Genomic DNA, 59,450 nt, shown 5'->3' with positions numbered 1-59,450 from the left:
ATCAAGGCCACATGGCTGGTGCTAGACAGAAGGACAGCAGCACCTCCATCGAGGTCAATGGGGACTCTCCTGCAGGCCAGGGGCTGTTACAGATAGCAATAGAGATGAGAAGATCCTAAAATAACAGAGACCAGAGGGTGACGCTTAACTGCTAAACTCCAGGAGGTTGCAAATATCCTAATTAATGGCAGGGTCAGAGGGACATTGCCCTGGAGAGTTATAAAGATGATAAACACGGTGTCCCTGGGGCAGGATAGATGGGCAGTTGTCAACTTGTACTAGCAGAGTAAATTAAGGATGAGTGACTGAGGGCGGTAACCCCAATAAAAAGTCACAGTCTTTGCTGGGGTTTGGACCTGAGCCAGTCTTTAGACCTGGAACCGTTGACTGAAGAGGTTGCCAGGAGGGACATGTAATATTCTGGCCAGCCCTTCTCGACAGAGACCTATAGGAGCTGCACTGGGATAGGGGACTGCTGGACATTTGAGGCCAGTGGGGTCAGGGTGACACGGATACCCAGAGACCCAGAATGTCATCATGCCCCCACATCGGGGCAGTCATTGGTAGAGCTCTGCCCAAGCTGCAGTTCCCAGTGGTCCTTACCCCAGGTTCTAAATAAGGGCTGGGATTGACATGTGGGGAGGGGGCCACTGGGGCCCCTGCATTGGACCCTTGGTGTGCAGAATAAGAGTGCTCGTTATGATTCCCATGGGGAAGGCAAAGGGGAACCCACAAAACTAGGTCCCTTCCCAGCCAAGAGAAGAAAGCAAAGCAGCCTCACCCCAGGGGAGGGAGATGGCGAGGATGAGGCTCTAGGAGGTGCAGGGCTGTCAGTCCCCATCACAGCCCCGTGTAACTCACTGGTCCAGGCCAGTTCCTGGGATGTGGCGCGGTCTCCGTTATGATCAGAAGTGGACTGCATTCCAGACTTGGCACAGCCAACCATACGGGCTCGTCATCCTGCCCCGGGGCCACGTGTACCTGCCCTGCCCCAGACCATCAAGGCCTTCCTCAGAGGCCACATCACTCCAGCCCATCAGTGACTTGATGCTGCAGGGCTGGGTGAGCAAAGGCCTCTGGGATACACATGCATCCAACAGGGCAGTGGTCTTGGGTGGCAGCAGCGTGCCCAGCACTCACCCACCGTGCCACAATGGCTGAAAACCTGGAAAGATTCTGAGGCCTACCTCATCCATAAAGTATTTAGAGGGGCAGTGGTTGGGGTGTTGCTCGGAGGTTGGGGTGTTGCTCAGAGGTCAGGGAGTTGCTTGGTGGTCAGGGTGTTATGCAGTGGCTGGGGTGTTGCTTGGAGGTTGGGGAGGTGCTCAGTGGTCAGGGTGTTGCTCAGTGGTTAGGGTGTTGCTCAGTGGTTGGAGTGTTGCTTGGTGGTTGGGGTATTGCTCAGTGGTCGGGTTGTTGCTTGGAGGTCAGGGTGTTGCTCAGTGGCTGGGGTGTTCCTCGGAGGTTGGGTTGTTGCTCAGCAGTTGAGGCATCACTCGGCAGTTGGGGCACCACTCAGTGGTTGGGGTGTCCCTCCATGGTCAGAGTGGTGTTCAGGATGTTGTTTAGTGGTCAGGGTGTTGCATGGTGGTTGCGGTGTTGCTCAGTGGTTGGGATGTTGTACGGTGGCTGGGGTGTTGTGCAGTGGTTGGGGTGTTGCTCAGTGGTTGGGGTGTTGCGTGGTGGCTGGGGTGTTGCTCAGTGGTTGAGGTGTTGTGTGGTGGCTGGGGTGTTGCTCGGTGGTTGGGGTGTTGTGCGGTGGCTGGGGTGTTGCATGGTGACTGGGGTGTTGCTTGGTGGTTGGGATGTTGTTTGGTGGCTCAGGTATTGTTTGGTGGTCAGGGTGTTGCTCAGCAGTTGGGACATCGCTCAGCAGTTGGGGCATCACTCAGTGGTTGAGGTGTTGCTCTATGGTCGGAGTGTTGCTTGGTGGTTGGAGTGTTGCATGGTGTCTGGGGTGTTGCATGGTGTTTGGGGTGTTGTTTGGTGGTTGGGGTGTTGCTCCATGGTTGGGGTGTTGCTCGGTGGTCAGGGTGTTGCTCCATGGTCAGATTGTTGCTTGGCGGGTGGGGTGTTCCTCAGTGGCCAGGGTGTTCCTTGGAGGTTGGGGTGTTGCTTGGCAGTTGGGGCATCACTTGGTGGCTGGGGTGTTGCTCCATGGTCAGGTTGTTGCTTGGTGGTCAGGGTGTTGCTCTTTGGCCGTGGTGTTGCTCCATGGTCAGGGTATTCCTCGGAAGTCAGGGTTGGTGTGTTGCTCCATGGTCAGCATGTTGCTCAGTGACTGGGGTGTTGCTCCATGGTCAGGGTGTTGCTTGGTGGTTGGGGTGTTGTTCAGTGGTCAGAGCATTGCTCAGTGGTTGGAGCATTGCTTGGTTGCCAGGGTGCTGCTTGGTGGTCAGAGTGTTGCTCAGTAGTTGGAGTGTTGCTCAGTGGTTGGGGTGTCGCTCGGTGGCTGGGGTGTCACTCCATTGTCAGGGTGTTCCTCAGAGGACAGGATGTTGCTCCATGGTTGGGGTGTTACTCGGTAGCTGAGGTGTTGCTCCATAGTTGGGGTATTGTTTGGTGGCCAGGGTGTTGCTCAGAGGTCGGGGTGTTGCTCAGGGGTCAGAGCGTTGCTCGGTGGTAGGAGCATTGCTTGGTTGCCAGGGTGTTGCTCGGTGGCCAGGGTGTTGCTTGGTGGTCAGGGTGTTGCTCGGTGGTTGGAGTGGTGCTCAGAGGTTGGGGTGTTGCTCGGTGGCCAGGGTGTTGCTTGGTGGTGGGATGTTCCTGGTCCTCTGCTCCAAAGTGAAAGCCAGATGGTTGCCTCTTCACCTGCTGCAAGGAAAGAAGCACAGACCTTGGGGGCCTGTTGGGTTCTGGGAGGCAGCACAGCCACACTGAGGGATACACTCTGGCCCTGTCCCGGGTGGCAGGAGGCTGCCAGCCCTGAGCAGGACATACAGCAGGGAAGGACTTGGCAGCAGGCCCAGGCTGAGGAGCAGGGAGCCCTCCTGGGGCCACTGTGGCCAGCAGACCTGCTGGAGTTGCCTGCAGCAGGGATGGGAAACAGGGCTGGGGGCTCATGGCAAGGCCCAGCGTGAGAATCTCGGCCCAGGCCCTGGGATTCCAAGCGAGGCTTTCATCTACAGCAGGGCAGGGAGCCACGCACTGCTATGGAATGAATGTGTGTCCTGCAATGCATAGGTTGGAGCCCTCACCCCCTGGGTGGGCAGAGGAAGGAAGTGACAAAGGTGACAGGAGGTCCCAAGACCAGACCCTGATCAGATGGGGCTGGAGTCCTAAGAAGGACACACACTAGAGAGTTCACTCTCCACCCCCAGGAGAGGCTGCATGAGGACACAGCACAGGGACGGCTCTCTCTGTGTCAGGACCCAGCCCTCACCAGAAACCGAATCAGAGAACCTTGACCTCACGCTGGCATTCCCAGGACTGTGAGAAATGAGCGCTGTCATTTAAGCCACCCGCCTATGGTGACTTGCTATGCCAGCCCACGCAGACCAAGACACACAGCTTTTGAAAACCAAGTCCAGGCCGAGCGCGGTGGCTCACGCCTGTAATCCCAGCACTTTGGGAGGCCAAGGCGAGCGGATCACGAGGTCAGGAGATCGAGACCATCCTGGCTAACTGGTTTAGTAGAAACCCTGTCTCTACTAAAAATACAAAAAAATTAGCCAGGCGTGGTGGGCTACTTGGGAGGCTGAAGCAGGAGAATGGCGTGAACCAGGGAGGCGAAGCTTGCGGTGAGCCAAGATCGCGCCACTGCACTCCAGCCTGGGTGACAGAGTGAGACTCCATCACAAAAAAAAAAAAAAAAAAAAAGGAAAGAAAAGTCTTGCTGGGCTACTGGACCCCAGTGGAGACAGGGACCCGGCCAGGCATGTCAGGGTATGAGGTGGCAAGAGCTGCCCACCATGAGCTGACACAGCCAGTCCCACCGAACCCTAAGGTGGCATGCCCAGCAGGGTTCGCTGTGCAATGGACATGGATGCATGAGGACAGACGTGGGGAAGGCAGAAGGCACCACAGTGTGGGCAGGTGCCCGGTCCCAGTCCCACAGGGCCCACCCACCCTCAGGGGCTCTCCCAGGACCGCTGGAGGAGGGGTAGCTGGCCAGGCCTGGGTTACTGATGGATAGGCTCAGGGAGCAATAAAATGGGTACAGCTGCACATCAGTGCCTCTGGGGAGGCTCTGGAAGGCTGTGGTGCAGTCACCCTCAGAGGAACTCTGACATTGCCCCGGTCACCCTCGCGTGGGGGAAGGGAAGCAGCCTGAGGGGAGAATAGAAACGGAGTCATGGGCAGCAGCAAATGGCCTCTCTGGCTGGTTAGGAATCTACAAGAAAAAGATGGAGCCGTCAGGCAAAGGAGGCCTGGGCAGAGACGTGTGGGGAGTGAGTGGGCTCCTGGGAGGCCTGGGCAGAGGTGTGCGGGGTGTGGGGGACTCCTGGGAGCAGAACAGTGTGCCGTCTTTGTACCACAGTCTGCACTCTCCAGAGAGTAACTGCTGAGACACTGAGCAGCCGAGCACACGGCACTGTCCAGCCCACCGGGCATCAGCCACTCCTGCTGGCCAGTGGCTCGCCCACAAAGTGACCGTGGTGGCAGACAGTCACACTCTCAGGGACCCAGCGAGCGGTCCAACTTTGCTCCCTCTCTCCGTGCCGCGCTCCTCTCCAGCCGTCCAGTTCCACAGCGGGGTCTCCTCCCTGGGCCCCTGATCTCTGTGACGCACAGTTTGAGATGCAAACAAACTCCCTGAGTCGATGCAACGGGGTGTGCAGGGGGCTCAAAGCTGATGCACCTGCACAGGAAACGCAGTCTACGCTCCCCAGATGCCTGCTAGGTTTACCCTGGAGGCCCTGGGCCCAGGGGAGAGGAGCCCTTGCAGCCTGCAGAAGTGGGGAGGGGCTGCTGCAGAGGTTGCAGATTTTCATGGCAACCAGTAGCGGGTCACTGGGCCCAGGGTGGAAACCGCTCAGCAGAGGCTCAGGGGAGAGACTCTAAGAGGGTAGGTGGGGCCGGGTGGGGGTGCAGTGCTTTAGTGTCATCACGGTCAGACAGTCCATCAGACAGACGCAGGGCGGGCACAGGGTGGGGACCCAACTAAGGCCGGCACTGTGGCCTGGGAGGAGCCCCGCCTTGCACCCCATGGCCATCTGGCAGGACATGTCTGCTGCCAACAGTGAGCCCAGCATGGGCTGGACGCCCAGCAAGGCAGACTCGGTGCTTCCGGAGACCACCTGGAGTAGCACCTACTCAGCTCCCACAGTGCCTGGTCACCTCCATCCCATGTTCCCCATAAGGCCCAGGCCAACCTGAGCACAGCCCCTGCTCTGCCCTTCCCTGGCCCCGTCCTGATGGTGAAGGGGTCCCAGCACCTAGCATTGTCCTTCCTGCACTGCCATGCCTGCTACAGGACTGGCATGAGCCCCTCTGGCCTGCCTGGCTGCCAAGCGCGTGGCTCAGGGTTGCAGGGTCTGAAGCAGGGGCAGGCTGGGGGCTGGGAGCTGGACCTTCCTCCTGTCTTGGGACCAAGGCCCCCGCTTGTGAGCCGCTGAACTGGGCCTCAGCCGACACCCTAGCTGGACCCTTTCTTTTTCTTTTTTTTTTTTTTTTGAGACAGTGTCGTGCTCTGTTGCCCGGGTTGGAGTGCAGTGGTGCCATCTCAGCTCATTGCAACCTCCGCCTCCCGGGTTCAAGCGATTCTCCTGCCTCAGCCTCCCGAGTAGCTGGGATTACAGATGTGTACCACCATACCCGGCTTATTTTGTATTTTCAGTAGAGATGGGGTTTCACCATGTTAGCCAGGTTGGTCTCGAACTCCTGACCTCTGGTGATCCACCCGCCTTGACCTCCCATAGTGCTGGGATTACAGGCGTGAGCCACCGCACCCAGCCCCCTTTCTTTTTTTAATTGAATTTAATTTTAAGCTCCAGGATACACATGCAGGATGGCGGGTTTGTTCCACAGGTAAATGTGTGCCATGGATACAGGTTTGTGTCCCACAGTTCATGAGCTGGAGCCCTCACCCACCATGTGGGAAACTCGGAGTAAGGAGGTGACGAAAGTTACATGAGGTCACGAGGCTGGGCCCTGATAGGTCTGCTGCACCTATCAACCCATCACCTAGGTGTTAAGCCCTGCAGGCATTAGCTGTTTTTCCTAATGCTCTCCCCCACCGCCCTCCCGCAACGGGCCCCAGTGTGTGTTGCTCCCCTCCCTGTGTCCATGTGTTCTCATTGTTCAGCTCTCATATAAGTGAGAACATGCAGTATTTGGTTCTCTCTTCTTGCATTAGTTTGCTGAGAATAGTGGCTTCCAGCTCCCTCACATCTCTGCAAAGGACATGATCTCATTCCTTTTTATGGCTGTATAGTATTCCATGGTGTATACATACCACATTTTCTTTACCCGGTCTGTCATTGATGGACATTTGGGTTGATTCCATGTCTTTGGTATTGTGAACAGTGCTGCAGTGAACATATGCATGCATGTGTCTTTATAACAGAATGATTTACATTCCTTTGGGTATATACCCAGTAATGGGATTGCTGGGTCAGATGGTTCTAAATCTTTGAGGAATCGCCGCACTGTCTTCCACAATGGTTGACCTAATTTACATTCCCACCAGCAGTGTTCCTATTTCTCCACAACCTTGCCAGCATCTGTTGTTTCTTGACTTTATAATAGTCACCATTCTGACTGGCATGAGATGGCATCTCATTGTGGTTTTGATTTGCATTTCTCTAATGATCAGTGATGTTGAGCTTTTTTTCATGTGTTTGTTGGTCACACGTATGTCTTCTTTTGAGAAATATCTGTTCGTATCCTTTGCCTACTTTTTAATGAGGTTGTTTTTTTCTTGTAAATTTGCTTAAGTTCCTCGTAGATTCTGGATATTAGCCCTTTGTCAGATGGATAGATTGCAAAAATTTGCTCCCATTCTGTAGGTTGCCTGTTCACTCTGATGATAGTTTATTTTGCTGTGCAGAAGCTGTTTAGTTTAATTAGATCCCATTTGTCAATTTTTGCTTTTGTTGCAATTGCTTTTGGTGATTTCATCATAACATCTTTGCCTGTGACTATGTCTTGAATGGTATTGCCTAGATTTTCTTCTAGGGTTTTTATAGTTTTGAGTTTTACATTTTAGTCTTTAATCCATCTTGAGTTAATTTTTGTATTATAAGGTGTAAGGAAAGGGTCCAGTTTCAGTTTTCTGCATATGGCTAGCCAGTTCTCTCAGCACCATTTATTAAACAGGGAATAGTTTCCCTATTGCTTGTTTTTGTCAGGTTTGTCGAAGATCAGGTATTGTAGATGTGTGATTTTATTTCTGAGTTCTCCACTGTGGTCTAAAATTGGTCGATGTGTCTGTGTTTGTATCAGTATCATGCTGTGTTAGTTACTGTGGCCTGGTATTATAGTTTGAAGTCAGGTAGTGTGATACCTCCAGCTTTGTTCTTTTTACTTAGGATTGTCTTGGCTATATGAGCTCTTTTTTGGTTCCATATGAACCAAAATTTAAAATATGGATTTTAAAATAGTTTTTTTTTTTCTAATTCTGTGAAGAATGACAATGGTAGTTTAATGAGAATAATATTGAACCTATACATTGCTTTGGGCAGTATGGCCATTTTCACGATGTTGATTATTCCTATCCATGAGCATGGAAAGTTTTTCTGTCTGTTTGTGCTGGCTGGACGCCTTCTCTGGTGGTCAGGCCAGGACCTCCCTGCCGTGTCTGCGTGTCCCTGCATGTCCCAAGTCCCGCCCTTCCTCAGGATTGCTAGGCTGTCCTCTCGGTGACATTGCCCAGAGTCTCCACCGGAGGAGGAGAAAGTCCCAAGGCTGTCTGCGGGCCATGAACGAAACGTGCTGTCCCCTCAAAGGCACGGTGGCTGAGCCCAGGAGCCGGGTCCCTCACGGCCACAGAAACACACTTCCCCAACGTTCTAGACGGATGGGGCCCTCCCGGAAAAAAACCCTCTCAGCCTTCAGTGGTGTTTGTGCGTCAGCCCCCCACAGTGCAGGGATTCCAGGCGTGAGCTGCTGTGCCTGGCCCGGCCTCATAAGAGACAAAGGCGAGTGTCCTCATAAGAGACAAAGACTAGGGCTTTGGGGAGAGAAGGAGAGGCTGCGTGCAGACAGAGGCAGAGATAGCAGCGACACAGGCCACAGCCCAGGAAGGCCTGCAGCCCCCAGAACTGACCTGGGTGAGCATGGACCCTCCTCTGTGATCCCCCGATTCTGGGCCCTGGTCCCCCGAGCTGGGAGGAAATGCATGTTGCTTCAGGCCACCCGGTGCCAGGTCATTGATACAGCAGCCCCGCGAGACTCCTTTGAGGCCCACAGCCCAGCACAGCCACGTTTACTGAGTGCCCTCCATACACCAGCCACGGTCCTAACCGCTCAGCCTCCCAACAACCCTCGGAGGTGGAGATGGGCGGGGAATGCAGAATGCGCCTGGGCCTGACAGCTGGGACGTGGAGCCGGGATGTGTACCCCAGCTCTGCATGGCTTCTCCCCCCCAGAGGGTTCCAGACTCACACCTGGCCATTACACTCCACAGACGGGAAACTCGCAACTCAAACCCCCAAAAGCGAAAGCTGGGGTGCATTTACTGTTTGCCTTGGAAGGACTCCCTAGGATTTATTGGTGGCAGTTGATTTGCCTTCCTCGTTCTGTTGGGTTTAGGCTGATGTTAAAAGACTTCCCCCTACCACAGACCCTGGGGGGACCTGGGGAGCTGCCCTTGGAAGCCGAGCAGCACAGACTCTCCCAGGCATGTGTGCACCTGTCTGTACGTGTGTGTGTGTGTGTGTGTATTTCCTCGGCACCCACAGCATCACCATCTGCCAGGCTGGGTAGGGCATAGGTGAGGAAGACCAAGGAAGTTCCATGCGACCCGCTTGCCAGGATGAGTGAGTGTGAGCTGCCTCCTGCCTGCCCACAGACCCCGGGGACATCACCTTGGTGACAAAGCCTGCAGTTGCCAGCAATCGGCCAGGAATGCGGCACAGCCAGGTGTCTCATACTGGCGTGGGCGTCGTGCGGCCTCACGCGGCCCTTGAGCTATTTCCAGGTGTGGGTATCATCTCCCAGCGAGGCGCTCAGCCCAGGGGTGGGAGAGACCGTTTCCTTCTGGCTCCCCGTGGAGTTCGTGGGCCCCTCCACCCACCCTGCAGTCCCCAAACTCCAGGGACTTGGAGGTCCCCAAGGAGAGGACACGGCAGTGGGAGACGCTGTCATGAGGGCACTTGGGCAATGGGGAGGGACACATGCCCAAGCTGTGAGGAGGAATAAGTTCATTCTCAGAGCAACAAGATTATGTGGACGTGGTAAACCCAAGTGTTCTTTTTAAGTGAGATTACTGGGAAACAATGCTAAGGCTGAGTATTCTTTCTGCACGCGTGCGCGTGTATGTATGTGTGTGTGTGTGTGTGTGTGTGTGCGTTTGGGAGTCCTTCACTCTCTCCCTCCCCACTCCCAGCCTGCTTCGTCCTTCCCCAGCTTGGAATCCAGTTGAGGCTGGTCAGGAATCATCAGGCCCCAGCATGGGTAATGGCAGCTGCTGGTGGCCCTAGCCCCCACTGGGCCCTGAGGGAGCTGCTTGTTGGGGAAGGGGTCTGGAGAGGTGGGAGCAGGAGGAAGCCAGGGTCTTGGGGCCATGGACTTCCACAGCCACCACAGAAACACTCCAACTGCCCCCAGCCCTGGCAAACCAGTGGAGGCGTGTGCTGGTTCTCTGTTCCTGGGGTCGCTTGGGGCCGCCTGGCTGCCTCTCCTGAGCCTGGCCCTCACCCAGGGGCCCACACCAGCCTCAAGTGCCCACCTCCATCCGAGCTCCCCACTCCTGGGGGCTGAGCCAAGAACCCTGTGGCTGTCCCACCGTCGCCTCCCAGAGCCTTGTCCAGGGCAACAGGTCAAGGAAGAGCTGAGGTTTAGAATCAGCCCGGTCAGGTGACGCCTCAGCTGCCACTGCTGTCACCACTTACACACAGGGTGTGTGGACAAAGTGGTGCGTGCCAGGGAGGGCTGAGTGACGGAGAGCAGGCACGTGGCAGGCGCCTGAAGGTGGAGGTGGCGCTGACAATGGCCACCAGTGAGCAGGGCCCGGAGTGTGCTGGGGCTGACTCGAACCCCTTGGCGCTGCCATGCAGGGGCTTGGGAGGGCCCCTCCCCAGGCACATGGGAGGTGGCGCCTCCCTGACCACGGAGCCATCATGTCTGCCAGAGGCCCACCCTGCGCCCTGTGCTGCTGCTCGGGGCCAGAAGGTCGAGTCGATGGGAAATGGCTTTCTTTCCTCTCACACCCCTTCAGGAGTCAGGCCCGTTAGGGATGGAAGGGGCTGCACTCCTGGTCCCCTGGGGGAGCAAGCTTCCCGGGCTCTTGGGGGGATCTGGTAAGGTGGATGGTGGGAGGTTCGAGGGTGTCTGGAGCCTGACGGGAGGGGGTGGCAGTGGAGGGTTGTCCCCCCAGGGTCTCCCTTCTGGATGTGGACACCGCATGTCAGGCCTGTCACCTGGCCTCGTCACACTCCGTCTCCGGGGCCTTCATAGGTTTTCTCGACAGGAGAAACAGGTCCCTGGATAGGAGGAGATGCCCCTCTGTGCAGTGTGGCGGGGATGTACCCCTAATCAGCCAGGACCCACTGCAGGGACCCAGCAGGGCCAGGCACGAATATGAGGACAATGCGACCTCAGCTGCTCTTGCTGTGTGCCAGGCACACGGACAAGCACCACACAAACCCCACGCCTCATTGACCCTCCACACCCTGCAGGACGGGTAGCCCTCAGGTGACAGAACCGAGGCTCAGAGAGGGAAAGCAACTTGTGCCACGTCACACAGCCTCGTAGCCCAGCTCGGCCTAATAAAGCCGGAGCCCTCGGGGGTGCAGGCTTCCCCACAAGTTCTGATATAATATTGGGGCTCTGCCAGGCCCAGGGACCAAGCTTCCAGTTCCCTGCATCAAGGAAGGAGACAAGGAGAAGTTCCTCCAGCAATGACAGCTACGGGGCTGCAAATCCCTCCCTCCCTCCACCATTTGTGCAATGTCATTTGTCCCCACTCGTCACCAGGCTCCCACCACTAACCCAGGGGACCCACAAGGGGCTCATAGTGGTGGTGGGGACCCTCTGTGGGCCTCCTGATGGCAGCAGTGTCTGGGGAAAGAGGGTTGAGCTGAGGCCTGGCACAGGCAGGGCCCCCGGCAGCCCCTGCCCTTACAATGATGCTGGCTCGGGTGCCCGAAGCCCAGAGGAGGCAGCTCAGCCGGGAAGGTTGGAGCTTGAATCGAAGGCCTGTTCTCTACCCATAGCCAGGCCCAGGGCTGTGGCAAAGGAGGGTGGTGCCCCAGCCAGCCCCACTGCCCATGCCGGCCAGCAGCCTCGGCCCAGGCTGGAAGGGAGCAAGGCCCTGCCTGGCTCCTGCGGTCTTTGGGGGAGGGCATGTGGGCCCAGCAGGCAGCTTGTGTTGTGCTCCAGGGCACAGATGGTTCTCATTCCTGCTGCCTCCCTTACACAGGAAAAACAAACCAGCCCGGGGCCAACAGACCCCTTTTTAACCTCCTGTTTATTTTCCTTCCCATGCTTGAAGCCGCTGACTGTCCTGGGGCGGCATCTGCTGAGGGTCTGGCCAGGGCAGCACTTTCCTGACCTCAGGGCAGCTCCCCCAGGGAGGAGCTGGGGTGCAGGGAGGGGCCCCGAAGGAATGCAGCCCATTTCCTGCTCCTAGACTTGTCCAAGTCATAGCCGGGGTCACAGCTGCCTTTCAAGGGCCTGGAGTCTCCTGACACCCCGGGGAAGACCCAGGATGGGGTGGGGGGCAGGACAGATTCGGGTGAGGCCGGCTGTGGGCCTGGCTGGCTGCAGGACCCCTCAAGTCATCAGGAGCTGAGGGTGGGTGGAGAGGAAGCCACATCACACCACAGAGGCCCACAGGGCTCCAGGAATTCGGAGGAGGCGGCGGCGGTAGGGGCTGGGGTCCCGGGATCCCGAGTGAGTACGGCCCACGGTGCTACCTGCATCCTCCCTAAGCCTGCACAGCACCCGGGAGGAAGGAATGAGCAGGCTCCATCCCCATTCCAGGGGAGCTTGGGAGGGGGATGTGGCCACCCAGGGTCTCAGAGGTGGGGGCCTTACCAACCGTCCCACAGGCCAAGCAGACCCTGTATTTGCCATCAGTACCCCAGGTTTCTCTAAAGCAGGCAGACAGCATCTCCACGGCCTGCACCCCATGGCCAGAGGCGGAAGTTTGGAGAAGGGGGCAAAGCCATGCTGGGGCTGCACAGAAGAGGAGGGGAGGACCCCCGAGGGGTAGGCCGCCCACCAAGGAAGACAAGGAGGCCTCAGCAGCCCCTCCCCACGTGGGCGAGGCAGGCGGCTCACCAGGCCGCCTGGGGATGAAAGGAGCTCAGAGGCCAGGGGGCTGCACTGTAACCCAGGGACCCCCGCGGGCCCTCAGAAGTCCCCAGGGGACCAGCAGCAAGGCCAGGCCCAGGCCCTCTCCCTTGCACTCCCTGGGGTGGGGTGGGGTGGGGTGGGCCCCAGCCCCCAGCCCACCCCACCCCACCCCACCCCACCCTACCCCACCCCCTCCCCGGGGACTGCCAGCCTCGCGGAGCCCCTCCCCCAGCGTCCGCCCCGCCCCCCGCAGAGAGAGGCACGCGGCGGTGGCCGCCCGGTCCGCGCCCCCTCCCCGCGCGGGCGGCGGTGACATCACGGCCACGGCGGCGGGAGGGGCGGCTGCGCCCCGCGCACATCACTTCCTCGGCGCCTCCCCGGGGGAGGACGGGCGGACGAGGCGCGGACGGACAGGCGGACAGCAGGGCGGGCAGAGGGCAAACGGCCACGGCGCGGGGGGCGCTCCCGGCTCCCGCTCCTGCGCCCCGGACCCATGGCGGGCCCGGCCCCGCCCGCGGCCGAAGAGCTCCCGGGCCCAGCCGCCAGGCGCCTCTACTCCAGGTAGGACGGACCGGGACCAGGGCCGGGGCCGGGGCCGGGGCTGGGGCCGGGACCAGGCCAGGCCGGGACGCGCGGGAGGCTGCAGCCGGGAACAAAGGCAGCTCCGGCGGGCGTGCAGCGTGGCTGGGGACGCGCCCCTCCCTCCAGACCGAGCCCAGCCAGGCATGTGGCCCGCGTGGGCGTCCCCTGCAGCCCTCTTTTCCCCAAGCCAAGGGGACTGGGGTGGGGGTTGAGGGGCCGGAGGCGGGGCGGGCAGCTTCTCCAGCCTCACTCCCCTGGCACCTGGCAGGGGCACTGTGGGGAGCTTCTCTCCCAAGCCTGGCCCTGCCATGCCTGGGGCACTCAGGGGCATCATGGCCAAAGAGACCTGGCTGCTATGGATGGGGCTCTGCCCCTCACCAGCCCATTGGGATCCAGCTGGGTTGGAGCCAGCCAGGTGGGTGTGTACCTGCCTGAAAAGGCACCTGCCCTCCAGGCACATTCCTGGGTGATCCCAGTGGCTGGGCTCTGTGCCCCACGCCTGTTGGGGATGACAGGGTGGCCCTGCCCCAGGTGGCATGCCTGCCTGGTGACTCCCAATGTCCCCCTAGAGGGTGCCCTGGGCCCAGCCGGGCAGGTGCCTGGTGCCCCAAGCAAGGCTGGGTGGTGCCAGGCCTCAGGCAGAGCCACAGGAGCGTGAGGTCCAGGCAGGGGCTTGCGAATGGGTGGTAGCCATCAGAGGCAGGCCTGGCTCCCCAGAGTGAGGGACATTACTGTCCTGTGGACATCCCTAAAACCTGGTGACCTCCCTGATAGAGGTCCCAGTTGCTGACCCCTGGGGGTGCCTAGCCTGGCCCCCAAGGAGTCTCTGGCCCCAGCCAAGCAGCAACCTCTGCCTAGGGCACCCGAAAGGAGGCACTGGGGGGCGCTGGCAGCGGACAGAGGCCTCGCTGCCTCCGGTCTGCTCTGTGCTCTGGTCCCAGACACAGGCCCATTGTGCCGTCCTGGATGGAGCGCTGAGCCCCTAGCCTGGCTCCTGGGCCCCACGCAGGGGAGGGGCGTGAGGGTGGTTTTGCTGGCAGCTGCTGCCAGGGGCCTGCCCTAAAGGATTTTCAAGGGTTTCCTCTGGTGATCTGATCACAGCCACAGCCGCATGTGCTCCAGGACAGCTGTGCTGTCAGGGGGATGGACGGCAACGCTGGCTGGAGTGAGTTTGAGTGTGAGTGTCGGGCAGAGTCGGGCATTTTTCAGGCTCCAGCTGGAAGCCTGGGGTCCCCTGGGGACACGCCAGACAGGAGCCAGCCCTGGGCAGGGGCAGTGCTCAGAGGGACCACTCAGAGAGACCCCCGGCCCAGCCTTGCATCCCCCTAAGCAGGGAGTCCAGGTGAGCTCCAGGGTTGAGCCAGGCCCAGACTTGGCAGAAGCGCACCAAGCCTTCCAGCAGGGTCTGTGATGAGGGCCCCGGGGAGTCTGGACCCCACCGCATGGCCACAGCCAGGTTTGGGCAGGCGGTTCCTGGTCAGAGCTGACTTCAGAGGGGGTGGGCATGGATGCCTAGAGGCGTCCTGGGCCAGTGGAGGCTGTGGGCCGGATGGGAGGGCCCTTTGCTGTCATGCTGGGACTGGAGAGCAAGACATGGAAAAGGCTCCTGTCTTCTGAAACCCACATGCTGGGGGCAGCCCACCTGCTGGCATGGGCGGTGGGCACATGGATGCCCTGGAGGTGGGTGGAATCCATTTGGGCACACCTAATGTGGCTGTACTGGGGTTCCTCAATGTGGATGGGGCTCCAGGTTGGCCCAAGGTCTCCTCTGCCCCGTTTACCCCTTTCCCACACTGACATTCCTTCCTGGAGAGGGGAGTTCCAGCTTTTAAAATGGGGAACTATGTCTGGAAAACACACTGAAGAGTGAAGCCAAAGAATGTGCCCGTGAGCCCACCAAGTCCCCGGAGGGGCCCTGGGTGCTGGGTCGGTGGGGACGGGGCCCTGGGTGCTGGGTCGGTGGGAAGAGTTCATGCTCAGAACTCTGGCCCACTTGCCAGGGGCCCCCTGGCCCAGAGCAGGGCTTTGGGGTGAAGGGGCCTGGCAGGGACGGGCCGGTGGCTGAGGAAGCCCCAGAAAGTGGGGAAGCCCTGGGTGGTCCTCTCCTGGCCTCGCAGCTGCATTAAGGCCAGCTGAGTGCTCCCCAGGGCTGGGACGGTGAGGGGTCAGTAGAGCAACCCACCTTGGGGTGACCCTGTTAGAGGTGCCCACCAAGCAGCAGCCATCAGCTCCCAGACAGGACGTCCTCAGGTGGGGATTGGGCTCCCCGCAACCTCTCTGGCCACATGGCCATGCTACCCCCCATACTCACTGCGTCCTTTGTCCCTCCCATCCCCCATCTTGGGCACCATCCCTGGTGGGCCGCTGGGCAGCGACGGGCCCTAGGAATTTCTGGCGAGCCTGACCGCAGGTGCTTCCTATAGCTGCATGACCTTCAGTGCCCTCTCCGGTGATTCCAGCTCCCGCCATGCTTCCAGTCCAGTCCTGCCCCTCACTCTCTCCCCTCCCCTGGCCACTGAAGGGGAGTCAGTGTGGTTTCCCTGGGGGTGTCTGGCTGGAGGATGGGGCAGATAGAGCCAGCTGTGAGCAGGGTCTCTTTAGCATCTGTGCAGGGGCCAGCATGTAGGTGACAGCCCTGGGGAGGGGCAGGTGCCTATTCTGTTAGCAGGGCTGGGACTGAGGGACATGGCTGGAGATGGTAGGAGCTGCAGTGCTGGCTTGGGAGCTGGCCTTGGTGGTGGGCACCCCAGCCACCATGGAGGGTTTGGGATTCAGTCTGTTGACAGGGACTGGACAAGGGGGAGGCATTCTAGTCCCTGCCCCACTGTTTGGCCAAGCTATCCTGAAGGTGGACAAATGGCCCGGCCTGAATAGGACCCCTGAGCCCACAAGGCCTCAGAGTGGGGAGGACAGAGCCCAGGGCCTGAAGACCCCCACCTGTCCTTGGATTCCTGCCTCTGCTCAGACCCCGTGGCTGTCTCAGGGACCAGACCCGTCCCCCTCCAATCCTCCACCTCTGTCGGGTTCCAGCCTCCTCATGGGCCACAGGTGGCTGGAGGAGCTGGAAGCCCAGCTGAGAAGGACGCCGGGGGTTTAGGAAGTTTGAGGTGTGGTTCATGCCTCCCAAGCCCCATGACCTGGGGAGCGGCATCCCCAAGGCCCCGCATGGCCCTGACCCTATTAGAACTGGGCCCCTGTTCGCACCTTGGCCAGTCAGGTGACGGAGAGCACAGAGGGCCCGGTGGCATTGGGGCTGGCATAGTGAGGACTCTGAGCCCACCTCTGCCGCGCCATGCCGGCACTGTGGACTGGTGCCAGGGAGGCTGGGAAGGGGGCCGTGGGTGGGGTCAGGGGTGGAGCAGAGGAGGCACAGGAGCCTGGAGAAATGGGAGGAGCCGGGGGGTCGGGGTGGAGCAGAGGGGCCTGGAGAAATGGGAGGGGGCCGGGAGGGGTTGGGGTGGAGCAGAGGAGGCACAGGGGCCTGGAGAAATGGGAGGGGGCCGGGGGGGTCAGGGGTGGAGCAGAGGAGGCACAGGGGCCTGGAGAAATGGGAGGGGCCTGGAGAAATGGGCGGGGCCGGGGCCACCACTGCCCAGAATTCCAGCTTTGCCTAGCCCGGGCCAGGTCTGGTGGAAGAGGTGCTGGCCTGGGGGCACTCACACACTCTGGTGCTCCCGAGTGAGCCCAGTCCTGGGGCAGAGCAGCCTCCGCTGGGATAAACGTTTGCAGAGGAGTTGGTGGGTGACTGGCAGGAGGGCAGTGCCGCTGGTCCCAGTCCCCAGAGGAGCATGCTGGACGGGATTACCCCAGGGCTCCCCGCCCCGCTGCTGACGAGGCTAACCCAGCCTCTGAGCTGTCCTTGATCCCTTGATCCACGTCAGGGCCTGAGGAGGCCCCTGGGCTGGAGGGCTGGCCGCCCCCGCCGAGCTTTAAACCCACCATCCTGGAGGTCGGAGGGCAGGGAAGCCTGAGGCCAGCTCACCCGCCAGGACCCGTGGCCATGGTGGGGCAAGGGCTGGCTTGGGGGAGGAGGGCCTGGGGCCTGGCAATGCCATCTCCCGCTGTGGAGGGCCCGCCTCTGGCCCTGAGCTTGGCGGAGAAGGCCGTGTGCAAGGTGGTGTATGGCGCCCCCCGCCCCCGCCCGCTGCTGCTGCCCGTGGGCCTGGAGCTGTGGCTCTACGTGCAGAAGATGCGAAACCTGCAGAGGAAGAGGTTCGGTGGGCAGTGGGTGGGGTGGTCACGTAGGTGTGGGTGCCAGGGCGTGGTTGGAGGCTGTCTTGGGATGAGTGGAGGGGACATCCCACCTGGTGGCTGGCTGCATTGCCTGGATCCCAGACTGGAGGTGCAGAATGACCGAGGCCCATCCGTGCACCCTTCCCCGACTTTTAGGCCCAGGCGCTTCCCAGGCCAGAAGCCTCCTTTGCCTTGAGCCTCGAATGCCACGTCTCTGGCCAGAAGGGAGGCGGGAGGCGGCTCCCATAATCAGATCTGCGGAGCAGCAGCGTCTGGGCTCCGCAGACACCCAGGCCTCAGGCCTGAAGCCCCTCTCCTCTGACGTTGCCTGGAAGGAGGGGGCAGGAAGCCGAGTGAGACCACTTGACAAGTGGCTGGGCGGGGCAAGCGGGCCCTAATTAGGAAGCCCCGTGCTTGGCGCTGGCCGCAGGATGGGGCTTGACTGGTTGCCATGGCGACGGGGCTCCTGTGACCCACGTGGCATCCGGATGGCCATTCCCAGAGGGATGGGTGAGGTGGCTGTGAGGCGCCCGGCAGGTAGTGGGTGGGAGACCCTGGCCCTGAGGTGAGAGGATCGCTTGAGCTCAGGAGTTTGAGACCAGCCTGGGCAACAAAGTCAGACCCTCGTCTCTAACAAAAAAAAAAGTAAGTTGGGCGTGATGGTGCAAACCTGCAGTCCCAGATGCTTGGGAGGCTGAGGCAGGAGGATGGCTTGATCCTGGGAGATGGAGGCTGCAGTGAGCCAAGATCGCATCACTGCACTCCAGCCTGGGCAGCAGAGCAAGACTGTGTCTCTATAAAAATGGTAATAGGGCCGGGCGTGGTGGCTCACGCCTGTAATCCCTGCACTTTGGGAGGCCAAGGTGGGTGGATCATGAGGTCAGGAGATCGAGACCATCCTGGCTAACACGGTGAAACCCCGTCTCTATTAAAAAATACAAAAAAAATTAGCCAGGCGAGGTGGCGGGCGCCTGTAGACCCAGCTACTCAGGAGGCGGAGGCAGGAGAATGCTGGGAACCTGGGAGGCGGAGCTTGCAGGGAGCCGAAATCGGGCCACTGCACCCCAGCCTGGGTGACAGAGCAATACTCCGTCTCAAAAAAAAAAAAAATTAGTAATAGCAAAATAAGTTTTAAAAAAGAAAAATAAAAGCAACAGAAAGCAAACAGGAGTGATGAGGCTGGCCTGCAAGCAGCCGAGGCTGAGCCCTTCCCCCACTTTTCTGAAATCAGGTCCCTGCTGGGCTCCAGCTGTGTCTGCCACCTCCTGGGGCCCCCCCGAGGCTGCCCCCTTGCTGAGTCTTGTGTGGCTCTCGCCCTCTGACCCTCGGGGGCACCCTGCAGATGGAGGCCCGCCTGCTCACACTGGGTACCCCATGGTGTCTGCTGGGTGTGCTCTCTCCCCACAACCCTTCACCCAGGGCAGCGCAGCAGCCTGAGGCCCATGTGACCTGTAAGAGTAGGATGGAGGAGGACACCCAGCTCCAGGGCATGCAGCAGGGAGGTGTGGAGCCAGGCAGCCATGGAGTGACCCCCACACTCCTCCCTGGCAGCTGAGTGCCGAGGGCAGCTCCCCAAGGCCCAGGGTGGGGTCCCTCGATGAGCAGGGCTAGGGTGGCAGCTGACGCACGGGCCCCTTGGGGGTTGTACAGGGCCCAGGGTGAGGGGTTTCTTCTCTGAAGTCCCTGCTCGAAGGTGGGGGACCAGGGCCAGCCAGGGCATTGGTGTTCAGCAGAGGGACTGGTCCTTGGGGTTGGGCACTGCTCACAGGGTGGAGTTCATCCGGGGACGGGGCGCCGTCGGCATCTTCCCACAGCAGCGCTGGGGTGGTAGGCAGCACGTGGGAACAGCGGGTTCTCAGGCCTGTCCTGGCTGTCAGAGGTGAGTGCTTAGCTCCGTGGGTGGGGGACCAGGAGGACAGGGGCTGGGACTGGCTAACCGTCAGCCACACCTCCCCAGCACGGTCTCTGCTGGAGGCTTGGAGGCTGACTGAATCCCCAGGCCCCGGCTGGGAGAGCTTGGGGGTGCGGGAGGGGCTGAGATCAGATCCCCACCCCACTCGACCCCCATGTGGCCTTCACCAGCCCCCACTACCGTCTGGGAGCCTCAGTTGTTCTTGGTGGGAATTGGGGGGCCTCTCCCAGCAGCTGTGGTTGCTCAGGAGGATGGCGAGGGTACCTGGCCCCTGCAGCCGGTACCGCTGGGATTTGGGTGAAGGCAAGGTATGGGGGCCACGCCCCCTCCAGCATCGGCCCCTGGGCCTGAGGATCTTGCCGGAGTCACAGACTCCGGCAAGTCACACCTTTGCCCCCGTGGTGTTCCTGACGTTGGCCGCATAAGGGGTGGACAGGAGGTGTTGGCAGAGGCGAGCCAGCTGGGGCGCCCTTGGGCCCCACACGTGCTCCGGGCCTGTACCCCAAAGAGACACTTAGGTCTGTGAGCACAGATGTGGCGTGGACCCCAGCCCACACAGGGGCGTCGTCTGTAGTGAAGCCACGGAGGTGCCCGGGCACTGGGGCGACCTTGCCAGGAGTGAGCCATGACACCAAGTTTCTCCGCGCAGGATGGAGGCATCGTGCCTGGAGCTGGCGCTGGAGGGCGAGCGTCTGTGCAAGGCGGGCGACTTCAAGGCAGGCGTGGCCTTCTTTGAGGCCGCCGTGCAGGTGGGCACCGAGGACCTGAAGACACTGAGTGCCATCTACAGCCAGCTGGGCAATGCCTACTTCTACCTGAAGGAGCACGGCCGGGCGCTGGAGTACCACAAGCACGACCTCCTGCTGGCACGGTGAGTGGGGCGGCCCTGCTGGCCGGTGGACACTTCCTGTCCTCAGCAGTTACAGTTTGAAGAGGGGGACAGGGCGAGCAGGGTGTAAGGGAACGCAGCGGGGAAGGCCTCACCTGGAGGGCAGCCAGGGCTCCGGGATCCCCGCAGGGAGCTGGGTTTCAGCTGACAGGCATGAGTGGGTCTGTGTGTCTGCTGAGAGCCTGGGCCGTGACCCGCGTGCTGTGTGTGAGCACTCATGACTATGCGTGGCCCGCCTGTGATTCTGTGTGGCTCAGAGCGCCACCCTTTCCCTGGCCCCGAGCCCCGGGCCCACTCCCGGCCACTGCTCAGTGAGGTGTGGTCCTGCCCTGGCGGCAGTCCCTGCTTTCCCATGGACCCCAAGCTCCCACTCACAGCCTCCTTCCTGCCCAGCGTCATCCACTCCCCAGTCTCCCCAACCCACTGCCCGCCACTTCTTGGGGTCTTGGGGTCTCCAGCTGGGTCCAGCCCCCAGGCCATGCTTTGTAGGAGCACGATTCCCTTGCCTCAGCCCTGCCCAGCGCCCTCCTCCTCAGCCCTGCAGCCGCCCTGACCTCCCAGCAGGGCAGAGCTTCTTGGAGCAACCCTCCCACACTGGCCAGTGAGCTCACACTTGCTCCTCAGCACCCAGCCCAGTGTCTGGTGGGCATGCAGCAAATGTCCCCTGAATGAGTTAGCAGGAAGTTAGTTCTCCACCATCAGGCCCCCCAAATCCTCCCCGGACCCTAACAGCTGCAGACCCCAGCCCCCTGCCCCAGGCCCAGGCCTGAGGTCCTGTGTATAGCTCCTGGCACCTCTGCAGCCTGTGTGATGATGGGCAGGATCCTGTGCCCCAGACCCAGCCCAGCAGAGCCCACACCCAGGGCTGCTCTCAGGCCTCACTTACCCAGCATTGCCTCAGGGGACACAGGCTCCTGTCCACTCCGCACTAGTCCCTGAGGCCCAGCTACCCCACCCCATGCTCAGCCTCCCCCGGCCCAGGGGCCTGACCAATCCTCAGCCTGGCCCCTCACTGCTCCCTGCCGTCCAGGACCATCGGTGACCGCATGGGGGAGGCCAAGGCCAGCGGAAACCTGGGGAACACACTCAAGGTCCTGGGGCGCTTCGACGAGGCTGCCGTCTGCTGCCAGCGGCACCTGAGCATCGCCCAAGAGCAGGGAGACAAGGTGGGGGCTTGGTCCGGGGCTGGGTGCTCCCTCCCCTGCCACGGCCTGCGTCCAGATCCAGTCGGGGCGGGCGGGTGACACACCATCATCCAGCCCCTCATGGGAGGCATGACAGGGAGGTCGGTCCCCTAGATCCCGAGTGACCCGGGAGAGTGTGGGCCCCCAAAGCGGCACCCCCCCAGCCCATGCTGACCATGCTGACACTGCAGCCCAGGCCCCCATCTTCCACCCTCAGCTCTGCTGCCCCTCTTAGTGACCTCCCCCTGAATCTGTCTACACCCGCAGTCACTCACTCCCTGGGGGCCCCAGCGGGAGGAAGGGGGTGGCTCTGGGCTGCAGCAGTGGGAGGCCGAGTTCGATGGTGGTGGTGACAGCAGGGAGAGGGGCTCCGTCCCTGCTTGTGCTGGATCCGAGATAGGCTTTGCTGAACTCCCTCCATGACCCTGTGAGGCGAGAAAACTGAGGCTAGGGGGACATGACTTGCCCCCCATCACACTAGCTGGAGGTGGCCGAGTGGGCTTGAGGCCGCAGCGTCTGGTCCCAGCTGGAGCTCTCAGCCTTGGGCAGCAGAGGACAGAGCTGAGGACCTGGCACCCTGGCCACACCAATCCGCAGAGGAGGGAGGGATGGCGAGGGAGTACAGAGGCTGGCTTTCCAGGTGTCCGGTCCTCAGGCCTCCGCCCCTGCCTTAGTGTCTGTGACTCAGTGGGAGCCCCCAAGGCCCCTGGTGTCGAGGGCCAGGACAGTGAGGACACCGGCCTGCTGGCTCTGCACATCCCATGGGGGGCCGGGGAGGCACGCCCCCAACCCTCCATGCTGCTCTCAGGTCGGGGAGGCAAGGGCCCTCTACAACATCGGGAACGTGTACCACGCCAAGGGCAAGCAGCTGTCCTGGAATGCCGCGAATGCCACACAGGACCCCGGGCACCTGCCGCCCGATGTCCGAGAGACCTTGTGCAAGGCCTCCGAGTTCTATGAGTGAGTGGGGCTGGGCCGACCCAGGGACCAGGGCTGGTCTGTGCATTTCTAAGCTCCACAGACACTTCCAGACCCCCAACCCCAGGCCCACACCTCCTGGCAGCTCCCAGGGCGGTGACGGCAGGTCCGCCCAGCCCCCCTTTCCCAGCTGCAAGCTCCCTCTCCTGAGCTTGCCCCTGTCCGGGACTGGGGGGACCTGACCAAGCCCCAGACCTCAGAGCTCGAGGACGCTGGAGCCCACCCCTAACCACCCTCTTTCCAGGGCGTGGCCCTGAGGGCCGCATGGAGGCCACTGCTCAGCTCTTCTAGCCTGGGGTGGGTGAGGACGTGGGCTGGGAGGTACACGGCTCAGAGGCACTCGGCCCCCAGGAGGAACCTGTCCCTGGTGAAGGAGCTGGGTGACCGTGCGGCGCAGGGCAGGGCCTACGGTAACCTGGGCAACACCCACTATTTGCTGGGGAACTTCACAGAGGCCACGACCTTCCACAAGGAGGTGAGCCGGGCAGGGTGACAGGGTGGAGGGGTCGGGCTGCGGCAGGGGCAGGGCTGAGCCACCCCTCTGGCGGTCCCTGAAAGCAGGGCGGGGTGGTGTGGCCCGGCAGCAGGCGCAACCCACCGAGCCCCAGCCTCATCTGCACTTGGTCCTGCGGCTCCTACCTGCTCCCCTAGACACACAGATCTCCAGCCGGCCACCTGGGCAGGGAGGCAGCCCCTGTCCACCCACATCAGGCCCCAGGGCTGCTCCATGACCGCCTGGCCTCGGGTCTGTCTCCGCAGCGCCTGGCCATTGCTAAGGAGTTTGGAGACAAGGCGGCCGAGAGGAGGGCCTACAGCAACCTGGGGAACGCCCACGTCTTCCTGGGGCGCTTCGACGTGGCTGCTGAGTACTACAAGTAGGTGGTCCTCACAATCTCCCAGGGAAACAGCAGGCCAGGGGGAGCTGGATGCCAGACCAAGGAGGTGCCTGCCCCAAGGTGGGAATCTGACTGCCTCCCCTCCCCTCCTCAGAAGTCAAGGTGGGGTTCTAGGCTGCCCCGGGAAGGGCAGACGGACAAAGCTCATGAAGAGGCAGGCGGTGGGGGAGCCGGCTTATGGGAGGTCTGGGCCATATGCCTCCAGAGCAGTGCCTGCCAGGTGGAGCCCGGCTGTCAGCACTGGGTCCTGTACCCAGCCTTAAACTTAACCCCATCTCAGCCTGAGCAGTGGGCACAGCAGTCCCAGGTCCTCCAGGGAGGAGTGGCGGCTCAGGGCGGTCAGGCGACTTGCCAGAGCCTGCCAGGACCGCCTGTCACCCTGGAGCCAACAGTCCGGCTCTGGCCATGTGAAGGTGGGGATGAAGCTGGACCCCAGAGAGGCCCCAGCGGGATTCCGGGGCAGGGGACCACTGGGCAGACTGCGTCCCCATTCTTACCTTCCACCCCTCACCCTGGAACCCTCCTCCTGGGGGCTGACCCTGCCACTCTTCACAGGAAGACGCTACAACTGTCTCGGCAGCTCAGGGACCAGGCGGTGGAGGCGCAGGCCTGCTACAGCCTGGGCAACACGTACACGCTGCTGCAGGACTACGAGCGTGCGGCCGAGTACCACCTGCGGCACCTGCTCATTGCGCAGGAGCTGGCCGACAGGTGCGTGGTGCGGATGCGGTGGGCAGACCCGGCCCGGCCCACAGGCTAAATTACCACGGCCCAGGCGAGGTGGCCTGGGTCCCATCCCCTCCTCTGCCACTGACCATGCTGTGACCCGGGCAGGGCAGCACCGCTGTGGGGACTGAGCCAGACAGTGTGGACACAGGGCTGGCCGCTGACCCCTGGCACAAGTGGGTGGGATCCTCCTCCCATCACTCAGTTTGCCACCCTGTTGACCCCCACCACCTATGTATGTATGTAAATATCAGTCTCTGGACAGAGACACGCTGGTAAACCACAGGCCCCTAAGTACTGTCCTGTGTGCAGGTCTGGGGTAGGTGGTGGCCAGAACAAGAGGCTCAGAGCCACAGGCCTGTGGCCTTTCACAGACAGCAGAGAGGAGGGGTCTTCTGAAAGGCTGCCCTGCCTGGAGGCTTAAAAGTGGCCCAGGGTTTTCCTTTGTGAGGTGGTGATGAGAATGTTCTAGAATAGACAGAGGTGCCGGTTGCACGGTATGAATGGACAAAATGCCACTGAATCGTCCACGTGAAAAGGATCACATTCCTGTTAGATGCATTTCCCTCCAACATAAAAACCACCCCCTCACCCAGTGACTTGGGGGGTGCCTCTAAGGGTGGAGGGAGTGCAAGGAAGGAGGCTCGCTGGCCGCCAGGGGGCGAGCGAGGCCAAGGGCCCAGAAACTGCCCACAAAGGCAAAGCTGGCCACAGGCCAGGTTGCTTGGGCTCTATGCGCTAATCCTTTTATTTTTTATTTTTTATTTTTTATTTTTTTTGAGGCGGAGTCTCGCTCTGTCGCCCGGACTGGAGTGCAGTGGCCGGATCTCAGCTCACTGCAAGCTCCGCCTCCCGGGTTTACGCCATTCTCCTGCCTCAGCCTCCCGAGTAGCTGGGACTACAGGCGCCCGCCACCTCGCCCGGCTAGTTTTTTTGTATTTTTAGTAGAGACGGGGTTTCACCGTGTTAGCCAGGATGGTCTCGATCTCCTGACCTCGTGATCCGCCCGTCTCGGCCTCCCAAAGTGCTGGGATTACAGGCTTGAGCCACCGCGCCCGGCCGCGCTAATCCTTTTAATGGGAAGGAAAAAGGTAGAGCTGATGGGGGCTTCTTCTTGAAGGTGGCAGAATTTGTGGGAGGTTCCGGCTGGGAGCGTTATCCTGCCCTCCGGTCTATGCTCCTTGGACCTGGGGGCCCCGATGACCCTTGACGCCAGGGTCATGCTGGGGCCCTGACCACCAGGGGAGGGGCTGGGGCGGGGGCAGGCCTGGAGAGGGCGGGTATGAATCCCGTCTCCCTCTCTGGCAGAGTGGGCGAGGGCCGGGCGTGCTGGAGCCTGGGAAATGCCTACGTGTCCATGGGGCGCCCGGCGCAGGCCCTGACCTTCGCCAAGAAGCACCTGCAGATTTCCCAGGAGGTGAGCCAGGCCTGCCCCCAGAGGCCCCGGGCACTGCTCAGCCCACTCCAGACGGGCTGGGTTCACTCTGTCGCAAGCAAGCGTTTGCATGCCTGGGCCGCCCCTCATCCTTTCAGGGCCGTTGCAGCCGCCTGGTCCTTCTGAGGCCTGGTGACAATGTGTCTACCGCACCCGGGGGTTTTTCCCGCAGCCCCCAGCTGGTGCTTTCCTGGGCAGCTGCGTCTCCTCCTCCTTGGAGAGGTTGCACAGGGTCTCTGTGGGCTCTGTCCATTAGCACCCTCCTACTGTGGTCAGGGCAGAACATCACAGATGAACTCTGGGCCTCCCGGCTCCTGGCCTGTCCTTACATCACCCGCTCCCACACCACCTCCCTCTGCACACCCCGAGCCTGTTCATGCTAAAGATGGTGCCAGCCCCTGCCAACCATGATAGCCCTGTGTGGGAGGTGGCCGGGTGGGGAGGCCTGCAGGTGCCCAGGTGAGGGTGGAGAGGGGCGGGCATGCAAAGGTCAGCAGGAGGGGCGGACATGCAAAGGTCAGCAGAGCCCTCGTCTGGAGAGCTTCTCCACTGGCAGCCAGCTGGCAGCCCCCGTGTCCCTCTGAGTGCAGGCTACAGCCTCCAGGGCCCTCCAGGGCTCCATGTGGCAGTGCCCCCCGCACCGTGTCACCCTCTTTTCTGCTTGACTTAAGCAAACAGTGCCTGAGAAATGTGGATGTTCCTGGGCGGGTCCCCCACAGAGCCTCGGCGCACAAGGGCTGAGAGAGGTGCAGCCGGGCGGGGCCGGGCCCCTCGCACACCAGAGGGCACAGGCCTGGCTGCCTGGGAGCCCGAGCATCTCTGGGCTGGGACTAGGGGCTGTTGAGGACCTGTAGGGCCACCTCACCCAGGGACAGAGCTCCAGACTCCACCTCCAGGTCCGCAGTGAGTCCTGGTTCCCTCAGAGGCCCAGGGGTCAGTGACCAGTTCAGGTCACTGAGAAGGTCAGGGACGGGTGTACTGGGGGCCATTGAGGTCCCCTTGGAGCCCACAGCAGGGCCCTCAGCCACACCTGCCTGCTCCACCCCGCTCACCGTAGATCGGGGACCGCCATGGGGAGCTCACCGCCCGCATGAACGTGGCGCAGCTGCAGCTGGTGCTCGGCCGCCTGACCAGCCCGGCAGCCTCAGAGAAGCCTGACCTGGCCGGCTATGAGGCCCAGGGTGAGTGCCAGGGTTGTGGCGGGGTGGGGGTCTTGCTCCCCACAGGCACAGACCGGATTGGGAGCTGGGGAGGGGTGGGATAGAGGCCGGGCCAGCATGGCTGAGGTGGCAGCTGGCAGAAAATGGCCCTGCAAGCCAGTTCTTCTTGGCCTCAGGGACAGCACAGGCCTGAGGTTCACCCTGAGCCCCTTCCACCCACGTCCTGGGTGGCGCCGCAGGGCTGCTGGCTGAAGGACAGGAGGTGGTCGCCTACTGCCCCGCTGGCTGCTCCGGGGCCTCCACCCCCCACCTGCCCCTGGAGCACTCAGTGCAGGGAGGGCTTCTGTCCTCAGACCCAGGTGGGAGAGTGCCGCTGCGGGCCCAGGAGCGAGCCACATGGGATGAGCTTTAAGAGAAAGAAAAGCCCAGCAGGGGAGGTATGGATAGGAACAGGGGAGGCAGGCTGCAGCAGCTTCGGGAGGTGACAGTCGTGGTCCGTTCTGACTGTCCTCGCAAAGCACTGCAGGCTGGGGCAGCAACAGTAGACGTTTCCTCCTCACGGCTCATGGAGGCCAGAAGGCCAGGGTTGGGGTGCCATGTGCTTGGGTGCTGGCGAGGGTCCTCTTCCTGACCGGCAGACGGCACTTTCTCGCTGTGTCCTCACATAGCAGAGAGAGGGAGGAAGAAGGGGGAGCTTGAGAACACTGGTGGCTTCTCCTAAGGCCACTCGTCATTATGGGGCTCCATCCTTGTGACCTCATGTAAACCTCAGGACCTCCTAACACCATCCCATGGGGAGTTAGGGCTTTGATGATGACACTGCAGCAAAGACTGGAGGTCAGAGAGAAGTGAGCCGCAAGCTTAGACGGAGGAACAGCAGTCTGGGCAGAGGGAACAGCTTGTGCAAAGGGCCTGAGGCAGGGGACAGCCTGGTGGGTGGAGGGACAGCGGGGAGACGGTCTGGAGCTGATGGAACAAGGAGAGGGCCTTGGCCAAAGAAGGGAGGGCTTTGTGGGCCCTTGTGTGAGACCCCCTCTCCAATGGGGCAGGGCCCTTAGGACCCAGCAGAGGAGGGGCAAGGCCTGCGCCAGCCCTTACCACCCCCTTTCTTGGAGAGGGGACTTAGAGGCAAGGCTGGGGCAGCAGGCAGGTGAGGGGCAGGTGATCCGGCTGCAGGGAAGTGAGGAGGGGTGGGACTCTGGGTCCTCAGAGGGACCAGGTGCTGTTACCGATGGCGGTGGGTGGGTGGGGGATGGGCTGGGATGTGCCCCCCGGGATATCCAGGCCTATATCCATGGCCTGGGTTTCTGAAGAGTGAGGAGCTCTGCAGAGAGCTCCTGAGGCACCCCTAGTGCCCCTCCTTTGTTCCTGGCTCGGCACTACCACCATCTGGGACCCCAGCAGCAACTAGGGGCAGGGCTGGGAGCAGCTCTGGGAGCAGCTCTGGAAAGGCTCTGCGGAGGCTGCGGCTCCGGGTCCTCCCAACGTTTTCTTTCTTGGAGCCAAGGAAAAGGGGGGCCGGAGTGGGAGGACGCTGGAACAAAGCAGCTTCTGTCCCTCCCTGGCTCGGCTGTGCCGCCCCGAGTGCGGGACCCCTTCCAGGCGGCCCGATGCCTCCTCCCCCAGGGCTGGGGAAGGGTCCGCCTCCCCGCCCAGAGCAGCCCTGCAGCCTGCCTGGGGCCGCCGCCCCGATGCCGCTGCGGGAGGCAGGCTGCACCCCTAGAGTCTGGGCGGCCCTGGGGGAGACCCCCGTTCAGCTGAGCCCGGCAGGGACAGGGCCTTGAGGCCGGAAGTCTGGACTCGGCGCTGCGGGTTTGGGGCGCCACGGAAGGACCCACGCAGCCTCCCCATTCTGCAGGTGCGGAACGCGGGGTGGATCTGCGAGCAGAAGGAGGGAAGTGGGGTGCAGAGCCACGCTGGAGCCTGGCCCGTGCGGAGGGGGCGCCGGGGGCTGGGGGCACAGGAGGGCTCTGCCCAGAGGGGTGTGGGCGGGGCGGGGCGGGGAGGAGGAAGTCGTCTGGGGGCGGGGCTTCAGCTCGGCGGGGACGTGGTGGGGCGTGACCTTGCTGTTGTGGGCGTGGTCTATGGGCGGTGGGCGTGGCAGAGGCTGGTGGGTTTGGTGTCCAGTTGATAAACACAAGGAGACTTCCGTGCGGCTGGAGGACGAAGAACCTTGGCGCGGCTTAGTCGGCGTATTAATCTCACCGCCTTCTGCCGGCCCCTCCCCAGCCAGCAGAGAAGCCCCAGAAGTGTGTCTGGGGGGCACCTCCCTGCCAGCTGCTGCCTTTGTCCAGCATCTCTGGCTGTGTGGCCTCTATGAGACCCTGACGGCAACCAGCCCCCGCCTCCCTGGCCAGAGGGCACAGGCCCGGGCCTCCCACACTTGCTCCTGGGCTGCCCTATCCCCCACCCCAGCAAGGGTGCCAGGCACAATGGAGTTTCTGCTGCCGCTCTTCGGTGCGGGCAACATAATTGGCACGTTAGGAGGAGGGAGCTAGCCCTGAGCCCTACAGGACCTCCCCCTGCCCTTGGCCCGTCCCCGATGGCCCTGCCTGTCCCACAGGGTGTGCGACTGCCCTCGGCCCTGCTGACCATGCTCCACAGCCCTTCACCCTCTGGGCCCTGCTCAGGGCATCGTGAGCACAGTACACAGGAGTTCCTGGGGGAACATGCCATCAGCCTCCGTGGGAGAAGTCCCCTGAACGTCCCGACGGGTGGCCTTGGGGTCAGGGATGTGCATGGCATGACATCCCCTGCAGTTTAGGCTATGGGCTCCAGCCCTGGCCAGCTGATTGTGACTTGACCAACTTGTGCCTCAGTGTCCCCATCTAGGGAACAGACCCACCAGTAGTGCTGGGAACAGAGCTTGGCAGGGGTGAGAGGCCAGCAAGCCTGAGAGCCCATAAACCTGTTATGTTCGGGCCTTGGGTGGGTGAGGCAGGCGTGACTGCAGCACGGTCCTCCTGTTCCAGCAGCCCAGTGGCCCTTGGGCAGCTGCAGGGATGGAGGATGCACCCTCCGTCTGTGCACCTAAGAGGGCCCAGAGGGGACAGTGTGTGAGAAATGGCACACAGGGTCCTGCACGCAGCAGATACACAGTAAATGCCCGCCGCTCGGTCACCAGGCCCCTGCCGTGTGCCAGGCACTGCTGGGCCCCTCACTGGTACTGAGACCGCTGAGCCGCGTCCAGCAGCCGATAGGTGAGGAAAGGGCAGCCCGGGAGCGAGCCACATGGAATGAGCTTTGAGAGAAAGAAAAGCCCAGCAGGGGAGGTATGGATAGGAACAGGGGAGGCAGGCTGCAGCAGCTTCGGGAGGTGACAGTCGTGGTCCGTTCCGACTGTCCTCGCAAAGCACCGCAGGCCGGGGCAGCAACAGTAGACGTTTCCTCCTCACGGCTCATGGAGGCCAGAAGGCCAGGGTTGGGGTGCCATGTGCTTGGGTGCTGGCGAAGGTCCTCTTCCTGACCGGCAGACGGCACTTTCTCGCTGTGTCCTCACATAGCAGAGAGAGGGAGGAAGAAGGGGGAGCTTGAGAACACTGGTGGCTTCTCCTAAGGCCACTCGTCATTATGGGGCCCCATCCTTGTGACCTCATGTAAACCTCAGGACCTCCTAACACCATCCCATGGGGAGTTAGGGCTTTGATGATGACACTGCAGCAAAGACTGGAGGTCAGAGAGAAGTGAGCTGCAAGCTTAGACGGAGGAACAGCAGTCTGGGCAGAGGGAACAGCTTGCGCAAAGGGCCTGAGGCAGGGGACAGCCTGGTGGGTGGAGGGACAGCGGGGAGACGGTCTGGAGCTGATGGAACAAGGAGAGGGCCTTGGCCAAAGAAGGGAGGGCTTTGTGGGCCCTTGTGTGAGACCCCCTCTCCAATGGGGCAGGGCCCTTAGGACCCAGCAGAGGAGGGGCAAGGCCTGCGCCAGCCCTTACCACCCCCTTTCTTGGAGAGGGGACTTAGGGGCAAGGCTGGGGCAGCAGGCAGGTGAGGGGCAGGTGATCCGGCTGCAGGGAAGTGAGGAGGGGTGGGACTCTGAGTCTGCAGTAAGGCAGGGACTGCCTGGATTTCAGACCAGAGGGGGGTGTAAAGGAACGGTGGGCAGCTGAAAATCGGGGTTGCTGAGGTCTAAGCCAAGCTGGCAAGGGGGTGCTGCCCTGAGGGGTCAGGCAGGCACAGGGGGCGCTGAGATGCTCGGGGGGCTTGAGTCAGCCATGGCACATTGGAGCTGGCTGAGGACAGAAATGATGACGACAGTGTGACGGTCAGCGTCGGGTGGCCCTGGGGCGGTGCTGGGAGAAGTTTCCAAACGTTGCCCTTGTAGGCGGGAGAGACAGGAAGCCAAGCCAGTGGGCCGGGCCTGTCTGGACAGCTCAGCCAAGGGTGCTGGACTCACACTCAACGCCTCAGCTGACTCTGCAGACAGAGGGTGCATTGAGCCGGGCGCAGCGGGTCTTCCGCCCACCGTCTGTGCCTGGTCATGAGGGCGCCCGCCCTGGAGCCAGACACAGGCTGTGTCTCAGAAGGGCATTTCAGCCGCTGCTGCAGCCAGGGCCCATCCATGCAGCGTCCTGGTGGAGGGCCAGGCCTGGCAGAAGCAGCTATGCCGGACCCAGGACCCAGAGGATGCGTTGGGGAAACCAAGTCAGGCCCCCGTGGCATCGGTGGGTGGCGGAGGGAGAGCCAGGCTCTCAGGGAGTGCAGACGGGGAGATGGAGCGGGGCTCTCGCTGGGTGTGGTAAGTGAAGGGACTGCCCCAGCAGACGTGCTCCTCTGTCATTTCCATGGTGTGGGGAGCAGACCCCGAACTGTGTGGGATCAGGAGCTGTCCTCAGAGCTACCTTGCTAATCTGGGTGGGGGTGGGCAGCTGGCAGCCCTTTAGAGAACAGGCCGCCGACCCCAGCGCCGTTCTGTCCCATTCAGGCTGCACCACCCGAGGCTGGGGCGGCTCCACTTCAGTGCCTGGCCAGATCCTGAATGTGCCAAAGCTAACCCTGATCCCACTGACCACTGTGGCCACAGGGCGGGGCTGGGAGCCCTGCCTGGGGCGTTCGTGTTGGGAGTGGGAGGCGCAGTGGACGGCCCCGGGTCCCAGCGTCCTGTTCGGGCCCTGATGGGCCCCAGGTGTGCCTCTGGCTGCACACGTTTCCCTCTCAGGCGTCTGGAGAGCAGGAGCTGAGGGTGTGTCCTCGGAGCCCGGAGGCCAGGCCAGGGAAGTGCACAGCCCATACTCGGCCAGCTCCCAGTCCCTGCCCAACTCTCATGAAGCCCTAGGCATTTGCCGTGGGCTGGTCTGGGGCCAGCGGGCTGGAGGTGGAGGACAGCCTGGGCCCTCAAGTCCTCGGCTCCCTCTGCTCCTGTCCCCTTCCCCCCAACCGCATTTAGGATGCTCACTGTTTAAACAGGTCACATGGACAGGCTGGGGAAGGGGCTTCTATAGCAGCCAGGCCTGGCCAGGGGCTCCCCTGTGCCCCATAGGTAGCACCTTGCTGTCCCCCAGGCGCCTTCTTGGCCGTCCGAAGCCCCCAGCGCATCCTCATCACTGCCGTTCACTAAGTGGGGGCAGGACCCCCTTTCCAGTGCGGGCTGGAGGCTTGGATTCCATTCGGTGGCACAGTGCTCAGACAGCAGCCCTCCAGGAAGACCCGGGCCTGTTCTCATCCCCAGTGTGGGCCTGTAAGGGAGACCCTGAGAGACGCTGACACTCTGGCCCATTTCCTCCCTCCCTCGTGGTTGGGCCCAGGCTCATATTTAAATCAGGGCCACGCTGAGGCTGGGCTCAGGGAGATGTTGGCTGAGTGACCCAGCTGTGCAGGTGAGGCTGGGAGGGGCTGTGTGTGGGGTCCAATGCGTGAAATGACTGAGTGACTGCCCGCGTGAGCCCGCTCTCTCCATCTGTGGATGTTGCGTTCCCCGGCAGGGCCCAGAACCCGGGGCTAACGGTGGGGTCCAGGTGCACCTGAGGCCCCGGCACCCTGCGGCCATTCATGCTAACTTTGACGAGTGCCCCAGCCCTGGTGGTTGTGCCCCCTGATGCAGTAGGGCCTGGACGGGGTAAGGGGATGTCTGGGCCTGCCCTCCATGTCTGCCTGGTGCAGGCAGCCACCAAGCAGCTTCGCTTTAGGAGCTGAGCTCCTCGGGGAAGAGCACAGAGGGGAACCGCGCCACCCGGCCCATCCCTGGTGGCCCAGTCTGATGAGGACGGCACTGAGCTCCGAGGCGTAGTAATGGGGCCAAGTCTGCTGGTCTGGAGGTGCCAGGACTGGATTCTCAGAGTGCCCACTGATGCCAGGGCTGGCTCTGCCTCCCCCCCTCGGACTCACACCGGGTGTGCTCGGAGCCCCTAGGCACAGCCCGTGTCCAGTGTGTCTGCGGGTGGAGGGACACTTGGTTCCCAGGAAGACTGGGTAAGGGTGGGCATGGGGGGGTGGGAGCTGTGGGTGAGCGGGGAGGAGGGCCGGGGTCCTCCCAGCTGCGAGAGGCTCCCTGGAGATGTGCCGGGCGTTGGGACAGCAGAGACAGGGTCCTCAGTGCCAGCCTCGTTCCGTCGCTGTCTCCTCTGCCTGGAACATTCTGCTACCTTTTCCACAGTGGCTGTGCCCCCGTCCATCCCGCCACCTCCTCAGGGAACCGTCCACAGACCCTGGCTCTCAGCCATGGCATCAGGCCTTCCCACAGCACTTCTCGCCTGGTTGGGGACGTTCCCCACATCCCGGATTCCATTCCATTTTTCCGTTGGCCACCTCATTTCTGGTCTGCCAGGTCTGTTGTGCCCTGGATCTGGGTCCCTGTGAGTGCTCTGGGAACGGCTGGACTGAGGTAGGGCCACTCTCCCAAACTCCCAAATCCTTTCGGACCCCTCAGGGCTGAGTGACACCCGCCTCTGCCTGGGCCGTGTTAGGACAGAGGCTTGGCTGTGGGGCTGCCGGGGGGCCCAGGACAGGCACTGGTGGCTCCGCTGAGTCTGTAGCTGACCAGGGTTGGGTCAGGCAGCTGCGCCCCACCACCCCACTGCGGCTAGAGGAGATGGAGGTCCCTTGGGTGGAGACGCGGCCAATAGGGTGAGCCCAGGGCCAGGAGGGATGGACAGGAGCCTGGGGAAGGTCCCACGGCAGAGCTGGTCTGGGGGACTCATCTGAGGCCTTTGCCTCCCCCACCCTGGCCTGGACTGCGTGCAGTGAGCTGGGAGTGGACTCAGAGCCCCGCCCCACCTGCCTCTGGGGCACAGCATGACGCACCCTCAGGAGGGGGACTGGGTGGCCTCACAGAGGTGGCCGAGGGCCATAGGGGCCACAGGAAAGGGGTCCAGGCAGGAGGAGCAGCAGGAGTTGACGCCGGGAGGCCCTGTGCGTGGTGGGGGAGAGGCCTGTCCAGAGCCAGGCCCTTCCAGGACGGGGGAGCCAAAGCCAGACCCCACCTGGCCCCACCCAGGGTGTGCCCCGTCTCGACGCCCGTCCCCTTTGACTCTGACAGTACAGTCGGGGAGATGCAGAGGACACTCAGACGTGGCACTCGCCTCTACAAGGGGGGCTGGCTGTCAGAAAGCCACGGCCGGGTTGGTCCTTGGCCCCCCAGAGACTCTGGCCTGGCCCACCCGGTGCGAGGTGCCTGGGTGGTGCAGGCTGACCGGGTCCCTCTGTCCTCAGGAGCCAGACCCAAGAGGACACAGAGGCTGAGCGCGGAGACCTGGGACCTGCTGAGACTCCCCCTGGAGCGGGTGAGCCAGGGACACACGGGGCTGATGTTAGCACAGCCGCTGCCAGAGCACGGGCAGCAGGGTTAATGAGGCAGAGCCACCGCCACCCACCTCAGCCCGTCTGCTGGGGGATAAATGTACCTTCCTGCACAGGCCCATCTGCCACTTGCTCACCCATGTCCCTCAGCGTCTGGCCAGCTGCGCCCCAGGCGGGGCGTGGTCCTCACACATTTCAGGCCCCCATGCTCCACCCAGCCGCTATGTCACTGCACCCTCGGGACCCACAGACAGGGACACCCACTCCTGCCTGCTCCCTACCCTCTCGGACCCTGCACCCAAAGTGAGGACAGCTGCTCCAGGTGCAGATGCCAGCTGGGGTTCAGCAAACACAGACGGACAGATTCGGGGGCTGCCTGGCGTAGGGCCCTGGGCTGACCCTGTGCCTGCCGGCAGTGGGTGCTGTGTGGCCTGGGCTGGCAGCCTGACCTCTCTGAGCCTCTGGTTCCTCTGGTTCCTCTGGTGTGGCCTGTGTTCAGTTGTGGATGGCCGTCAGGGTTCTGCTGTGGGGACAAGGACGCCCATAGTCACTGTCGTTGCCGGTGTAAGCCGGCCGATATTTGTGGGGGTCACTGGCCCTAAAGCGCCCCACCCTGCCTCTCCCGGCCCCAACCAAGGCCACATAGCCCCAGTTCTCTCCTCCTCCCTGGGGACTGAGTACCTACTGTGCGTGTCCATGAAATGGAGGCGGCCTGGCCTTCCCTTCAGGGTCCTGGGATGGGGACATCGGTTCACAATCGCCCAGGACATGCGCAGCCTTGCCCCTCCCCAGGAGCAGAATGGAGACAGCCACCACGCAGGGGACTGGCGGGGGCCCAGCAGGGACTCGCTTCCCATCCCCGTGAGGAGCAGGAAGTACCAGGAAGGCCCGGACGCTGAGAGGAGGCCCCGGGAAGGCAGCCACTCCCCGCTGGACAGCGCCGACGTCCGGGTGCATGTGCCGCGCACGGTAGGACAGCAGAGCCAGGCCGAGAGGGAGGAGAGCTTGGCAACGGCACCCCAACTCCACTGCCAGCCAACGGGCCGGGCCAGGCCTGGGCACTCCGGGGAGGCAGGGGTCCCTCCGTGGTACACCTGGTGCAGTGCTGTCCTGGGAACCCCGGCGGGGGCTCTGGGCAGGGCTGAGTGTTCAGCATTGTGGCCGCTCCCGGCCTCAGGGGCCCTGGCCACCGAGGAGCCTCCTGGGGACTCTGGGCTGGGCTCTTCTGCAGGGAAGGCCCCGCCTCTCTGTGGGCCCCACTTTCCATCTCGTTCACCAGTTGGGGGCTGGCTCTTCCAAGCCTTCAGGTGGCCTCTGTGTCTGACCCCAGCCCCCGCCCTCCTTCGCTGGAACCCTCCAGACCCAGCTGCTAGTCTCGGGAGCGTGTCCCTGAAAGGGACTGGCTGCCCCCACTGTGAGAGCTGGGCTGCACAGATGCCCTGAGGGGGTGCCCCCTTCCTGAGGCGGCTCTTGGAGGCTCTGGCCAGTGAGGTCAAGCCTGTGTATCCCAGCAGGGCCTCGGAGGGGTGGACGAAGCCATTGTAATCCTTGGGGGAATCCTGGGATCTCTGAAATCTGGTGGGGGTCCCTGAGCAGAGGGGCCTGAGGGGCATCCAAGGGGCAGGTGGGAAGCCCCAAGCCACGCCCATGGTCAGGCCCTGGTGTGGAAGCACCTGCAGCTCCTGCCAGGTCAAGGTGCTGGGGCCTCCCCTTGTCAGTGCAGTGGCCGGGGCAGGACCGATGGTGAGTAGGGTGGTGGAGGGGATGCAGCTGAGTGGCCTTTGCATGGCTGACGAGCCCCTGGTAAGGGGACAGCAAGGGGCTAGGTCCACCCAGGGTTCCTCCTGGTCAGGGGCTGGGAGGCCCCACCCTGCCCTACCCTACCCCACCTGGGCTTAGGGTCACGAGTGGAGCAGAGGGTCACAGCCCAGCAAGCAGCAGCAGCACAGCCTGGGGGCCGCCCGGGTCCTCAGGCCTAGCCAGGAGCTTCCCCGCATTGCTGCGGCACACAGAGGTGGAGGGAGGGGTGGGACAGTTGCGGTGACTGCCAAGTGTATGGGTAGACAGATGGGGGACAGACAGACCAGTGGTCAGACTCGGGGATGGCAAACGGATGGGGGACAGACAGACCAGCGGTCAGCCTTGGGGATGACGGGGGACAGGTCGGGCCTGTGCCTGGCAGGTGTCAGCTGTGCCAGGGCCGCTCCAGCCACGGGGGAGCTGGTTGGTGTTCAGGGGCACAGATGGGCCGAGTCCAGGTTCAGAGGTCAGTCTGGAGCTCCCCCGAGCAGAACGGCTGGGTCCAAACCACTAGAAATAATCTGAAACTGTTCGTCCGTGGGCACCAACCTGCAGAGGGGTATGGGTTCCGGGTTGGGATTCGCAGCCCCCCGAGGCTGCCCGAGCCCATCCTTCCCACCAGCAGGATGCAGCCTCCCCTCCCCTCATTCAGCCTCAGCACTGCCCAGCCATCTGGGCTGGTTCCATCCGTCCACTGACGGGAGAGGTGCAGAGGGAAGGGTACCAGGGAGCACCTGGTCAGGCCTTCCTGGGGGTCCTGGTGATCCCCCAACCTCCCTGGGCCTGGAGGGAGGAGCAGGACTGGGACCCAGACACCTGCTCTGTCCACAGCTGGCTCTGCCCATCACATCTGGGCCTCCAAGGAAGGAACGGGAGGCTGGCAGCGTGTGTGGGACAGGCCAGAGTCAGCCGGCCTCAGGGACAGATGGCTTTCTAGAAAGCACAGCCTCTGAGGGCTTCCAGGCTTCATGTCCCCCCAACAAACTGCCCTGTGTCTGGGCCGGCAGGGCTAGGGGACACAGTTCCAAATGTCCAGCTGCCTGGCCCTGCTCCCCTGGCCCCTGCAGCCACCACAGGGCAGGACGCCTGGGACAGCCAAGATCCTGGCACCAGATAAACGGGGTTCACAGGGCCTGTGAGGACGTGGCAGGGCCTCTTGGCTTTCTGCTGACCTGAACCCCACTGGCCTTCCTGAGGTCAGGACCTCGGGTACCTCCCCGAGTAAGGACCGTCTGCACCCTGGTGGCAGCCTGCATGGGGACTGCAGCAACAGTGGGTGGAGGACATATCCCTGGGCTGTCAATAGCCGGGTGGGCCCCCTTCCCCTTCTGCTGGGGTCCTCAGGGGAGGGTTTTCACCTCTGAGTTGAGGTCCTTGTCTGCAAAGTGCAGCTGATACCGACACTGCGCCGTTGCTGTTGCTGACCAGCCAGCCTCTGCTCCTCCCCACCCTGTGCCCAGACAGTGCAGGGGCCTTTGGGGTGTGAGGCGGTGTGGCTGGGTGTGGTCTGGGGGTTCAGAGAACTCATCCTGGGGTGGAGGGTAGGGGGCAGGGCAGGGTTGGCCTCAGAGGCTGGGGACAGTGTGGGTCCAACCAGGAATGAGACAGGGGCAGCAACCAGAGGCTGGAGCTGAGCTGGCCGGGAGGTCCAGGGCACTGGGGAGCCACCGAGGGCTGTGGGGCAGGAAGGGCTGTCCCGGACAGGGGAATCCAGATGAGGAGGACAGCAACCCACCCAGCTTCTCCGTGCCTGCCTTCGTAGTCAGGCTGAATAAAGAGGTAGCTTTCCCCACCTGGCCCAGCTCTGGAGGGAGGCCCAGGGGCCAGGGTGTCAGCAGGAAAACGGCTCTTCAGCAGGCTGTCCTCCCACACAGCCCTGCAATGTGCCCGCCCACAGGCATGGGACGGGGAGGCGGGGAGGCTCACTGCTGCACTCGCTGGGGGAGCGTTTACGGAGCACACCTAGGTGTGTGTGCGAGCCCGCGTGGTGGATGTGAGCTTGTGCGTGTGTGTGAGCTCGTGCGTGTGTGCGAGCCTGCGTGGTATGTGTGAGCTCCTGCGTGTGTGTGAGCCCGTGTGCATGTGTGTGAGTTTGTGCGTGTGTGTGAGCCCATGTGTGTGCATGCGCTCAAGTGAGCAGAGGCGGGTGCTAGGAGGGCTGAGCCCTTGCCCAGGGTCCTATTTAAGCCTCAGGCATCCCAGCCTTGAGGCAGCACTTGGCAGTTTGGGCAGGGTAGTGGTGGCCCTGGGCACCTTGTGTCCTGCCTGCGCTCCATGTGGCCAAGCACCCAGCGTGGGGCGCCCCGCCGCTGTGGAGAGAGCCTGTGAGCCGCGTGAGTCTGGGGTCCCTGGGGTCCTAACAGGTGGAGGCTGAGGGAGCACACGGGCCTCTGTGAAGCCGGGTGGGGTGGTCTTGGTCAGGGTGTGTTCCCCTCCTCCTGAGGAGAAACTGAGCTTGTGCTAAAGCAAGGGAGATTACAGTCAGACTTAAGGAGGAACTCTGAGACCTCCAGGAAGGAGGGAGCCAGGGGTTGGGGCAAGGGAGGGGTTACAGCAGGGAGGCGGGACCCGGAGTCCCACTGGATATGTTCTACTGGGACGTAAATGTAGGGGCAGGTGGCCTTGGGGTCAAGGGTCTTGCTCCTGAGGGGCTTAGGGGGCCCCAAACTATCCAGAGCCTCTCCCCGTACCAGGCACTAAGCCGTGGTTTTGTACCTGTGGTCTTGGGCCCCTGCCCGTCATGTGAGGGATGCATTAGCCCCTCAACAGGTGGCCCCGGCCTCAGGGAAGGGGAGGGCTGCACGACATGGGACCCTGAGAGGGGCTTTGCCATGGTGCCTGGGACATGGCCCCTGAGGGGTCCTGCCTGTCCCAGGAGGGGCCTTGCTCAGTTCACCTGGGCCCTGGGTCACCTGGGGGAGCCCAGCTTGGCCTCCCACAGAGGCCCCCCACAGCTGTGCCCAAGGCCATCACAGCCTGGGAGCCAGTCCCTTTTGGACCAGGAGGCCACATCCTCCCAGAGAGGCCTGTGTGGCACCCCCACTGGCACTCAGAGATGCTGGCAACCCCAGTGCCACCCTCTGCCTGGACCTGCAACTCCCAGAGCCCTGACCCAAGTGGATGTGGCCCTCCCTGCAGCCTGGGCCAGTTCTCCCTTCCCTCCTGCCTGGGGACTCGGAGGGAGTAGGGGTGTCGCCATAGGCCCGAGCCAGGCCGCAGGAGGACAGAGCCCTGCAGGGAGAAGGGGGTGCTAGAACTCCCCCTCCCCAGGTCTGCCTCAGGGACAGGAGGCACTTGAGGCTTCCATGACAGCTGGGGACTGACTTCAGGGGCCAGAGCCAGGGGCCCTCGGCTCAACTCGGGATTCTGAATCCCAACTCTTTTTTGCCCCAGTGTGACCTCGGGCAGGTCACATATGTCTCTGGGCCTCACTCTCCTGTGCCCTGGGCTGGGTCCAGCAGACAACTGGAAGCAGGATGGGAGCCCTGGTCCTGGGCTATGGGGATCAGGTGTCGGGAATTCCAGTTGTCTGTCAGCTGCCTGTCTCCTGGGCTGTGGGAGTCAGGTATTGGGAATCCTAGGCAGCATCGGGTACCCAGGAGGTGCCATCTCCGCCAACGTTGCGTCTCTTGTTAACTGAGCCCAGCACTGTGCAGGCCTGGAAGAGGCCACCAGCCGTAAGATGGACAGGCTGGGGCCAGGCAGGGTGTGCCAGTGCCAGCCGGGAGGTGGACGGGGCTTGGAACCATCACAGCCACCCATCAGCCCTGGGGCAGACCAGGGCCTGTGAAGCTGGGTCACGGGGTAGACCTGCTTCAGCTGGGCCGCCTCAGCGGGGCCACAGGAGACCATGCTCTCCAGCCTCCCTTGTTTGGGTGTGTGGACTGAGGCCCAGCACGGGGTTCATTCCTTCAAGTTCATTCACACAGCAGACACCGGTGAGGGCTGTGTGGGGCATGGACGCAGGGAGCTCGTGGCAGGGCTGACACAGGGTGTGGTGGGCATAGGGACAGGAGGCACGGGAGGCTTCCTGGGATGTCTGGGGAGTGTTCCACGCCAAGGCTGGTGAGGCTGGCCCAGGGCAGGTGACGGACAGAGGGCTGGACCGGAGTGCCAGCCATGGGAGGGGAGAAGTCGGGGGGAGTCGGCGGGTGCCAAAGGTGGGTGGCACGTCCTAGGGGAGGGGTAGCTGGGTGCTGAGGGTGGGTGGCACGTCCTGGGGGAGGGGTAGCCAGATGCTGAGAGTGGGTGGCACATCCTGGGGGAGGGGTAGCCGGGTGCTGAGGATGGGTGGCACGTCCTGGGGGAGGGGTAGCCGGGTACCGAGGGTGGGTGGCATATCCTGGGGGAGGGGTAGCCGACAGGGGGCAGGTGAGGATCCCAACCTTGGCCAGGGTCTGAGAAGTGTGTGTGGCCCGGGCAAGCAGCCCCCGGTCTCGTGCAGGGGTCTGCGGGGCTAGCTTTGGCTGCAGTGACCCCACTCCCTCCCCAGAGCATCCCAAGGGCCCCGTCTTCAGACGAGGAGTGCTTCTTTGACCTGCTGACCAAGTTCCAGAGCAGCCGCATGGACGACCAGCGCTGTCCCCTGGATGACGGCCAGGCTGGGGCTGCTGAGGCCACGGCCGCCCCCACCCTGGAGGACAGGATCGGTGAGTGCCTCCCTCAGCCGGGCCCTCCCTTGGGCTTGTCTGCAGGGGCCAGGACCAGGGCTCCTGTCCTGCTTCCAGTGAGGAGCTTTTGGGGGACAGAGCAGCAGACCAGCTGCAGAGCACCCTGTCACCAAGGGCGCCCTCCACAGCCCCCGCAGAGCAGCATCCCGGGAAGTGTGTCATCAGTCTGCCCTCCGGAACATACTCAGGCCGCATGGGCGGTCTCGGGGAGGGGCGTGGGCAGGGCGTGGGAGACCGGCGTTCTCCTCTGTCACCCGCTGGAAGCCCCAGAGGTGGGCGTGGGAGCCACAGCAGAGGGAGCAGCCGAGAGCTGCCTAGGCTGCTCAGGAGACTCCCCTGGAAGCCATGGCCTCAGGAGCACAGTGGGCTGGGCTGGGCTCAGAGGTCAGAGCTCACTGTGGCCACAGCCCAAGCCTCGGGCCTGACCCCGCACTGGGTCCCAGGCCTCGCCCTCTGCATCTCCGCAGCCCAGCCCTCCATGACGGCCTCGCCCCAGACCGAGGAATTTTTCGACCTCATCGCCAGCTCCCAGAGCCGCCGGCTGGACGACCAGCGGGCCAGTGTGGGCAGCCTGCCAGGGCTTCGGATCACCCACAGCAATGCAGGGCACCTCCGAGGCCATGGCGAGCCCCAGGAGCCAGGGGACGACTTCTTCAACATGCTCATCAAGTACCAGGTGGGCTGCGGCCCAGGCGGGCATGGCTCATGGCCCCTTTGCCATCCACTTGTGTGGAGGGAACTTGTGTGTCCTGAGGGGTGAGGTGGGCGCTGGTTCCTCTGCCTCAGGTCATGTTTGAGGGACTCCTGGGGGACTCAGCCAGTGTCACCAGATGACCAGGGGTGTCTGAGCCTGAAGCCCTACTTCTGGGAACCCCAGGCTGGGGATACCAGAGACCCCCACAGAAGGCAACCCCAGGACACCCCCAAGCTGTGCCATGCCCCTGCTGTGCAGGCACTCAGGGTGGGGGCTAGGGGGTCATAGGTCCTGGAGCTCATGGCCTCAGGGATTCCCCACCAGCCCTCCACACCCGGCAGGGAAAACACGGGCCAGATAGCACCCCCAGAGTGGGGAGGGCAGGGGGATCCAAGGCTGCCAGCCAGCCGGCGGGACAAAAACAGGGACACCATCCAGGGACCACACAGTGGATAGCAGGGGTGGAGGGTCCAGCCCCAGAGGGCAGAGCCAAGGCTGGGGCTCCAGCCTGGCAGCCACACCGGGAATGCCCTCCTCACCTGTGTGGGGGTGAGCCAGGTAGGGTGGCCGGAGCGGAGACTACTGAGCCAACAGTTGTCCCAACTGGGATCTCAAACTCTGGGGGTCTCACCATCCCTGTAGGGTGCAGCCACTGCTGGGAAGGGGTTCAGGATCCCTAGACTTGGGAACAAGCTGGCGGTGGAGGCTACTTGGCCCACCATGCACCAAGCCAGCGAGTTTCCAGGTCTGCCATCCTCCCTACAGCGGAGAAGAAACTGCGGCCTGGGGCCAGGCATCCGACCAGCCGCCTCCAAACCAGCCCCACCCAAGAGGCCCAGAGTCCCCCGTCCACATGCATGCCTGTGCCAGCTCCGGTCCCTCCTGCTCCAGGCCCTTCAGAGAAGCCCAGATGCCCCCTTGGCCCCCTGGCCTGCACGCTGGAGCAGGCGAGGCCCACGGGGTCGGCCACCTGACCCAAGGGGGAGCCCTGGGGAGCGCCACAGTTTGGGCTCTGCAAGCTGAGACCTCAGGCCTGCCAGGGTCAGCCCCAGGCTGTGCTGGTTTCCAGGACCTGGCAGAGGGATGGCCACGCATGCCCGTCCCTGGGGATCAGCAGATCTGGGGAGCAGGTGTCCAACGCCAACGTAGCCACTGTCTCCTAGGCCTGGTGCACCCATGCCCAGTGGGAATCGTTGGACCTGCTTTTCGCGGATGGGCCTGCCGTGGGCTCCTGGGAGGTGAGGGCAGGGCCACCAGAAGACTGCGCTCAGGGCCCGGGCTCCCAGCACAAGACCCCAGAGCGAGGCAGGCCCCAGAACCAATTTCTTGGGTAGACACGGGGAAGCCCGTGAGCAGTGCACGCCGGCCCTCCAGAACCGCCCCTGTTGACCAGCACCCGGACCACTAGACCTGGGGAGGGTGAGGCCACCAACCGCACTGTGTCCACTCAGTCCTCCAGGATCGATGACCAGCGGTGCCCACCGCCCGACGTGCTGCCCCGGGGCCCCACCATGCCAGACGAGGACTTCTTCAGTCTCATCCAGAGGGTGCAGGCCAAGCGCATGGATGAGCAGCGGGTGGACCTCGCCGGGGGCCCGGAGCAGGGAACAGGCGGCCCGCCTGAGCCCCAGCAGCAGTGCCAGCCTGGTGCGAGCTAAGGCCCTGTGCCCACCGCCAGGCCCACCCTGCCCCTGCTCCTAGACGCTGGGCTCACAGTCACAGCCACGTCCTCCCAAGGCCATCGCTGAGGACAGGCACTGGACATGCAGCCCCACGGCCTCCCCGACCCAGAGCAGCAGGCTCAAGCCAAGCTGCCCGTGGCGGGAGGGCGCTCTTCCATCCCGGGCTGGCCCCCCATGGCCCTCGACTTCCTCCCTCCTGCCCCCGTCGCAGGCCAGGATCGAGCCTTCAGCATGTCGGCCCCGACCCGGTGCTGTCAGGCTCCTGCACCCTCTCCCCCAAGCCCTTCTCGTTCTGTCCTGCCCTGCCAAATGTGAAACCTGCTGTCTCCCCTCCTCTCCCCAAAGGTGTCTCTGAGCCTCTTCTCGGGGCCACCAAGGACAGGGCCACGTTCTGTCCCTCCAGAGCTGGTCTTGGGACAGCCATGCGGCAGGCTTCGTCCCCTCCAGCTTCGTCCCGCGGCAGGGCGCTCTCCAGGCCTATCTCCCCACTCCTGCCCGGGCCGGAGGAGGTCAGCAACCACAGAACGCCCCCCAGACCCGGCATGGCAGACCAGGCCGCAGGGGCAGCTCTAAGGTGCCTCCCCGCTGCAGGGGCCTTGACGGGAGCTGGGCCTGTCTGTAAAGCAGAGGGAATGGCTGGGCATGAACTTCAACACTCCAAACCCCCAAGCCAGGAAAAAGGGCAGGGCCTGGTCCTAGGGACGCTTGCTGGCAGTGGGCACAGTGCTCAGTCAGGGCGGGAGACAGCACCAGGCTGTGACCCTCACCTGAGGCAGGGGTCAGTGGAAGCTGGGGAGGCTTCACTCAGCTCAACCCTGCAGACCCTCCGATATGAGAACCCCCCTTCTCCAACCAGCTGGGGGAGATGACATCACTGCTGTCTCCCCATGGGGAGGGGGCTCACAGGGCACTGAGTTCAGGATCCTGAGACTGGCAGGACCTGCTGGAGCCTGAGATGGGCCCCAGGGACCTGAGGTTGCCTGCTCCTGTCCAGACCCAGCCGTGGCATCTCCCAGGAGCCCCGGGGGCCCTACCATGGCCCCACAGCCCCCAGGGCTGGCAGTTCCAGCTAGAAGGGTGCCTCTAGGCCCCGCTCTCAGGCTGGGATGGAGAGGCAGTCCTGGACCCGGCGAGGTGAGCTGCTTCTGGAGGGGCAGGGCCGCACCCGAGGGCAGGGACAGGTGCCCGGACACAGGGTCTCCAGGACGTAGCGCCCCCCTGCATACTTGAATGTATGTGCGTATTTATTGCTCACATGTGTGTGCCATGTTGTCAGTGGGTCCTTTCCAACCCAAGAGGTACATTTGTTTTTCTGTTTTTTCCTGAAAAATAAAGTCGGCCAAGTGAGTGTGGTCCATATGGCCTTAGTCCCGGGGGTGGCCTGACCCAGGTAAGAGGCTGCACTGTGCAGAGTCCACAGTCCACAGATACGCACGGTCTGGGCCCTCTGAGACCTCAGAAAGATGGAGTTCCCACTGCATTTAACCACGGGGGAGCTGGGGCACAGAGGGGTGAAGTGGCTGCCTGCTGTCACCCCTTACCTCCTCACGCTGCCAGCCCCTAGGGAAACAGAGCATGCTCTGAGCTGACACTCAAGTGGCCAAGGCCAGCCCCCGAAGCAGCAACCCCCAGGTCAGCCCCACGGCCCCTTGAGGACCCAGCCTGCTGCCATTCACCCTGCAGCCGGTGGGGGTGAGGTCCTTTCCTGGAGTCTGATCCGGCTGGGCTCGGGGTCTGGACACTGAGCCACAGTGCAGGAGCTGGGGGCAGATCGGCAGTCTTGGGGCTTGTCTGGGTGCTGCTTGTGGTGGGCAGCACCCCCACGGGGCCCCTGTCGGGGGACACACAGCTGCGCCGGGCAGTCCAGCTGCCCCTTGCCACAGCCCATCTGGCCATGTTGGCAGCCACAGCCTCTGTGCTGGTTGACTCCGTTGCCTCCACCCCAGAAGGGGCCTTGGGAACCAGAATCAACGTGTACTCCAGGTCCGGGGTCCCGGCCGGCTTGCGGGTGGCGGTACATGCACACAGGGTCCAAGTAACCGTGCAGGGTCTAAGACGGCTCACGGCCAGGGAGGTCCAGCAGTGCCCCCCACGCCACTGGCTGACGCCATGGGACAGCCTCCGAAGGTGTGGCTGAGGAGCCCTCTTGGAGAGGCACACGGTGGCGAGGGATGCCCAGGCCAGCAGCCGTCCCCGGGAGGCAGGGATGTCCTGGAGGCAGGGGGTGCAGAGTGCTGGGAGATCAGGATGGCAAAGCCCCTTGCAGAAACCTGGCTGTGGCCGTGGGGCTGCGGGGAGGGAAGGGTGGAGGAAGACAGGGTCCAGGGGGCCCTCAGGCAGAAGCTGGTGGGATGCGTCTGGCACGCCGGGGATGGCCATAGGTCTTCTTTACTCTAGGAATGTGCCAGCCTTGGGAAGGGTGTCCCTCCAGGGCCAGCCTGGGCCCAGAAGTGCTGGCACCAGAGAAAAAGACATGGTAACGTCCACATCCCAACTACTGGCCTCCATCTCCCCAGCTGTAAGAGGAGGGATTGGCCTGAGCAGCTCTCCTCGCTCTAATTCTGCACTTCCAGGTCCGACAGTTCCCTGGACCTCCCCACGTGCTGGTCCAGGCCCTCTGGAGGCAGTGAGGCACCCAAGCCAAGTCCAGCCCCACTGGCCCCCACACTTCCAGGCCCCCAAGAGACCCCCAGTCAGTGCCTCCATGGAGGAGCAGGCCTGGGTGTGGGTGGCCCAGCGAGAGGAGGAGTTTCCACAAATGGCACATAAGGTTCTGGGTGGGAATAATAGAGGGCTGTTGGCTGAGAGGACGGGGTAATCGAGTCAAAGCCCACGCCACAAGCGCGCTGGGAACAATGCCACCAGGTCCCGGCCTCCCACGGGCCGGATGTGAGCTGGCAGTCCCGGCCGGGTCCTGCTGGGAGGGGCTGCACTGGGTCCCTGCCGTGCTCAGTTCTGCCTCCACCTCCCACCTCGCCCCATTCTCTTTCCTGCCAGAGTGTGGTGGGTGATTAATGCTGAAGGTCACACTGCCCAGAACGCTTCTGCAAATAAACAGGCTCCTGTGTTTGCTCGCTTTCATAAACACAGGAACATCCTGTGCACGAACAAGGCTGGGAGACAAACCCCACGTGCCTCGGAGGGCCCTGGGGCATCCAGAGCGCTGTCCACCAAGGGGAGGAGGCCCAGACGGCTCCCCCGGGAGGGGCCTGGAGTTCCCGACACGTGGCCATGCCACAGCTGCTCGTCCTGCCTGGGCCAGCAAGCAGCCTGGTTTGCTCAGTTTCACCAACAGCCAGCGGCCGAGGGCCAGGGCTCAGGTCTGCACTGGCTCACGGAAGGGAGGCTGCCAGAGCTGGCCAGGGGGATGCCAAGGGGCTTGCAGAGGAAGACTGAGGCTCACAGGGGTGGTGACCTGCTCAAAGTCACGCAGTGACAAACAGGAGGGGCTCTGACTCCACATCCAGCCCCCTTTCCAGGTGACTGTGGCCCCTGTGGGCAAGTCTAAGGCGACTCCGTGTAGGAGGAACTGGTGAGGTGAGAGGTCCTGCGGCTCCAGTGTCCCACCCAGTAGCACCAGGGATTCAGAGCAGTCATTCTAACTCCAGAAAAAGAAATGCCACCAGGGCCACAGGCCCCAGCATCCAGAAGTAATGTCTGTTTATTGGTAGAAAACAGGCCATGTCCAGAGAGGCCCAGGGTCAAAACATCCTTCTGGAAGGCAGAAGTCCCACAGTGCTGGGGAGCGCAGGGGTCAGCGTGGCTCCGTCTTGCCAGGGCCGGGGGGACCGTCATCCTCACCTGCTTCCAGAGCAGCAGTGGATGTGGGGGTCCCTGCAGGCTCTAGAACAAACTCCAGGGCCCCCTCGCCCACCACACGGTGCACCTGCTCGCCTCTGGCTGCCAGGATCTCTTCGATATTTCTGGAAGGCAGGGAGGCAACATGGTTCTTCAGGGCCCCCCGCTCGCCCTGCACTTCAGTCCCCTCAGGGTGCCCCATGGTCAGGCCAGAGCTGCAACCACCAGGACCAGCACTCCTGTGGCATCAGGCCACATGGGCACTTCAGATGCTGGCCTGTGTGCCCTCACCAACCCTGTGTCTCTGCCGGTATGTGCTACCTCAGGAACCCAGTCCTGCTCCTGCCCGCTATGCACCAGAGGGAAGAGTCTGTAGCCCCAGGTCTGATGGGAGGACAGCCCCAGCTCCAAGGGCCAGGTACCACCAAGTGCCCAGCATGCTGGTCTCAGACCTGCTGTCACTGTTACTGTCCTGCCCAGGACCCCCCAGCCAGGCAAGGCCCGGACCAGGCTCCCAACACCACCTCCACTGCTCTCCCAGCAGCCAGGGCCCAGGCCACACCACCTGGCCCACACTCCACACTTTGCTGTGGGCCAGCCACTCCGAGACGGCAGAGGGCAAAAAAGTACCACACCAGAAAGGGACAAGACTGGCAGGGAGGGCAGAGGGCAGGCAGAGGCAGGGAGGCAGGGCCACAGAGCTGGCAAGATTTAGCAATGAAAACGCAACCCCTACTTCAGGAATACTTAAACAGCTATCTGGGGTTTATAGGAAATTCTAATTTAACTGTGTGTCTTGTATTGATAAGGTGGCTGGATTGCCCAGGTGAGATTCATAAACCTCCACACTAGGGCACGGTTCCCCCAGGGAGGCCAGGGTCCTTCTGGGTGGACTCCTGGCCCAGCCCTGGGGTACAGGCCTCACCTCTTCCCATTCAGGTCCGAGAACCAACCCAGGTTGTCCGCGATGATGTGGTGGTTCTGGCAGCCGGGGCAGGTCACAATGACCACGCCTTGGTGATAGGCCAGCTTGGAGATGCGCTTGGAGGACCTAGTCCCGCAGACCTGTCTGGGACAGGGCAGCTGGTGAGGCCGTGAGCGCCGCCACGCCCCTCCCGGGAAGACCCGCCCCTCGAGGGGTGGCTCCACCCACCTCACCCTCCAGGGAAGGCCCCGCCCCCGAGGAATAGCTCCACCCACCATCCCAACTCCGCCCTCTCCCGGGAAGGCTCCGCCCCAGGAACGGCTCCACCCCTCCTCATGGTCCGCCTCCCCACCGTCTCAGAAGGCCCTACACCCACCTCGCCCCAAGTTGTGGCTCAACCCCTTCCTCTGACTTGACCCCGCCCCCTGCAGGAAGGCCCTGGCGGGCCGCCTCTCCCCGCAGGCTGTGTGGCGCCAGGTGCGGGTCTGTCCCCGATTCCGTCCCGCCGCGTGCCCACCTTGCAGGTGTAGACAAGCTGGTAGTGCGCAGCTTCCACGCGCCCCAGAGCCGCCGCGGGCCCCGGCCCCGGCTCGGAGCTTGAGCGCCGCCAGCCCCAGGCCCAGGCGCGCCGCCTCCCCGCGACCTCTGGACGGGCCCCGCGGCCCCACAGCCGCCTCAGGCAGGGCCCCCGGGGCTGCACGCGGCTCAGCAGCCTCGGCGCGCCGCCCAGCGCCGCCCGCAGCATCCCGCTCGCCAGCTCCGTCAGCCCTACCCTGGCCCCGCCCCGCCGCCATGTTGGAAGTGGGCACCAGGCGGAAGCGGCCTTCCCGGGCTTCCGTCCTCCGGCTTGGGGTCGCGCTGCGCTCTGCCGCCCCCTGGCGGCCTGATGGGGCCCTGCGTCCACGTGCAGCTCGCCTGCCCGAGGACACCGAGGGCCCGCAGCGAGGAGGGACGGCCGCGGGGCTGCGCGCGAGTGTCCGAGCGGGAATGCGGGTCACCCCATGCTGTTTGTTTATTTAAGCTGCCGTGTTTTCTCACACTTCTACAATGCATGCATGTATTGTTTGTTACATGGTGAAATAGAACAGACCCTGAAGTTACACAGATGGCGTGTGCATGGGGGTGGCGAGCACCCACATGGCCTCCTCAAGCTGAGTGCCGCTTAACAAACAGCCCCCAACGCCAAGGCTGCCTGGCTGGGCCTTTCAGGGCACCAGATTCTTCGTTCCAGGCTAAGCCAGCGACGGCTCGGGGAAGTCTGCGCCCGAGGGCGTCGGCACCCCCAGGTGGCGGGAGGCCCGGCCGGTGGGTGTGCCCTGGACGGGGCCTGCACTGCGGCGGCTAGGAGCCCTCAGTGTCGGTGTTGTCGCTGCCGGTGGTGTTCCCCTGGTCCGCCTCCCCCTGCCGCCAGCCTTTCTGCATCTTCCTGAGGGCCCGCTTCCTGCGAAGACACAGGTGTCTCAGGCGCAGACCCGGCTGCAGCTCCCCAGCCCGTTTTGGAGAAGCCTGGGGGCCGCCCGCCTACCTGCGGTAGTTCTCAAAACTCTCCTTGAGGCGCCGTCGCTCCTTCTCAGGCGGCTCCCCGCTGCTCAGGCCTGCGTCCTGGAGAAAGGGGGAAGGCTTGGGCTCCGGCCGGCTCCCCTGAGGGAACCCGCCCTTCTCACGCGCACCCCCCGGCTCCTGTAACTGCAGACTGGTGGGGGGGCGAGGAGCTCAGACAGCCTCAGCTCAGCAGCGCCAAGCTGGCTGCGCTGTGGGGCCTGCCTATACCCGGGGAGTGAGCCGGTGTGGGTAGCCTGCATTTCAGATGCCAAGACACACGCAGGAGGCCAAGCCACGCTCCGGCCTGGGCTCCAGGCCATTGTTTCTACAACAAAGCCCGAGGCAGTCCTTGCTCTCAGGACTCCTGTGTTCACCTACTCAGGGTTGACGCTGCATCCACTGTAAAGGCCCCAAAGAAACCAGGACCAGGCACGTCCACCTCCAAGCCCCCCGAAGCAGCTGCAGTACCCAAGAAAGGAGGGGGATCCACTTCGCATCCCAGATACCGCACCCCAAGCACTGAGGGCAGAGACCTTGTGGTAGCCCCTCGGCCGTCGTCGGGGCCACTGCAGGGGGTGCCTAGGGCGAGGAGCCACCCTCCCTGTGATCGGTCACCCTGATGCCCACAGCTGGGGGGACCCCACCCTGAGGAAGCCTTACATGGGGGGTCCGCGAACGCTGTTCCTGGTGCAGAGCTGCAAAGGGCTGTTCCGGGCTCCCCCCACCGGCCAGGCATCCTGGAAAGGAGAGTCGTGCCTGTGGGGCCTGCCCACCTGCAGGGCCACATACAGCAAGGGTGCCCCACCCCTCCCCGGCATTGCGGACACCCTGTGGGCCTGGTGGAATCCCCACGTGGGTCCAGTGTAGACTCTACCTTCTGTAGATGAGACTGAGGCCTTACGGCCTCGCTTGCCCATCCATTACTCCAGGATGCTGCCAGGTGCCAGCCCAGGCCCAACGCTCCTGCTAGTGACCATCCCTCCCCCAAGCTGGCTGCCCCCCAGGCAGGAAGGCCTCCCAGACCTCAGGGGAGCTTAAACCCTGGCCTGAGCAGCACTGTCCCCCATCACTCCAAAGCGTCTGTGGGCATGGCGGCCCTGGGGAGAGAGTTGGGAACAGCTACAGTGGCTGTCTGTGTCCTCCTGAGGCGGGGGCAGGGGTACTGCACAATTGGGAGAGAACCTTCAGGTGGCTAGACCCCCTCAGAACCCGCCAGGACCTGGGCAGACCAGGGGTCAGGACCCTTGGGCAGAAACCATGCATGTCCAGTCTCAGCCCTGCTGTGGGGAGGGCCAGGCCGGGGCCGTCCTGGCCATTGGCAGCCCCTCCTTAGAACCAGCCCCTCCCCTGCTCACCCTTGGACCTTCATGCCTGCCCCCACCCCTGCCACAGCCACCCAGGGAGATGGGGGCAGTGCCTGAGTTGGACTCCTGGGTCTGCTCGCCTCTGTGCCTACATGGGGGCTTGGCGTCCCCAGGTTCAAGTGTTCTGGGCTGCGGCCAAAGGTGCTGGTCTTCACTTCCCCATCTGCGGCTCCTTCCCCTTCCGCCTCTGCTTGGAGGCCACAGCCTGGTGCTCGGGAAGCTCGTCCAACTCCCATGCAGCCTCCCAGGGCCGTCTGCTGGGCCCTCCCCGACTCCCATCTGACACCACTTTCAGAGCAAACACCTACCCCATCACCACTACCCGCTTCTGGGCACTCGGGGGCTGCTCCCAGCCAGCCACCCCCGTTCTTCCCCCAGAGAGGCACAGGGGGCCTGTCCTGCCTGCTAGAAGCCCCCACCACTGCCTTACCCCCACTGCACTGGACACAGCAGGCCCTTGGCCACCCCTGCATTCGGCCCTGTCCCTCAAGCCACGTGGGGCCCCGTCTCGCCCCACTTTCTAGCTTTGTGCCCCTGGGCATTTGCTCATTACCACCTCCCTCTGCCCAGGAGGAAGCTTGGAGCAGCCGGGACAGTGGGCCTGCTCACCTCTGCACCCTGGGGGGCTGCCAGAGGGGCCCCACACTCTCCACCCCAGGGGACACTTGTCCCATCAGCTGGGGCCTGGGTTCCACTGGGCTCTGTAGTTTGTTCTCTGGGTGACCTTGGCCATTTTACTTATCTCCAGCCCTAGTTTCCGTCTGTGGAGTGGGGGTTGTGGGGGCTGAGACAGGCATTGCGGCACGGGCTGCCTGTGCTGAAGATGGGCCTCGCTTGGGGCAGCCGGGAGGCCTCCAGGTGCGCTGCCGTCCCCACCTCACCTTTGTCCGAGAGCTGGGTGTCCTCCAGGTCCTGGGGGAGCGAGAGCTTCCGAAGAGGGGCAAGATGTCCCGTTAGGTCACTCTGCCAAGGACCGGACCCGGCCACACAGCCCACCCCAGCCCTTGGCCCTCAGCTGGGTGCGGCCATTGCCGTCACCCCCTGCACAGAGCTTTTCAGAGACTCGGGTGCTCAGCAGACAGACGTGGGGGAGCCCAGCCAGGAAGGTCCCGCCATGAGGATGCAGGAACTGGGCACTGACCATGCCTTGCCTTACCCCTTGAGCCGTCGGAGGCCTTAGCATTTGGCCACCTGCTCTTCCTCCACCGAGCCCAGCCCACTGAGCAGGGCCACGTGATGGGCAGTGTGGGGCTGTGCCTGGTGGCGGCTCAGCCAGGACCCCAGGTGAAGGAAGGCCAGCCTTGTGCCAGCTGGGGTCTCACTCACCTCCTGGGAACTCCTGGGTGAGCTATCCTCCAGGTCGGAGCTCTGTGGTCATAGAAAATGGGGTGGGTGGGCTGTGGGGGCAGAGGGCTCCCCAGGCACAGGGTGGGCAGGGCACACAGCAGGATCCTCCAGGGAGCCCTAGGCATGCTCTTAGCCACACCAGGCCCCCTCCATGCCCAGAACAACGTGCTAGGCTGCCTGATGGCCAGGCCCAGCCCCCACCCCGGCCCTGAAGCCCCATTTCCTGCTGGGGCCCTGAGCTGCCCCTGTGCCCTCACCCCACTGCGATGAGGGGTTCGGTTAGGTGGGGACCCGTCACAGAGGGTTGAGTCAGGAAGGCTCATGTTCCCCCGGCCCTGCATCCCACCCGCCGGCTCCCCTCCCTGCCCCAGGCCCCAGGCCCACCAGAACGAGTGTCTCCAGCTGCTGCCGCCTGAGCCTGCCCTCCACGGCCAGTAGCTGCGCCTCACGCTGGAACACCTGCAGCTGCAGCTCATCCGCCTTCTCACCCAGCTCCCGCACCTGCTTGCGCAGCACGTCCTTCTCCTGCAGGCCCCGGGCGTGCTGCAGGTGCAGCTCCTCCCGTGTGGCGATGGCCTGACGGGACAGTGCAAGGCCGACCCTCAGTGAGGCCCCCAAGCTCGCCCTGGGCCCTCGGCCTGGCTGCCCAGCTCCGAGCAGAGGCCCCGGAGGACGTCAAGCCGCTGGGTGTGGAGGCTGGCCACAGCCCCTCACTTTGTGTGCTCTGTGGACATGAAGTCAGCATTTGAGGGATTGTAAAGGTGACCAGTTGTCCCTGCTGCCCTTCTGTCTTCTCCCAAGCCTGCACCCCCGGTGGACACAGCGTGTGCTGTGCACCCCCCCCCACACACACACGTGCACATTTGATAAATTTTGGATGCAGCTTGATACGGAGACCCTGACTATCCATAGCTAAAACTCCTTCATGAGTGCAGCACTCTTTACCACCCCTGTCCCCACTGCGGATGCTGAGGTAGGTACAGGAGCGAATGTGCAAACATGACAGCCTGACCAGCCCTGCAGCCGAGGCTGGGAGGCCCTCACCTAACTCGTGCCGCCTGGACTGGAGCAACGGCTGGCAGCTTCCCTAATCCCTGGCCAATGTGCTCCCGCACAGCCCCATGGGAGCCCTCGCCCTGGGAGCCACACCAACCCCCACGGGGGCACGACTGGATCTGCCCTTTTTTCCCCATCTTGGGGTGGGCCAGGCGTGAGTGAGGCTGCGGTGGGGCCGCGACAGGAGCTCTGAGCCTGTGCTGCTCTCATGGTGGCCAGGGCTTCCTTTATGGCCCCAAGGGTCTTGTTTTAAGGCTCCTGATGTGGACAAACTGCCGTCCAGAATTTTGCCAAAGCAGCAGTGGTGTCCATTGGAAACAACCTCCAGGATGGGACTCGGGACGGGACATAGGAAGCAGACACAGCCCTGCCCCGCGACGCTCCATCCAGCTCACAGCATGCAGCACTCGAGGCCTTGCAGGCCTCACTCCCGTGGCCCAGGCTGGAGTGCAGTAGCGCAATGGTGACTTGCTGCAGCCTCAGCCTCCTAAATAGCTGGGACCACAGGCATGCACCACCATGCCAATTTTTTTTTTTTTTTTTTTTGAGACGGAGTCTTGCTCTGTCACCCAGGCTGAAGTGCAGTAGCATGATCTCAGCTCACTGCAACCTCTGCCTCCTGGGTTCAAGCGATTCTCCTGCCTCAGCCTCCTGAGTAGCTGGGACTACAGGTGCCTGCCACTACACCCGGCTAATTTTTATATTTTTAGTAGAGACGGGGTTTTACCGTATTGGCCAGGCTGGTCTTGATCTCCTGACCTCAAGTGTTCCACCTGCCTTGCCCTTCTAGAGTGCTGGGATTACAAGCGTGAGCCACCACGCCCGGCCAATTTTTTTTGTATTTTTTATGGAGTTGGGATCTCACCATGTTGCCCAGGCTGCTCTGGAATTCCTGGGCTCAAGTGATCTGCCCGTCTCAGCCTCCCAAAGTGCTGGGATTATAGGCAAGAGCCACCACGTCCAGCCAAGTTTTTTTTCAAGATTAAAAAAAGCTACTGGTAAAACAAGACGGAATGTTTTCATTTTTGTAAAATAAAATCAAAAAGATATATAGATAGGTGATAGATGACAGATAGATAGATAGATAGATAGATAGATAGATAGATAGATAGATAGATAGATAGATGGATGACAGGTAAAATTCTGTAAGGTGGAGCCGGAAGGTTGAGCACGGTTTTCTCTGAGAGCAGGCTGGGGTGGGGAAGTATTGACTTCATCATTGTTTACTTTTTTTTTAATGTTAAGTATTACTTCTGTCATTTAAAAAACAGGCCAGGTGTGGCAGCTCAGCCTGCAACTCCAGCGCTCTGGGAGGCTGGGGCCGGAGGATTGCTTGAGGCCAGTAGTTTGAGGCCACCCTGGGTGACGTAGCAAGACCCCATCTCAAAAACAAATAACAAAGATTAAAAACTCCGTGACAACTGCCCTCAAGGAGTGTGGCCCTGTGCACCCACCCACGAGTGGGGTGCTTTGTCCCGCCCCGTGAGGCGCCCACCTGGTCCCGTTCAATGGCGACCTCCTCCATCTGCAGCAGGATGGCCTCAATGCGGTCCTTGTACATCTTGGAGTCTTTACGCAGGGCCAGGCACTGCAGCTCGAACATCTCCTTCTCCTCCATGCACTGCAGGGGGCGGCAGCTCAGCCCCCACAGGCCTGAGGACCCCCATTCTGGCCCTTGGGATGTACTTGGGGGCAGGGGCTCAGGAGCATGTGGTCAGGCCAGTTGGGATGTGGGGGGAGGTCATAGGAGTCCCCAGGCCCCACCTTCCAGGCACGGAGTGGGAGGAGCTCAGCCCACCCAGTGTGGCTTGGCCCCCAGGAACCGCGTCGCCCTGCCTGCCCTCCTACCCGGAGGCGTCGGGCCTCGCCCTGGCGGAGGTCCTTGCGCAGGGAGAAGATGGTGTTGGCCTGCTCCTGGTGGTCCCGCAGCGCCTGCCGCCAGTCCTCCTCCAGTACCTGGATGTAGGGGCTGCTCCTGTCCAGCTTCCCCTCCTGAAGGGGGCAAAAGGCAATGGCCTGGCTGGGAAGGCCCCCGCTGTCCTGCCCGGGCTGCACCCGCCCTGCCTGCGGCCCCACCTGGACGGAGGCCTCCAGCTCCTGCACCCGGGCCTGGAGGAGGGCCTTCTCCTGCTGCAGCTCCCACAGCAGCTCCTGGCTGGGCCTCTGCTCCATGGCATGCCTGAGCTTCAGTGTGTGCTTGCGCTCCACCTTGCAGTCGTCCTCGGCTTTCATGAGGTTGTGCTTGAGCCGGTCAATCTGCGGAAGGTCCGGTGGAGCCCAGCTGTCCCCTCCAGGCGGTGACAACAGACCCACAGGGCCACCCCTGACTGCCCTGGCCTGTAGACCCCGCCAGGCCAGGCGAGGGGGGCCTGGTTCCCCGGGGGCAGTGGGCGCACCTCCAGCTGCAGGTCACGGTTCCGCATGAGCGCAGCGCCCTTCTCCTCGCTCTGGCGCGCCAAGCGCATGGCCAGGTCGTAGTTCTCCTCCTTGCAGCGCTTGAGCTCACGGCTGCTGGCCTCGGACTCCTCCTTGAGCCTCTGCACCCGCTCCTGGTGCTTGCGCAGCAGGCTGTCCTTCACCCGCAGCTCCTTGATGAAGTCATCCTTGGAGCTCAGCAGCGTGGTCAGGTCCTGCACCTTCTTCTGCAGCTTCATGACCTCGGTCATCAGCAGCTGAGTCAGGCCTGACTCCCCGGACGCGTCTGTGGGCCGGGCCAGCGTTAGACGGTGCCTGTGTTCCCTGGTGGCCCAGCTCTATCACGCCCTGTGCTGTGGCAGGAGCTCAGGGCTCCTAGGGATGGGGGCCGGGCAGAGGACCCAGCACCACTGCCCGCCCCCACCACCACCTCCCCCGTCACTCACCGATGATCATGGAGAAGACACGGGCCGGCTCCTTGCCCGTGACCTTCTTGTACAGCTGTGGGTAGTAGAGCTCCAGGCTCTCAAGGAAGGCCACGTAGCCCTTGTGGCCGGTCCGCTGCAGGATGTCCAGGAGCACGCCTGTGGGCCAGAGGGGCCTAACTGGGGGCGGGGCACAGGCGAGGCAGAGGGCTGGGGTGGGTGGGCCCAGGGGCAGGGACAGGTGGAGGCTGGGATGCAGATGAGGTGTGCTGTGGTCTGGGTCCTGGATGAGGCACACTGTGGGTCTTGGTACTAGGCTGGGGACAAAGTGCTGCCCACCCATTCCTTGGCTGTCTCAGGAGCCCCCGCTGTGGTGGGAGCCCCACTGCCCCTCTTGGCAGCACCGAGCTGGCAGGAGAGGCTGGGGGACAGGGTGGCCATGTGCCAGGGTTGAAGTTGGGCCTCACTGGGAGGCCAGGGGCAAAGCCAGGCGGGGCTCTCCTGGGGTCGAGGATCAGGGTGGCAGAGCGTGCAGCCACCTCCAAGCGGGCTCCTTGGTTGGGTTTGGGGCCTGAGGCCTGCAGGGCAGCACTGACCCACTTTCCGTTTGCGGATGACCAAGTTGGGGTCACTGAGCACCTGCTCCTCATCATCGGGGTTCAGGACCTTGCACTGCCGCAGGTAGGGTGTGATGCGCGAGGGGTCGATGACCGAGGTGAGCATCACCCGGAAGCCCTCCAGGATGCTCCAGCACTCATCATCGTTCTCGTAGTCCGACATGGCCTCAGCAGGCAGGCTGGGGAGTGTGGGGCAGCCGCTGAGAGCGACGTCAGCTCCTGCCCCCACCCAGGCCCCGCTCCCGCTCCTTCTCAGACGCTGGGCCAGGGCTCTCGTCAGGGCTGTCGAGGGGGTCAGCCTAGGGGCATCCAGGAGAGGTGCCCAGCTCCATGTCCCATCCCCACGCTGGATCCCTCAGGGAGGCGGCAGAGACACAGTGACCCGCTCCCCACCAGACCAGCCGAGGGCCCCTCCACAGCCTTTCCCAGCTCCTGCTCCTGCCCCTTGGCCATCCGTGTCACCCAGATATGCAGCGGGGGAGACACAGATGGGGTCTGAGAGAGGAACTGCCTCCACAGCATGACCCGCCTCTGGCCTCTCCCTCCTGGACACTCCCACCATGCCCTGGAGCCTACAGGGGCAGCCACCTCCATGGGTGGAGGAGCTGTGGGCACCTGCCTGGCACTACGGCCAGCCCAAGCTGGGTGAGAGCAGGTTGGCCAATGACCCTCCCACTAGGGCAGCAGCTGGGGGAGCCGGTTCTGGTAGAACTTCCTCATTCCCCTGACCGACGCCTGCTCACATCCCAGGCTGTGCCCTCCCTTCTCCACAGCCGGTTGTTGATGATGCAAGAGTGGCCACCCAGCCCTGCCGCAGCTGCCAGCGTCGCTGCACTGGCCAGGAAGAGCTTCCCACAGGAGCGTGTCTCTGTCACTCCCCGCCGGCCCCGCAACCCTGGGAGGGGCTGTTGGTGTTGCCCTGGGCTGGCCAGGAGTGCTGCTGTGCTGTTTTCTCCAGGTTCTTAGGTGCTGGGCACCAGTGAATCTCTGGACTCTTCTCCTGCCCCAGATGAGGCCCGACCCCCATCCCACTGGCTGAAACAAGAGAACTACCCATGTTGGGACCAGCCACTGCTGTCCCTTTCTGCCAGCGCGGTGGAAGCCTCAGCCGCTGAAAGCCACTCCCTCTGGGACTGGGACTGGGGCAAGGCTGGGAACAGCCACATGGTCCTGCCTCCCACGCAGGTCCCCGGTCCTCAGCCTCCAGCCCTGCTGGGAAATGCTGGTTTCCAGCCTAAAGGAGCTGGGTCACTACTCCTGGAGACACAGTTGCCCCAGACTTGGTCTTTTGAAGAATTTCTCAACTTCCCACTGTACTTTGTCAGCCCATTCAGGACAGTTTTGACAGACAAGGGGCTGAATAGAAACACCGGCCACACAGTGGACAGTCCTGGGAACACTGGGCCCCTTTCCTGCCTCCCCAACCTGAAATGCAGGGTCCCACCTGCCACCGTAATACCACTGAAAGGAACATGTCTCCGCCCAGTGGCCATGAAAGGGATGGGGCCGCACGGCGGAGGCTGCCTTGCTGCCTGTGGGAAGCCTCATGCTGCTCTAGGGGGATTAGCTCCAGGATCCTGAACTAAGCCGGCGCCGACCTTCTTGGTCACTTTTCAGAAAAGTACCAGACCCACCCACCTGAGGGTCTTCCAGGAGCCACCTGCACTGTAGACGCACCAGGAGCCAGGGACGCAGAGCCTCGGGGAGATGCTGCCCGGGGCTGCAGGGAGGGAGGAGTGCGCCGGACGCCTGTGCACTTCCTGATGGCTTCTGCTTAACTCCACAGTCCCGCCAGTCCTCCCACAGGGGAACAGTCCCTGGTGGCCTGCCTTCTGATTCGCCCAGCCCAGGAGGCCCGGAGAGGCAGACGGAAGTGGAAGTCGTCTGCCCTCCAAAGGAAAGCTGCTGTCAGCCCTCCCAGCCTGGCCGGGGGCCGGGGGTCCTGAGAATGCCCCAGAGGCCCAGCCCTGGCACCTGGCAAGTAGAAGAGACAGCAGAGACCCCCCAGGAGGCTGGATGAGGCCAGACCGCACCCAGTCGCTTTGACCTGGTCATAGGTTTCTGAAGGCCTCTTCAGGAGGGCATGCTCTGCCCTGTGCGGACACCCTTGCCCTTGCCAGCATCTCGGGACAGCGGGGCAGGGCATGTGCAGGGGGGCACACCGCCACACAGCATGGCCAGCACACGCCTTGGTCACCAAAGGGCTGCAGCCCACCTTATGGAGCCCAGGAGGCCACTGCAGCCTGCCAGGGGCCATGGCACCGGCCACCACCCAGCTGCACACGGGGGAGAAGCGTCCCTTTTCAGAAGTGTCGCTCGATATCATTATCCTTGTTACGAGGCATCCCTGCTCTTCTCCAGATGCACGTGAGGACTGAGGCCACTCCCAGGGTCCCCCAAGCCAGCTTCAGAAGCACCGGTGATGGCAGGGCACGGCTCGCCCCCCATCCAAGGACAACGGGCAGCAGAGTCTGCCCTGAACTGTGCACTTCAGCGTGTGGGCTGCTGGAGCCTCATCCCTGCAGGCTTGGGAACCCCCAGGCCCCGCCTCACCCGGTAAAGCTGGTTGAACCGAGTTGCCACCCAACAGCTTTGAGAAGGGGCCGCCAGGGTGGAAGGCCAGGAAGCTGGTGCGGAGCTCACCTACCCGTTCCCAGCCCCCGGCCTTCAGGCCTGACATCACGCATTGAGGAGTGGAGTTCGGGGTCCTCTGGGGCTCTTGGGAATGCCACACTCCAGGCTGGGCCCCCCACCAGCAGCATGAGCGAGTGTGCAGGCAGGAACGCCGTCCTGGGCCCTGCTGGGGGTGGGCCCGAACTGGCGCCAGGCCCTCATGACCCAGTGTTTCCCCAGCTTGTAAAACGAGGGACTCCAGTGATTTCGCTGTGGTGTCCTTAGGAATTAACACACATACCGTGTTCTCTAACCATATCGGAAGCTAAAAATCAGTAACAGTTACCTGGAAAATCCCTAAATATTTGGAAAT

The 59,450-nt window shown here is 62.9% G+C and overlaps 3 protein-coding genes across 10 annotated transcripts; 1 reads left to right on the top strand and 2 right to left on the bottom strand.

Moving 5' to 3' along the window:
* Positions 1-12,713: 12,713 nt before the first annotated feature.
* GPSM1 (G protein signaling modulator 1) lies at positions 12,714-44,323 on the top strand. 4 transcript variants are annotated; one of them, XM_030919631.1, is made up of 14 exons: positions 12,714-12,963; positions 19,779-20,000; positions 21,049-21,184; positions 22,011-22,162; positions 22,532-22,655; positions 22,940-23,055; positions 23,632-23,787; positions 25,111-25,219; positions 26,295-26,418; positions 34,043-34,113; positions 34,922-35,098; positions 40,422-40,578; positions 41,043-41,275; positions 42,059-42,733. In XM_030919631.1, exons 1-14 carry the CDS (start codon positions 12,896-12,898, stop codon positions 42,314-42,316), a joined length of 2,103 nt encoding a protein of 700 aa, XP_030775491.1. In that variant the 5' UTR covers positions 12,714-12,895; the 3' UTR covers positions 42,317-42,733. The 4 variants fall into 4 exon arrangements, with proteins under 4 accessions (XP_030775491.1, XP_030775492.1, XP_030775493.1 ...); XM_030919632.1 differs by lacking the exon at positions 42,059-42,733 and adding an exon at positions 42,745-44,323 and having other exon boundaries at positions 12,730-12,963; XM_030919633.1 differs by lacking the exon at positions 42,059-42,733 and adding an exon at positions 42,745-44,323 and having other exon boundaries at positions 12,733-12,963; positions 41,067-41,275.
* A 2,295-nt stretch (positions 44,324-46,618) lies between these two features.
* On the bottom strand, positions 46,619-48,667 carry DNLZ (DNL-type zinc finger). Its single transcript, XM_010372734.2, has 3 exons — positions 48,216-48,667; positions 47,699-47,838; positions 46,619-46,898 (listed from the first exon to the last, which is right to left on the bottom strand). Exons 1-3 carry the CDS (start codon positions 48,441-48,443, stop codon positions 46,730-46,732), a joined length of 537 nt encoding a protein of 178 aa, XP_010371036.1. The 5' UTR covers positions 48,444-48,667; the 3' UTR covers positions 46,619-46,729.
* Positions 48,668-48,686: 19 nt separating this feature from the next.
* On the bottom strand, positions 48,687-58,246 carry CARD9 (caspase recruitment domain family member 9). 5 transcript variants are annotated; one of them, XM_010372733.2, is made up of 13 exons: positions 58,103-58,246; positions 56,444-56,643; positions 55,869-56,006; positions 55,404-55,708; positions 55,084-55,263; positions 54,856-54,999; positions 54,503-54,628; positions 52,336-52,527; positions 51,931-51,972; positions 51,486-51,531; positions 49,901-49,977; positions 49,224-49,300; positions 48,687-49,139 (listed from the first exon to the last, which is right to left on the bottom strand). In XM_010372733.2, exons 2-13 carry the CDS (start codon positions 56,625-56,627, stop codon positions 49,040-49,042), a joined length of 1,611 nt encoding a protein of 536 aa, XP_010371035.1. In that variant the 5' UTR covers positions 56,628-56,643; positions 58,103-58,246; the 3' UTR covers positions 48,687-49,039. The 5 variants fall into 5 exon arrangements, 3 of the variants coding, with proteins under 3 accessions (XP_010371035.1, XP_030775495.1, XP_030775496.1); XM_030919635.1 differs by having other exon boundaries at positions 56,444-56,763; positions 58,103-58,242; XM_030919636.1 differs by having other exon boundaries at positions 58,142-58,238.
* Between the last annotated feature and the right edge of the window lie 1,204 nt (positions 58,247-59,450).

This window comes from Rhinopithecus roxellana, chromosome 16, assembly GCF_007565055.1.
Source record: "Rhinopithecus roxellana isolate Shanxi Qingling chromosome 16, ASM756505v1, whole genome shotgun sequence".
Classification (NCBI taxonomy): Eukaryota; Metazoa; Chordata; class Mammalia; order Primates; family Cercopithecidae; genus Rhinopithecus; species Rhinopithecus roxellana.
Note: the sequence above shows the minus strand (reverse complement) of the source record. Positions and strands in the feature narration are given on the sequence as shown.

Excerpts from the sequence above, each read along its gene's own strand:
- GPSM1 (XM_030919631.1), top strand. The coding sequence starts at position 12,896 with ATGGCGGGCCCGGCCCCGCCCGCGGCCGAAGAGCTCCCGGGCCCAGCC. Across the intron at positions 22,163-22,531 it reads AAGGCCTCCGAGTTCTATGA|GAGGAACCTGTCCCTGGTGA; the intron begins GTGAGTGGGGCT and ends CTCGGCCCCCAG. Across the intron at positions 34,114-34,921 it reads TGAGACTCCCCCTGGAGCGG|GAGCAGAATGGAGACAGCCA; the intron begins GTGAGCCAGGGA and ends GCCCCTCCCCAG.
- DNLZ (XM_010372734.2), bottom strand. The coding sequence starts at position 48,443 with ATGCTGCGGGCGGCGCTGGGCGGCGCGCCGAGGCTGCTGAGCCGCGTG. Across the intron at positions 47,839-48,215 it reads AGCTTGTCTACACCTGCAAG|GTCTGCGGGACTAGGTCCTC; the intron begins GTGGGCACGCGG and ends TGTCCCAGACAG. Across the intron at positions 46,899-47,698 it reads TCGGACCTGAATGGGAAGAG|AAATATCGAAGAGATCCTGG; the intron begins GTGAGGCCTGTA and ends CCTGCCTTCCAG.
- CARD9 (XM_010372733.2), bottom strand. The coding sequence starts at position 56,627 with ATGTCGGACTACGAGAACGATGATGAGTGCTGGAGCATCCTGGAGGGC. Across the intron at positions 49,978-51,485 it reads CACCCAGCTCTCGGACAAAG|GATGCCTGGCCGGTGGGGGG; the intron begins GTGAGGTGGGGA and ends TCTCCTTTCCAG. Across the intron at positions 49,301-49,900 it reads AGCGTTCGCGGACCCCCCAT|GACGCAGGCCTGAGCAGCGG; the intron begins GTAAGGCTTCCT and ends CCCTTTCTCCAG.